The 72,089-nt window shown below is 47.9% G+C and overlaps 1 protein-coding gene across 1 annotated transcript; it reads right to left on the reverse strand.

Moving 5' to 3' along the window:
- Nucleotides 1-1,771: 1,771 nt before the first annotated feature.
- Nucleotides 1,772-6,375, reverse strand: LOC123091534 (vacuolar-sorting receptor 1). Its single transcript, XM_044513070.1, has 12 exons — nt 5,836-6,375; nt 4,772-5,461; nt 4,605-4,693; nt 4,446-4,515; nt 4,277-4,360; nt 4,095-4,171; nt 3,910-3,991; nt 3,636-3,718; nt 3,491-3,548; nt 3,254-3,382; nt 2,243-2,349; nt 1,772-2,145 (listed from the first exon to the last, which is right to left on the reverse strand). The coding sequence occupies exons 1-12, from the start codon at nt 6,143-6,145 to the stop codon at nt 2,047-2,049; spliced, it is 1,878 nt and encodes a 625-aa protein (XP_044369005.1). The 5' UTR covers nt 6,146-6,375; the 3' UTR covers nt 1,772-2,046.
- Between the last annotated feature and the right edge of the window lie 65,714 nt (nt 6,376-72,089).

Raw genomic sequence — 72,089 nt, forward strand, 5'->3', positions numbered from 1 at the left:
GTTGGGGTTTCACTGGACTGGGGAAAAGAACTCCTGAATTGTCTACCTCATAGACAACTGGTACACCTATTTCTGACAAAGGAACCTGCTCTTCATAAGCATGACCAATGTTCAAATCAACTGGTCTAGGTGCATCACTTCTCATAACTGTAATGTTAACAACATTCTTTCCTTTCCTAGCTATGTCATCCAACATTTCTTCCACCTTGTCATCATCAGTTAATTCTTCCATTCCTGACACACCAACTCCTGGATCTCTAACAGAATACATAAAATCCCTTGAACTATAGCCTTCTACCTCTATTAGGGCAATGAGATTCCAGAAGGTTATGTCTGATAAACAGATTGTTCTTTCCAAGTTATCTTTGTCTAGGAAATGGAACCCCACTTCCCATTCTTCATCATCCAAGCTACAAATTCAGATAAAATGCATTTAACACTGTTCACAATTATTGTTAAGAGGTCTTATTGGTGCCAACAGAATTTCAGTTTACAGTGTTAAAATCCAGTTAACAGTGTAAACAAAATTCAATTAACAGCATACACTTATCAATAAATCCAGTTAACAGTTAACAGTGTTCACAATATTCAGTTAACAGAGTTAAGATTGTTGGCAACAGAAATTCAGTTAACAGTGTTAAAATCCACTTAACAGTGTTCAATAAATTCAGTACACAGTTAACAGTTTACTAAAAGTTCAGTTAACAGCTAACACTAACCCTAATGCTAGAACCCTAACACTACAACCTTAACCGTACTACAACTACCCAAGAACACCAACCATAGAACCCTAACACTACAACCCTAACCCTAGAATACAAATCGCGGAAATGACAAGGGAGGAGGAGGATGACTTACTCCACTCCGCCGAAGGAGGAGGCAAAATGGTGGCTGCCCGTCGGATTGGCCTTCACCGCCTGGGCGAACGCAGTAGCCGCCGCGTATTCTAACGACTTTGGCGGCGAAGGCGGTTGGGGAAGAGGCAGCGAGCTCGAGGGATTGGAGCTCCCGTAGAACTCCGATGGATCTCCAGCACCGCCGCCCGGAGCATCCCCACCGGCAGCAACTCCCCCGCCGCCGTCCACGCCGCCAGGTTTCGTCGTCGCCATGGATTGGAGCTGGAGGGAGAGGACGGAGCAGATCTGATCTGGTCGGGCGCCGTCGGTCGGTCGGTCCGGCTCGACCAGATGTACGCGCAAACGGCGCCGCCACCGCGTCCGTTACGCCACGTCACGCATATTGGGCCCCACCTGTAGGAAACGCCCTCAACTGCGCGAAATCACTTGTTCAGTGCAATCTGCAACACTGTTACTGAATCCGCGATAGATTTTGTAAATGATTAGCGACCAAGTTGTTTTCTGCAAGATAAGCCCCAAATGTGGTGGTTTCTTGCAATTCACTCTAACATCTCCAATACTAAAGTTATATGTTATGAAAATTAATTTCATCATGCATCTAATATTATTAATTTTATAGTATGGATGTTGATATACAAAGCTAGTCAAATTTTACAAAGTTTGACTTTGACCAAATCTTATATGCAAACTAAAAAGAAACGAAGAGTATAAGCTACTATTACCCAGAATAATTTAAAAAAAACCCTACCTAGAATTGGTGTCTGTGATAGCTCATGGCAACATTTCGGTACGGGAGAAAAACAATCCATACCCCTAGCTGGGCAAATTTGATTTAAAACAATATCTTTGATCGCCCGTGCATTGATGTGGAGCTAACACCCGTTCCATGAAACAGTTGAAAATATGCAGCTAGATGAATAAAACACATGCATAATTAAGTGCGCTTACCCCCCAGGTCAAAGGGGCTGATATGATTCGCCAATTCCGTGAAGTTATGTATGTAATGATTTTGAACTTTGAACTGTACGATTTAAACATCCTCGCGACAAGGAGTCCGCTATGTCTTGGCACTTTGAGTGATTAATCTAGAAATTTACAGAATGTCTTAGTATGCTGTACAATAAGATCGCTACAATCACACATGCCAGACAAAAAATGTTCGTTCCATAAGCCGCTCTGGCGTTGTTCTTCACATCTCAATATGGTGAGCATTACTGGGAATCTCTCCCTGACTCTCAAGGGGCATGTACTGCGCCATGATGGCACGGATCTCTGAATCCATGTACCTCTGCGTGCAGAGAAGCAAACAGAGTTAGATGATACTGACCTAGATTTGATTTTATGAGTTGCTAATGAACATGTAAGAGGTTGTTCAAATCATGTACCCGGATCCGATACTTGTACACTGCATATCCTGCAATTCCTGTTGCCGCCAGGCCGAAGAAGACGACCCACAGGAAGTTCCAGCCTACCTGTGCTGCTGTACTCTTGCCTGAATAAGATGAAGAATGTCAATTCAGTGTAGTGCCGCCCATGTCCAATGCTTAAGACTTCATTTTATACGTTGCTATATCTGTGTACAATGGTGCTATCTTAGGAGTGCCCGGTAAGATAAATGCTGAGGTGGCAGAGAAAGAAATGCCTTCTCTTAATTAAGAGCTGATCTCTTAGCAATGATATCTGTCCCCACATATTTAGGTACATCTAGTTACTAGAGATAAGACTAACAGATCATCATGTTTTTTATTGGTATCTCTAGATTACATGGCGGGTTTAAGATTAAACTGTCTTATCAAACCATCGTACATGCCCTTGGTGCGCCTCAAATAGCTTAAGGCTTTGTTGTTGTGCTTTGCTTATTTCTGAAATTGCTCATTTTAAAGCTGGTGTAGCAAGTCCAGTGCTCTGGCAAACCAGAATGAAGTTTGACATATTTTCTCATCAATAGTATCCCATTTCATCACACCTATATATTCTATAGAACACTAGTGTATCCGTTTGCAACTTGATGAAGAAGAAAGGAAGCTAGCCTGAAATCCAGGTATCCAAAAGCTGACTGAACCAATTTGGTTAGCCCACAAGTATGCAATTAATTTTTTATAAAGAAAATTTCATTTCATTTTTCTTGGGCTCTGTACCAAGTTGATAAGAACTAGCCATGGACAGGGGTGCGTGGAAGTTAGCTATCCACATGCCAGAACCATGAGTTGGTTTCGAGATCTTATCCACTTGGTTCAGTTAGCTCTAGCCTACCCGAACTTGTTTGGGACTAAAGGCTTTGTTGTCGTCGTCGTTGTTGTTGTTGTCTGTACCAAGTGGATGCATAGATCCCAAAGCTATGCAATTACTGAAGCAATAACAAATTAGTCGTAAAAGTCTAAAAGATATGTACATACTTATGCATGTGTCATGCTCCTTCATGTACAGCAAGCCTCCGCTGCAGCCGCACTCATAACTTCCCCATGTGTTCTTGCAGTTGCATTCCTTACACTGGCATGCAGTCCTTTCCTTGCATTCATCAATATCTGTCACAAAAGAGTCACATCAGCAGTTCAGCACCACATCTAAGGAGCACCATTGTGTAGCCAACCCTGAAGTACTTCCAATGGCCTAACATTCAGTACTTTACTTACCTTCACATTCGTGGATTCCATCCCCTTTGAACCCATCCGGGCACTTACAGCTATCAGCCTGTACGTAGTTAAGCACCAAGAATATGCTTTTAGATAATTTTAACACACTAAGAAGCACTATGGAAGATTCCTACTGATAACTTACAGTACAAGCAGAGTATGTCCGGCCATTCATGGTTTCTTTCCAACAGCCTCCATTGTTAATCTCACACCGCCCACCTCCGGAAGCTAAAATAACAACAGCGTAAGTTACTAATTAAGAGGTTATAAGGGGCTCCAATGCCATGATTTAGAAGACAATGCCATGGGACGCTAAACGACAATTTGCAGGTGACACACACAGCTTGATCAGATTTTTATTTAACATAGTCAAGAAAGAAGGAAGAAAAGAAATATTCCTGATTCCGGGTAGTATATACCTTCACAATGAGTGTAGCCATCACCAACGAATTTTACACCTTTCACAACTGGACATTCACACACTTTTCCACGGAAAGTGTCCTGCATAACCACCAGCCAAGTATCATATGCGTAGGGTAAAACAGAAAAGGGAGAAAAAACTCAATGACCTATTTACAGAAAGAGATAACATCACTCGAGATACCTTGCAAGCAGTGATGTTAGCAGCCTTGTCTTGCCAACAGCCACCATTGTTCTCCAAGCACTCATTTGTTTGTATATCTACAGTTTAACATAACACGAACGGTAGATGTTTAAGAGCAAGAGACAAGCAAGTCAATCTTTGAGCATAAATTGTGGGGAAGGTAGTGAAATCAATGTGCCAACCTTCACTCAAGCAAACAGCTGGCTCGGTAGTTTCTCGAAATCCAGCACAAAGTGCTTTAAGAACTGCTGCTTTGTCGAGTTTCCCTGGTAAGCAAAAACTCAGCTAAGCATACATGGAATCTCAAACCATAGACAAAAACTGGTAATTGTACAACTTCGAAGAGCACACCTCTGTATTGTCTATTGTTAATTACAAGAGTTGGTAAGATGGTGACATCACCACGAGAGCCATTGCCAATCTATGCAAAATGGTAGAGGATGTTACATTCAAATCTGAGATCACCAATCATACAAATATGAATATAAAAGACTTCACAGAAGTACTAACCTGTGCATCCTGTTCAGCTTTCAAAATAGGGTTTTCTTCATCAGCATCTGGATCACCAATACATTTATCTATTGCTTTGTGATCAAGGCCTGGAAATTATAGACATATTCAGTACAACCATTGCACCTCAGAGTAGCAAATAAGAAGGTATATGCAAACAAATGTACCAAGTGATTTGACAACTCCATCAGCACATTCCTTGGTGTACTTCTTTTCTTTCATTGGGCACCGAACTGCAAAATCAGTCACATAATCCCACCACAGCCAAGGTTTCTTGCTCTCCTTGGCAACTTTATAAACACAGACTTGTCGTAAATTTTGTACCACTACATCTTTCCCATCATACCCTTTGCTGAAATCCTGATCCGGATCAGGTGCACAATACCTCCCATGGTTGATACACTGGGATTTGCACTGCTTACTTAAAGTGTAGGCCTCCGGGCAATACCATGTAATGTAATGAGGCGTGAACTGTGTGTATCCCTTCTTCTCAAGTATCTGGGCTGCTCCTTTAAAGCTCTTGACGAAATCAATCTGGCTATCGCATTTTGGACCACATTCATCGTTGCTGTTAGTCCAGAATTCATACTCAACACGTTCATCGGGGTGGGGCAGAGACTCCCTCCAATCCAAGTTCACATTAACCATTTCTCCATTATCGATAGCTTTCTTGAGCCTATCCCCGAAGCTTTTGGATATTAGCGTAGAGGGGATGGTGATGTTCTCTAAATATTCCACCCTTCCACTCTCTTCAGGCGTGTCCATCGTGATTAAAGGTTCATCCCTGTCATCGGCAACAAGGATCGCCGCTGCACCTGCATTTTGCGCATTCCATGCCTTCTTTGTGAAATAGCAATCTATATAGAACAACAAAACCATGTTATGTAATCAGTCTTTAAAACAACACGTAGTGTAATCCAAATTAACCGTGTAGAATGTGACGTTACAAACAAACAAGATGTCCAACAATAATTGGCTGAGAACAAATCAGTGCAACAAGTCAGTGAGGTAGCCACTATAATAATATCCACGAGGGCCTTGGTCAAAGATTTGGTCGTTGTACCAAACTTGGTCAATGACTATTCAGCTTAATCACATCATCGCTTGGCAAGATGCAATAATTAACTCGGACGTGGTTAAATAAAATCCGCAGCCTATCCAATCCAGCCAATCGACACACACATGCAGAACTAGCAGCAGCCAAAACGAAGAAGCGGTTCTGTTCCCTCACCTCCCCTATCGACGAGCAGGAAGGTGGGCAGCGCCCCGGGCCTGGCCTTGAAGGAAACATCGAAGTCATCGAACCCCTTGCAGGCCTTCCGGTTGGCCTTGGGGTAGGCCACGACGCCGACCATAGTGCCGCCGTACTGCGGCACGCCGAAGTTGCCGATGGCGCACTCGTAGGCGCCCTTGAGCGCCTCCGGTGCCGTCACCCTGAGGCTGTTCTTCTCCACAACGAACCGCGCGTCGCATCCGCCGCACCACAGGAGCGCCGCCGCCCACACCAGCGTTAGCAGCAGCGGCGGCGGCGGGGACGCCATCGCGCGGGGGCAGAAACGGTGCCTGAGGTGCGCTCTGATCGAGCGGTTTGTCCAAGCTCGCGATCCGCGGAACCCGGCACGCCGGAAGCAGCAGATTGGTTTGGGCGTGTGCAATGTGTCTATGGCGGTGCTGCTGCTTGGTTGGAGAGGAGTCCGGAAGTTGGGGAAGGCGACGGAGGTGGACGGCGAAGTCTCGCGAACACGTGAGGAACGTGTAGCGTTTTCTTCTTCTTTCTCGTTTGTTTTATTTTTTGATTGAGGGGATTTTCCTCTTTTATTTTTACGCTTGAAGCCCCCCCCCCCCCCCCCCCCCCACCCCCCATCGATACATCGCTGACAAGAAAAGAAAAGGATCAAACCCTCGGAGTGCAGCGATTCGGTGCCCGCACTCCCAATCAGAAAATAACTCACAAAAAATTCCAAAGAAAAATTGCATGGTAGATAATTTATTACGCGAGGTCCGCTTCAATTTTTAGATCATCTGGACATTTGAGTAACTCTCGGCAAAAAGGACATCGGTTCAGAACAGTACATAAAAAACAAAAAGATTTACAGATCCCAAATTTGTCTTTTTTGCCAAGAGTTGCTTAGATGTCCGAACGATCTAAAAATTAGAGAGGACCTCACGCATCAAATTATCTACCGTGCAAAAAAGAAGAATTTTTGAATTTTTCTAGTATTTGTTTTGATTTTTTTTCTTCAGCGCGGGTGATATTCGCAAACCCTCGTGCTTTGGTTGGTTGTCGTGGATCCCCGCCATTTCTCTGGGTCAAAGAACCACGAGACGACTTGGCCTAAGGAGATTGACCGCGTTATTTGGACCGTGTCATTGAAGAGGTAGCCCCGCACGACCCACGTCATTCCCACGGGGAGGAAAACCACGACCCTAGAGGTTGGGGAGGAAAACCACGGTCGAGCGAACAACACGTGTTGTCGGCGTTCTGGGAACAGGGGTCCCTAGACTTGCCTGCCTGCGGCCCGCGGCGTGGCTCCACCAGTGGCCCAGTACGGCCCGTCTTCATCAACCAACACTCAAGACCCTCGTGAGGGGCCAAGCCTCACAAGGCGGACGACACAAGACATCCTCGCGAGCTGCCTCACCAGGCAGGCTCGCGGAGGGGCGGAGAGATCAAGGCAAGGGGTATCTCGTGAGGTTCCCGTGACGCAAGCCATGACGACCAAGACCAGGCGGGCGCCTGCGCGTGCAGTGTCCTCGTTTCCCCTTTGGTGCTAAGGGGTCAAGTGCAGGCGCGGAGTACCGAGGCATCAAGCAAAGGTTTCCATATCGATGCAACAAGACCAAGACCAGCAGGACGGCAGGACGGAGGTCATCATGGAGCCCAAGATGGCGTCACCACCAGCGCCTTTGACATGCAAAGACCACCTTTAGTCAGGATAGCTTGTACTAGTTGTCGCCCTTCAAATTGGCCGTTGTTGGGTCCCTTCCCGCTCAATATTTGGGAAGAGGACCAGGGCCTCTATAAATAGGACTAGCCACCACAGTTGGAGGGACAATCGATTCCTCCCCGAGCAAACCACCAACCACAAGAACACCTCTCCTCGGGAGGTTGTTCTTCCCTTGTACTGTTCATCATCAGCCCAAGAGGCAATCCACCACCACCACACAGGAGTAGGGTATTACACCACCACGGTGGCCCAAACCTGTATAAATCTTGTGTCTCTTGTGTTGTGAGTTCATTGAGCTAAGCTTAAAGATCGCGGCGAGGATGAGAGCGAGATTCGGTAGGGGGAAATCTTCGTGCGCACCCCAGTGTTTGAACCTCAAGGGTTTTGCCGGAACCCTAAATCCGACATTTGGCGCGCCAGGTAGGGGTGCATCGGAGCTTTCCTTCCGCCGGTTAGCCCGCCGTCGCTCCGCGAGTCCAATGTCTGGCGACCCAATGACCAGCGCCGACCACTGGGTAGCCTGGCCAGCCCGGGCCACGCCGCCTGCCCAAGAAGACCTCAACCCCACGCCCCAGGTAGCTCGCGCACCGCAGAACACTGCGGGGCACGGGCGGCGCGATCACACATCGCCCGCCCCTACTCCGCGGCAGGTGCGGGCAGCCGCAAGGGCCTCAAGTCACGCCGTGGCCATGGCGCTGCACACCCAACGGGAACAAGCAAACATGAGAGCCGCGCTCACTGTGGCTTGGGAGCTGTTGCGATGCAGGTTGATGGAGAGCGGTCGGGATGCGTTGCTGGAGCGTGTTGCCGAGCTCTTGGATGCTGTGACGCCCTCGATTCAATCATACACTAATCATACACACAAATGTGTACGATCAAGATCAAGGACTCACGGGAAGATATCACAACACAACTCTAGACACAAATTAAAATAATACAAGCTTTATATTACAAGCCAGGGGCCTCGAGGGCTCGAATACATAAGCTCGAAAACAAACAAGTCAGCAGAAGCACAATATCTGAGTACAGACATAAGTTAGACAAGATTGCCTTAAGAAGGCTAGCACAAAAGCAACATCGATCGAAAAGGCAAGGCCTCCTGCCTGGGAGCCTCCTAACTACTCCTGGTCGTCGGCGGTCCGTCACGTGGTAGTAGGCACCCTCGGGTAGTAGCAGTCGTCAAAGGTGTCATCTGGCTCCTGGACTCCGTCATCTGGTTGCGTCATCCGAGAAGAATGGAAAAGGGGAAAAGAGGGAGCAAAGCAACCGTGAGTACTCATCCAAAGTACTCGCAAGCAAGGATCTACACTACATATGCAACATTATCAAAGGAAGGCTGTATATGTGGACTGGGCTGCAGAAATGCCAGAATAGAGAGAAGGCCTAGTCCTATCGAAGACTAGCATCTTCTAGAAACCACCATCTTGCAGCAAACAGGAGGGAGTAGAGTAGCATAAAGTAAAGTAGTAGTAGTGTTATCAACCTCGGCCAGAGATCCTTTCTCGACTCCCTGCGAGAAAGAAATCCCAGAGCCGTACTATCCAATTATCATCACAATCCAATTCTCGTCACAAGTATCCAGTTCTAGTTGTATCGATCGGGATACAACTCTGAGTGTCCGTTACCGTAGGACAGGCTATCGATAGATGTTTTCTTCCCTGCAGGGGTGCACCAACTTACCCACCACGCTCGATTGACTCCGGCCGGACACACTTTCCTGGGTCATGCCCGGCCTCGGCCAAACAATACGCCGCAACCCGACCTAGGCTTAATAGAGAGGTCAGCACGCCGGACTAAACCTATGCCCCCAGGGGTCATGGGCCATCTCCCCGGGAACTCCTGCACGTTGCGTGGGCGGCCGGTGAGCAGACCTAGCTACCTCCCTAAAAAGGCAGGAGCTTACCAGTCCAACCCGGCGCGCGCCGCTCCGTCGCTGACGTCTATTAAGCTTCGGCTGATGCATACGACGCAGAACGCCCATACTATGCCCACGTGATGGTTAGTGCTATCAGGCCAGAGGCCCCTCGGATCAAATATCCAAATCGTAGTGGATTAGGAACGCGCGGTAACAAGCAGAGACTCACGAAAGATGTGACCCCGTTGCCCCGTCTCGAGGACTTGCGGCAAGGGCTAAGAATGCCCGGCCACGCCTCGTAATTATCTCACGGGCACCTTCCAGGTCAACCCGACTCCTCATCACTCGCAATTATGCTCGCGCGGGCACCCCTCAGGGTAGACCCGTCTTTAGTAACATGGTTCAGTGTAAAGTCATAGTAATCATAGTAACTGTGTGTCCAAACATCAAGGGGAAAACCCGAGGAATCACCCCTGGTGAATTCCACTCAATGTAATCATCAAGGTGAACGTAAGAGGAATCACCCCCGAGGTTCACACTTGAGGGGTTGCACGACAGAGTCATATCGGAAGTGGTTAAGGCGGAATCACCCTCGATGACCACGACCGAATAGCTACACTACAGGGTTAACATCAGAAGTGCTGTAGAGGTCTCACCCTCGGCACTCGATAGTAACCCAGCAGTGTCGAGCAACTAAGGGGAAAGTGATGTGCGGTGCCGGGGCCTGGTCTTCAATCCCGTTGATCGGGTCTTCAATGATGAAGCAGGGGCAACAATGACAAGGTGGGGGTCACTGATGGATCACTAACCAACCTATACTAAGCAGTTTAGGATAAGCAGGTAAGGTACAACAGCAGATACAAAAGCAGGCTATGCATCAGAATAGGAGCAAACAATAACAGTAGCAAAATCTAATGCAAGCATGAGAGAATGGAATGGGCGATATCGGGATGATCAAAGGGGGGGCTTGCCTGGTTGCTCTGGCAAGGAGGGGTCGTCGTCGACGTAGTCGATCACAGGGGCAGCATCGGTCTCGGGGTCTACCGGAGAGAAGAGGGGGAAGAAACAGTAAATATAAAGCAACATAGCATCACAAAGCATAACATGGCAATATGTTGTGCCGGGTATGACCTAACGTAAGGCTACACGATATAGGTGAAGGGGAAATCCAACCGGGAATGTTTTCCCGGTTCCGGACCTGTGTCAGACAGATGACCGGAGGGGAAATTTCCATGTTCAGATAGTTAGAGGCATCTGACAGATGAACGGACCGGTATTCGGATTCGTTGGATTTTTCTGAGCAACTTTCATATAGAAAACATTTTCATCCGAGTTACAGATTATTTTATATGAATTTTCTAAGTTTTAAACATATTCTGGAATTATTTATACTAACAGAAAAGGAATATGATGTCAGCATGACGTAGGAGTGACGTCAGCAGTCAACAGTCCGGTTGACTGGTCAAAACTGACACGGGGGACCCACCTGTCAGCCTCTGTTACTTAACAGAGCTTATTTTAAACTAAACTGAGGTTAATTAGCTGATGGGCCCCACATGTTAGTGGCTAATTACTTAAACTAATTACTTTTAATTATAAAAACCATTTTATTTATTATTTAAGTGGTGGGGCCGGTTCGTCAGTGGCACTGCACCGCCATGTCAGCGTGTTGACTGGGTCAACCCAGTCAACGGGGCCCCTAAGGCCCACTGGCAGTGAGCCAGGGGTCGGGCCCGCCCAGCCACGTCGGCGGCGGCCGGCGTCTCACCGCCGGCGATGCTAGAACGCGGCGGAGCCGCTCGGGCCTCGTCGGAAACGCGCTAGGGGCGGTCGTTTCGCGTGCGGTTGGCACCGTTCAAACGCGCAGACGACGCCGTGTCGGGTGGTGGTGGTGGCTCGCCCGGGGACGGCCGGAATAACCATCGGCGGCGAGCACGGGCGGCGGAGGCGTTCGGAGTCACGTCGGGAATGGGCTAGGGGGCACGGGAGGGCGAGAGGAAGGGCTGGCCGGGCTCCTGGGAACACCAGGAGCACGATGGAGGGCTCGGACGGGGGCCACGGCAGCGGTGGCCACGACGGTGATGGAGCAGGGCGACGGTGAGCTACGGCGGTTGCGGCGAGCGAGCTAGAGAGGGAGGCGGCCTACGTGAGAGAAGGGAGAGGGGGAGGAGCTCACCGGGTGGGCGCACGAAGGCCCGGCGAGTAACAGGAGCGCAGTGGCGGTGGCCGGAGTCGAAAGCGGCGGCGACGGCGGTCCAGGAGGAAGACGGATCCGGCGCTGGGGTGGCTCCCGCCTTGAGGTTGTTGGCGCAGACGAAGCAGCAGATGGCTGCGGGGCTCGTGGACACATCGGGGCGGCGAGGAGGGCCCGGTGGCCGCGGTGGCGCAGCAACGCGGCGGCGACAGTGCGTCGGGGCGAGGTGGATCTGGAGAAGGGGGCGAGGCCAGAGGGAGAGAGGGGAGAGGGGGCGTCCAGGGGGAGTGAGTGGGTGCGGGGAGCCCGAGGGGTCGAGGGGACGTCGCCCTTATCCCTTCCCCGACGGGGACGGCGACAGGGTTCGGTGGCGACCAGCGAGCGCGGTCGCTGGGTCGGGTGAACAGAGAGGAGGGAGGCGACCAGGGGAGGTGGGATGCTGGGTTGGGCCGCCCAGATGACAAAGGCCCACGGGGGTCAGGGGGTTTCTTTTTCTTTTACCTCTGCTCTTTTCTTTTTACAGAAAAAGCATGGTAATATTTGGGCTGCCAAAAGGATTTTGTAAAATGTGGGACTTGGCCACATAATTACATTGCAATAGTTAGCACTGCCACAAAAAGGCTGTGAGGCTTTTGAAATAGTTTGAAATTTTTATAAAGTAAAAAGGCATTTAAACTATTGTTTTAGCCACTGCTTTAATTGCTTTAGGCCATTTAAACACCTTGCAAAAATGTTGGTTCACCACCAATATTAACAAATGACTATTTGCCACAAGATGAACATTTTAGATCTCCTGTCTGACAAATAAGAGTTTTTGACTTTAGATTGGATTTGAATTTGAATCGGTGATTTGGATCAAGTGAAGATTAGCAACAGTAACAATGATGACAAGGCATCATTGGAAGGGGATTACTGTAACATGATTCTCAGGGTGTTACAAATCTCCTCCACTACAAGAAATCTCGTCCCGAGATTTAAGGGGTGGAGTAAGGGGGAAAGACTCAGAAAAGACAGAGCTTAACACAAGATAGTTATCTGGGGACTATCTCAGTGAAATTGGCAAAGAGGCATCTCTCGAGTTGAAATTCAAGAAAGTCATCGAGAGCAAGGTAAGAAGGTGCAATAAAAAGCTTCAAACGGGTAGGCAATCGTTTGTTGCCTGAAATGAAGTGTGGAAGAGTTTTAAAGCGATGGGATAAGTATTTTGTCTGATACCAGAATTGGTGATCTCTCGGAAGGTGACTCATGAATTACATACGAAACCAAGCGTGAGGAAAAACTTTTAGAAACAGGGGGGGTATATAAGAGAGTTAGGTTTCGATCATGTGGAACTGTGGGTTATGGGCCCACCTTGTGTGTTCAGAGGAGGAAAGGCAGCGACATCTTGTACGGATATGATAGCAAGGCATGTCATAGGATAGCATGTCAGTTATGTTGGCATCAACGTTGGTACCAAGGGCGAGGGACGAAGAGAACCATTTTCCTGCTCGTTGGAACGAGGTGGACCATTAGGCAAAGTTCTTGTCCATCGGTGGTTACCAGAATATCAACAACAATAGTAACAGGGTTTTTCTGTAAGAGTCGTACACCAAGATGTTTATTTAAGCAGAAGAATATTACTGCTTAGATCATATAGATCACAAGAAAGGTTAAACAAAACAATGGAAAGGAAAATGTGATCATCAGATTAAACAGAACATTGGAAAGGAAAATGTGTTTACACACAAGAATTGGGAGTATATCCTTCCCATGGGGAAGCGGAGCAGGATATACATGATATGATAGCAAGTTCAAAAGCATTTAGATAAGGGGGGCGAGGGAAGAATCATGATATTACCCATACAACGGTGTTTGTATAATAGATCAAGAAACATTCAACAATGTGCTTCCAACGTTCTTGTTGATATCCGGAATACCTCAGTCATGCTTCAAGGTAGCATTAACATGGTGTTCCCAGTAGGGGTTGGAGTTGAAGATCACAAGAAATACTCAAAGAACAATTGCAGGAATAGCAAGGAGTCCAAGGTATAACCAAGACATGATCAATCATGTGTTGGAAAGAAGACAAGGGGGTAGTCGATGATAACTCAGTTCATCGTAGGTCAAGGATGGTATCTCTCACCACGAATTCAATTGTCATTTCAACAGAAGTCAAAATGTTGATGCTGATCACGACGCCTTTGTCAAGAGGCTCTATGAAGATGCCATCGAGGAGCGATGCCATCAAGCAAAAGGAATGATGAAGCGAAGGCTATTGGAACCATGGATACGACACAAGCTCGGATTCAAGCTTGTTGTTCAAGGTGGAATGATAAGATGATGAAGATCGACGTAAGCTTCGCTCATCGTCGAAAAGTTGTGCTCCAGGAATAAGGACCAGGTAGCACAGTTAAAATTTAGTACGATAATGATATAGCCGATCAGGCTAAGAATGATGTGACAGAGTATCACTCCAATTAAGAATTTACAAGAGGTAGTGCGAAGACACAATATCCTCGAGATAACAGGGGGCAATACTCGAGGTTGATCAGAATAGAGGTTGGACAGATGAAATGATCTGTAGAAGTCAAGTATTTTAACTTGTCCGGGAAATGGAATCAAGGAGAAAATATGACCGGAACCACGATTGAAAGAATCAATTTACAAATGCAAGATGAGCTTATACCAAGGGAACATTAGATTAAAAGAGAAGCTTACATGCTAAGGTCTACATCGTGTCTATGGGCATGAACACAAAGTTCAAGGTCGAGTCCCACTTCTTCAATGCATAACCTTTCATTTACTCCTCGTTTTCGATGAAGTTGTAGTGTTGAAATGTTATCTGGCAAAACACCAGAAGAGTATGACTCGTGAAAACTCTCGGGTTCACATGGATTAAAGAAGGCATAGGTCCAACCCATAGGGGCATCTTGGGAACATATACCACAAACTCCACGAGTAAAATAACACAAGCTCGAAGGCAGAGCATGGTTGAGAGGGCAGAGGATACAATTTACCAAAGGCAATGTGTATCAGGGGAAGAGCGCACAAAATTTCGAATAAGAAGGAAACTGCCGAATAATAATCCAACAAAGGATTCAGCGGTCCTTAATGGATCTGATGTGAGTATCAGTACTCAATCAAAAGAAGGAAGGAATGCAAAGGCATTGGATTATAGAAACATCTGATTAATTCAATGCTTGAGTACAAAGGAGTTATGATTTCAAGTCGAAAGATCAGAAGCAGAGGCTCTGATCAAAAGATGAGTAAGTTGAATAGACTTAAAGGCGCACCCGATAAGATTTAGATTGGGCAAGAACCAGCTCATAACCGGAGCGATGTCAAAGCCGGAAAGAATTTTTCCAAGGATTAATTCATGATTGCGAATATTCGCTCACACGTTGAATCCATAGGAACAAAATGACAACCACAAAGAAGTTTAAAGAATATTGCTAGACATATGGAATTTATCCTAATGCGGGAGAATCAAGAGCAATAGGCTGCAAAGGATTTTCGGAAGATCACATAGTATTTCCAAGTATTTTGGAAAGCATATCAACAACTGGGGTTAAACGGGTTCAGTGAATCATCCGTAGTGCAAAAAGAAGCCGCAAAGTAGAAGGCACAAAGGATTCTCGAAACAACGGAGTACATCTTGTAATAATAGGAGCAACTGGGTATGAAGGTACAAGCGGCAAAGATGTTACTCACGGAGATTATATGTGGTCAGGAACTGCAAGGCAGTGGGCACAGGGTCTCGAGAACATCAAGGAGTATCTGCAAAATCTTCTGGCGAAGCAAGCGATCATTGGTAATGTCGGGGCTCTCCGGGAGGAAGCGGGTACAAGAACCTAATGTCAGAGTTAGTAAAATGTTTAACCCTAATAGAAGAGAGATCAGAGTCCCAGAGCATAGACGAGAAATAAAAGATCCTAATACCTCCCAATGGCAACGTGGGCACGTAAGCCACACAGCCATGTTAGTAAAAGTTTTTGTAGTGACTAGACTCGACTTCGGCCAAGGAGTTGGAAAGGGGGCTACCTACAGGCAGTCGGCTCTGATACCAACTTGTGACGCCCTCGATTCAATCGTACACTAATCATACACACAAATGTGTACGATCAAGATCAAGGACTCACGGGAAGATATCACAACACAACTCTAGACACAAATTAAAATAATACAAGCTTTATATCACAAGCCAGGGGCCTCGAGGGCTCGAATACATAAGCTCGAAAACAAACGAGTCAGCGGAAGCACAATATCTGAGTACAGACATAAGTTAGACAAGATTGCCTTAAGAAGGCTAGTACAAAAGCAACATCGATCGAAAAGGCAAGGCCTCCTGCCTGGGAGCCTCCTAACTACTCCTGGTCGTCGGCGTCCATCACGTGGTAGTAGGCACCCTCGGGGTAGTAGCAATCGTCAAAGGTGTCATCTGGCTCCTGGACTCCGTCATCTGGTTGCGTCATCCGAGAAGAATGGAAAAGGGGAAAAGAGGGAGCAAAGCAACCGTGAGTACTCATCCAAAGTACTCGCAAGCAAGGATCTACACTACAGATGCAACATTATCAAAGGAAGGCTGTATATGTGGACTGGGCTGCAGAAATGCCAGAATAGAGAGAAGGCCTAGTCCTATCGAAGACTAGCATCTTCTAGAAACCACCATCTTGCAGCAAACAGGAGGGAGTAGAGTAGCATAAAGTAAAGTAGTAGTAGTGTTATCAACCTCGGCCAGAGATCCTTTCTCGACTCCCTGCGAGAAAGAAATCCCAGAGCCGTACTATCCAATTATCATCACAATCCAATTCTCATCACAAGTATCCAGTTCTAGTTGTATCGATCGGGATACAACTCCGAGTGTCCGTTACCGTAGGACAGGCTATCGATAGATGTTTTCTTCCCTGCAGGGGTGCACCAACTTACCCACCACGCTCGATTAACTCCGGCCGGACACACTTTCCTGGGTCATGCCCGGCCTCGGCCAAACAATACGCCGCAACCCGACCTAGGCTTAATAGAGAGGTCAGCACGCCGGACTAAACCTATGCCCCCAGGGTTCATGGGCCATCTCCCCGGGAACTCCTGCACGTTGCGTAGGCGGCCGGTGAGCAGACCTAGCTACCTCCCTTAAAAAGGAAGGAGCTTACCAGTCCAACCCGGCGCGCGCCGCTCAGTCGCTGACGTCTATTAAGCTTCGGCTGATGCATACGACGCAGAACGCCCATACTATGCCCACGTGATGGTTAGTGCTATCAGGCCAGAGGCCCCTCGGATCAAATATCCAAATCGTAGTGGATTAGGAACGCGCGGTAACAAGCAGAGACTCACGAAAGATGTGACCCCGTTGCCCCGTCTCGAGGACTTGCGGCAAGGGCTAAGAATGCCCGGCCACGCCTCGTAATTATCTCACGGGCACCTTCCAGGTCAACCCGACTCCTCATCACTCGCAATTATGCTCGCGCGGGCACCCCTCAGGGTCGACCCGTCTTTAGTAACATGGTTCAGTGTAAAGTCATAGTAACCATAGTAACTGTGTGTCCAAACATCAAGGGGAAAACCCGAGGAATCACCCCCGGTGAATTCCACTCAATGTAATCATCAAGGTGAACGTAAGAGGAATCACCCCCGAGGTTCACACTTGAGGGGTTGCACGACAGAGTCATATCGGAAGTGGTTAAGGCGGAATCACCCTCGATGACCACGACCGAATAGCTACACTTCAGGGTTAACATCAGAAGTGCTGTAGAGGTCTCACCCTCGGCACTCGATAGTAACCCAGCAGTGTCGAGCAACTAAGGGGAAAGTGATGTGCGGTGCCGGGGCCTGGTCTTCAATCCCGTTGATCGGGTCTTCAATGATGAAGCAGGGGCAACAAGGACAAGGTGGGGGTCACTGATGGATCACTAACCAACCTATACTAAGCAGTTTAGGATAAGCAGGTAAGGTACAATAACAGATACAAAAGCAGGCTATGCATCAGAATAGGAGCATACAATAACAATAGCAAAATCTAATGCAAGCATGAGAGAAAGGAATGGGCAATATCGGGATGATCAAAGGGGGGGCTTGCCTGGTTGCTCTGGCAAGGAGGGGTTATCGTCGACGTAGTCGATCACAGGGGCGGCATCGGTCTCGGGGTCTACCGGAGAGAAGAGGGGGAAGAAACAGTAAATATAAAGCAGGCATAGCATCACAAAGCATAACATGGCAACAAGCTGTGCCGGGTATGACCTAACGTAAGGCTACACGATATAGGAGAAGGGGAAAACCAACCGGGAATGTTTTCCCGGTTCCGGACCTGTGTCAGACAGATGACCGGAGGGGAAAATTTCATGTTCAGATAGTTAGAGGCATCTGACAGATGAACGGACCGTGTAATCGGATTCGTTGGATTTTTCTGAGCAACTTTCATGTAGAAAACATTTTCATCCGAGTTACATATTATTTTATATGAATTTTCTAAGTTTTAAACATATTCTGGAATTATTTATACTAACAGAAAAGGAATATGATGTCAGCATGACGTAGGAGTGACGTCAGCAGTCAACAGTCCGGTTGACTGGTCAAAACTGACACGGGGGACCCACCTGTCAGCCTCTGTTACTTAACAGAGCTTATTTTAAACTAAACTGAGGTTAATTAGCTGATGGGCCCCACATGTTAGTGGCTAATTACTTAAACTAATTACTTTTAATTATAAAAACCATTTTAGTTATTATTTAAGCGGTGGGGCCGGTTCGTCAGTGGCACTGTACCGCCATGTCAGCGTGTTGACTGGGTCAACCCAGTCAACGGGGCCCCTAAGGCCCACTGGCAGTGAGCCAGGGGTCGGGCCCGCCCAGCCACGTCGGCGGCGGCCGGCGTCTCGCCGCCGGCGACGCTAGAACGCGGCGGAGCCGCTCGGGCCTCGTCGGAAACGCGCTAGGGGCGGCCGTTTCGCGTGCGGTTGGCACCGTTCAAACGCGCACACGACGCCGTGTCGGGTGGTGGTGGTGGCTCGCCCGGGGACGGCCGGAATAACCATCGGCGGCGAGCACGGGCGGCGGAGGCGTTCGGAGTCACATCGGGAATGGGCTAGGGGGCACGGGAGGGCGAGAGGAAGGGCTGGCCAGGCTCCTGGGAACACCAGGAGCACGATGGAGGGCTCGGACGGGGGCCACGGCAGCAGTGGCCACGACAGTGATGGAGCAGGGCGACGGTGAGCTACGGCGGTTGCGGCGAGCGAGCTAGAGAGGGAGGCGGCCTACGTGAGAGAAGGGAGAGGGGGAGGAGCTCACCGGGTGGGCGCACGAAGGCCCGGCGAGTAACAGGAGCGCAGTGGCGGTGGCCGGAGTCAAAAGCGGCAGCGACGGCGGTCCAGGAGGAAGACGAATCCGGCGCTGGGGTGGCTCCCGCCTTGAGGTTGTTGGTGCAGACGAAGCAGCAGGCGGCTGCGGGGCTCGTGGACACATCGGGGCGGCGAGGAGGGCCCAGTGGACGCGGTGGCGCAGCAACGCGGTGGCGACAGTGCGTCGGGGCGAGGTGGATCTGGAGAAGGGGGCGAGGCCAGAGGGAGAGAGGGGAGAGGGGGCGTCCAGGGAGAGTGAGTGGGTGCGGGGAGCCCGAGGGGTCGAGGGGACGTCGCCCTTATCCCTTCCCTGACGGGGACGGCGACAGGGTTCGGTGGCGACCAGCGAGCACGGTCGCTGGGTCGGGTGAACAGAGAGGAGGGAGGCGACCGGGGGAGGTGGGCTGCTGGGTTGGGCCGCCCAGATGACAAAGGCCCAGGGGGGTCAGGGGGGGTTTCTTTTTCTTTTACCTCTGCTCTTTTCTTTTTACAGAAAAAGCATGGTAATATTTGGGCTGCCAAAAGGATTTTGTAAAATGTGGGACTTGGCCACATAATTACATTGCAATAGTTAGCACTGCCACAAAAAGGATGTGAGGCTTTTGAAATAGTTTGAAATTTTTATAAAGTAAAAAGGCATTTAAACTATTGTTTTAGCCACTGCTTTAATTGCTTTAGGCCATTTAAACACCTTGCAAAAATGTTGGTTCACCACCAATATTAACAAATGACTATTTGCCACAAGATGAACATTTTAGATCTCCTGTCTGACAAATAAGAGTTTTTGACTTTAGATTGGATTTGAATTTGAATCGGTGATTTGGATCAAGTGAAGATTAGCAACAGTAACAATGATGACAAGGCATCATTGGAAGGGGATTAATGTAACATGATTCTCGGGGTGTTACAGATGCCGCGTCCTCGGGGGCACCGCCCTTCTGCTCCCAGCTTGCACCTCGGGCCTCGGCCGGATCACGCGATGGACCTCTCCACACCTGCGTGCCCCCTAGCACGCCCCAAGGCTTCATCGACACTAGCTCAACCATTGGCGCCGGACGCCATGTCGCACCCGCACCACCTTCGATGAATGAGGGCATGCGCGTTGCCGCCTACGCCCGGGGCGGGCCGCTGACCTACCATCCTCAAGACGGCGCGCTAGGTCAGGCAACATGGAGTGTGGGGCACTACAGCGAAGTCTTCGAGGCGGCGGCTTCGGAGGCTTACGTACCCTGCATGGTGGATCGGGAATACGCGCTAGAAGACGACCCTGGCTCGTTCCTCGGGCCAGGCTGGGAGGAAGAGACGCCAGAAGCCGAGCCGTTCCAGGAGCCTCAAGGGAGCCTCACCAACCGCGCCAGTAGCAGCAGCTATCGGGTACCACTAATTTCTCAGGAGTAAGCTTATGCTAACCATGGGTCGCAGGAGGGTCAGGTCATAGCAGCGGACGGCTGCCCCAGCTCGGCAGCCTCCCTTCCACTAGGAGGAGCGCACTGGGGGCTGCAGGAGAGGGGTCGGGAGCAAGGCCCCTCCCCACGGCGCACGGAGCAAGGCGTCCCCGGAGGTAGGCCCTCTGCCGGGGAGGTGCTGTAAAGCCTACCCCTGGCAGAGGACCCGTGGTCGCCGAGGGCGCCGCTGACATCCCCTTTGCCCCTTGGCGTCGTCCTAGTTTCCGGTCGCCGCCAATGATGGTCGAGGGTGGCGCAAGGCGGGGCCCTCGTCTGGCGATATGAAGCAAGGCCCGGTGCCTGTGAAGAAGGCCCAATGTCTGTAAAGCTCACCGCCCGTGACACTCTCACGTAATAATGAGGGGGGCTGTGCATGCCCCGGAGCCTCAGGAGTGCCGCCCTTGGGCCTCGGGGGCTCCCTCCCATGCCCAGTGGAAGCACTTAGCTCCGCGATGGTGAGAAGACATGAAGACTAGACTAGGCGTCGGACACGGCCATTTGCTTTTTGACTCCCTTTCTGTAGTCGTGCTTCCTTGCTTCGGATTTAAGTTGGAGTTGAATTTTCATTTGTGTGCGCGGGGAGAGTGACTTTTCTCGTTCGTATGATTTCTTCGTTCTGGTTCCTGCGTTAATTTGGAGTTCGCACCGGCTGCCTCCCCCTCACGAGCCCCTCGCAGGCGGGGCTGGGCGAAGCGCACGCATGTTGCATGCATGCCATACTACGGCCGGCACTTGCTCTCACGAGGCCCTTTCAACCGGGTCGGCAGGTCCCTCAGAGGGTCCTTGGAAACTCACGACCTCGCGAGACGGTTCAGGACTTGTCCTGGTTAAAGGTAAATTACAACAAGAAGCTCGCCGCAGGGCTTGTAGGCTCATGAAGGCACATATTCAGCATTGGCCCTGAAAGCATAGAGACGGCAATCTTTTTACATGAGGGGCATCCCCTCCCAAAATGCTCTTACAACCTTTGGGGCCGTGCCCGAGCTTCTGTATGCAGGATAAACAATGGAGAAGCACGGGATCAGTCAGACATATCGCTCACCGCGTCCCCGGGTCGCCTCTAGATGCATTGCTGGCGCCGCTATCGCTGTCGCTGGCATCGCCATCACCATCAACGGCACCATCGTCGCCATCATCGACCACGTTGCCTTCGTTGGCCGCAACTACCACCCCGTCGTCATCAGAAGCAAAGGCCCTAACAAGCGCATCCACGTTATCCTCCACCCACCACGCTAGGTTGCCTCGGATGGCCTCGGGCACCGGGGCGATGGCAGCGTCAAAGTCAAAGTTGGGGTAGGTGTTCTGAAGATGGCTGAAGACGCAGGAAAACACGCGCCCGAGCAGGCTGCGGCTCCTATCCTCAACAAGCTGGTGAGCTCCCTCAGAGCGGTTCTCCAGGCGCGTCACCATGTTAGTATAGAAGCAGAGATGACCGGCGTAATCGGTCGCGTGGGGATGCGGGGCGTTCTCGTTACAGATGTTGCCCAGGGTCACGTTGGCCTTGTTCCTGAGGTCCTAGAGCATGGGGGCGTGCACATGCTACATCGTCCACCATTGAAGCACTTCCTCCATGTTCTGCTATGCAATGGACTCGGCGTCGGCGACCCGCTGCTGAAGAGGAAGCAGCTCGGCGCGGGCGGAGGTCATCTCGGCCTGCGCCGAGACCAAGTTGGTTGCGGCAGCCTCCGCGTGTCGTTCCGCTTCAGTTAGCCTGGACCTGAGGGCGGCAGTCCTGCCCGCAACCTCGGCTTCAACCAGCTTCAGCTTCAGGTCATGCCTGCTCGAAAGATCTGCACGAGCCTCGGCCATGCGGCGGTCGACCTCCTCCTGGACCCGGGCCTCGCGGCACCAACGGCGTCCTCCGCTTAGGCAACCTGTCGTTCCCTCGTCTCCAACCGCTCAAGCTCAAGACTGCGCTCGGCGGCCTCCAGCATCAACGCTTCCTCACGCTTCAGGAGATCCCCCTCCTCGGCAGGTGTCCCCCTCAGCGAGGCAAGGGTGGCTTGGCGCGACTCCACCTACTGCTCCAAGGAAGCGCTCCAGGCCTGGAGCTCCCACGCGCGCTTCTCTGCAATCTCGCGATGACGATCTGCTTCCCGGGCCTCCTCCGAAGCTCGGGAACAGGCCTCACGCGAGGTCGCAAGGGACGCCTCGACCTTCGCGTTGTCAAGCTCGCTCTGGTGGCGCGCGAGGTTGATGGCCACCTTCAGTTTATGCCGCTCCTCGATCAGCCGTAGGCCCTCGGTTTCAAGGCGCACGTTTACATCCGCAAGTTTTCCACCAAGCTGGCCCATCGTGTCCATCGCCTTTTGGAAGAACTCGTGGCGGATGACACTTCGTTCGCACGCAAACTTGAGCGCGCGGCTGATGTCGTCCCCCATTACGGGCACCGTTGGTGGGATCCGAAGCGGTTCGCCCCCTCTCGGCAGGGGGCTGGGGGCTGGCGCCCCCACGGTCGCTGGCCAGGCCCCGAAGGGACCCGGACCGGCGTAGGCTCGCCGCTTGAAGAGGAGCCCAGGATTGACGCCAAACAGCTGTCGTCCGCAACCAGAGGAGGAGCCCTGGGTAGGCTGGCCGCGCTCCAGGCAAGGTTGCGAAGGAAAGGCGGCAAGGGCACGGGCTCAAGGCACCTTGCAGGCAGGCTTGCTTTTCCAGCCAACCCCGCGCCAGGGGCGGCGTGCAGGCTTGGGGCGCTCAAGGCTAGCAATGAAGGCAAGGCCAGAGGAGGTTGCTTCTCGGGAGACTCTGCGGGCTTGGCCGGAGGGATCCTGAAGACCCACAATCAGGAAGGGAAGCAGCGATTGGGGAATTACAAGAATAAGGTACTTACCCGTCTATGGCGATGTACTTCCTATGTTTCAACGACCGGATGGTGCCACCACTGTAGCCTGAAGACTCCATCCTCTTATGGAGCGCGGCAAAGTCCACGCGGAACTGGCCAAGGCGTTGGACGTGGAGGCCAGCGCGGGGCACGGCTGGAGAGGCACCCAGGCGGTCGACCTCAGGAGCGCCAAGCTGGGAAGAGCAATCAGGCTCCGCCTCATGCTGGCTTGCCGAGGTCTCAGGAGCTTTGGCCCCAGGAGCCGCAGACTGCATCTCCCCCTCAATGACCGCCTCAGGGCGAGCCTCACGGGGTCCTGAGGATGGCGCCTCGGGAACCTTGAACAGCGTCGGCACCTCGACACCCGCGCCTCCGGCCTCAAGCGATGCTTGCCTCCCTGCGTCCACTCTTGGGGCAAGCTTGATGCTGCCGGCAAGGAGGGGAGCCACGACGACAGGATTCTCACGAGGCCCCACAAGGCCGACTGGACGCAACCCCCATTCGTTGAAGGAAGGCATCTGCCCCGCGAACTCAACCCTGTTCGAGCAGAGATACAAGAGACAACCCCCTTGTGGCATATCGCTTGGCGAGGGGTTGCCAGTCAAGACTTCAAGCACCGTTCTTTGCGCTTCGAGCGAGAGCCCCGACTCCTGAAGCCTCATGTGATCCTGGTCATCGGCCAGGGCCCACATCGGCCGGGAATGGCGTTGGAGAGGGGCAATGCGACGCCGTAGGAACTCCTTCACCACCTGGGGCGCAGTCACACCAAGGTCTCTCAACCTCTTCAACCGGAGCTAGACGAAGGAAATGCGAGAGCTCACGAGCTTCTCGTGGCCCCAGCCGGAGTTAGGGATGGCGGGCGATGATGGAGGCGAGAGCAGGGGGCTGAGCACCCCAACATCCACGTACACCCACCGCATCCGGAACCCTCTTGTGGACGGTGGGAGATCAAAATCAATCCTCGAGGCGGCCGTCTCTGCCATAGCCTGGAAGCTCAGGCACCCCGAGCACTGCGAAGGGTCGATCAGATGCAGCAAGAAGAAATGATGCAAGAGGGAAACGGAAGGAGAAATGCCCACCATGGCCTCGCAAACAAAGGCGAAGACGGTGAGAAGGGCAACGGATTGGGGATCAAGGTGCAGCATGTGAATCTGGTAATGGGAAAGCACTGTGTTGAAGAAGGCGGAGAAAGGGGGAACCAGGCCAGCCCACAGGGCGTCAACAAAGAGCCGAACCTCAGTGGTTGTCCTGTCAATGGAGGCACGGGACGCAGGCCAAGCCACCATCCCTCCCCACTCGTTGAAGCTGGAAGCAAGTGCGGGACGGACCTTGCCCATGGCCTCCTGGTTGAGCACCCGTGATCGGCCGACGGCGGGCTCGATTGTCAGGGGTGGATTGGCTGAGAGCAGAGGCTTCTTCCCTTTCTCCATGCGAGTCGGCGCCATGGTAATGGAGGGGACTGAGCTCAAGTCAGATTGGAAGCAGGAATAGGGGCTCGAGGAGGAAAGAAGGATAGGAAGCACGCCGCCTGCGAGGAGGAAATAACTGTGTAAGGTGATGTGGCCGCCTAGCCAAGCGGATATTGGGGGCAGCATGGGCAAGCGAAGACGCCCATGTCCAATTAGTCGCCATGCTTCGACCAAGGCCGCTGGCTGTTGGGGCCCACAGCGCTCCGCACTTGCCCGTTGGCTTCGCTGCTAAGTCAAGTCCGAGCGTGCCTTGGGCCTGGGGGCTACTGTCGGCGTTCTAGGAACGGGGGTCCCCAGACTTGTCTGCCTGCGGCCCGCGGCGTGACTCCACCAGTGGCCCAGTACGACCCGTCTTCGTCAACCAACACTCAAGACCCTCGCGAGGGGCCAAGCCATGACGACCAAGGCCAGGCGGGCGCCTGCGCGTGCAGTGTCCTCATTTCCCCTTTGGTGCTAAGGGGGCAAGCGCAGGCCCGGAGTACCGAGGCATCAGGAAAAGGTTTCCATATCGGTGCAACAATACCAAGACCAGCGGGGCGGCAGGACGGAGGTCATCATGGAGCCCAAGACGGCGTCACCACCAGCGCCTTTGATAGGCGAAGACCACCTTTAGTCAGGATAGCTTCCACTAGTTGTCCCCCTTCAAATTGGCCGTTGTTGGATCCCTTCCCGCTCAATATTTGGGAAGAGGACCAGGGCCTCTATAAATAGGACTAGCCGCCATAGTTGGAGGGACAATCGATTCCTCCCCGAGCAAACCACCAACCACAAGAACACCTCTCCTCAGGAGGCTGTTCTTCCCTTGTACTGTTCATCATCAGCCCAAAAGGCAATCCACCACCACCACACAGGAGTAGGGTATTACACCACCACGGTGGCCCGAACCTGTATAAATCTTGTGTCTCTTGTGTTATGAGTTCATCGAGCTAAGCTTAGAGATTGCAACGAGGCTGAGAGCGAGATTTGGTAGGGGAAATCTTCATGCGCACCCCGGTGTTCGAACCTCAAGGGTTTTGCCGGAACCCTAAATCCGACACGTGTCTCGACCAAGATCCAATGCCCCTTCTCCGAGCTCCTCCACCGGCGACGGAAGTGATGCCCCTGACCCCCTCCCCCTACTCAATATCCAAGCTCGACCCCTCTAGCAATGGCGGTGGACAACAACCGTCACCATCCTCCTTCACTGGATCTCCCCTCCGCCTTGAAGTTTCGGACCCTTCCGGTGATGACGGCGGACAACAACTGTCACCATCCTCCTTCACTGGATCTCCCATTTGCCTTGAAGTTCTGGACCCTTCCGACGACAGCGACTGCGAAAGTGCAATGAAAAATACCCCATGGATCTTTATCACTTATAGCGCCTCTAAATTGGACAAATGTTGAATTTTTGTCCACCACGAGGGGAGATGTGAAGCCCGTACCAGCTCCTTTGGTGCCACCATTGCCTATGACAGTGGTCTCCATTCTACAATTGAGATAAAACGCTCTTTCTGGTTTCATCCTACGATATTTGTGATAAAAACGCCATTATAAGAACACAGTGACCACTAAGCGCATTCAATCGGGGAAATCAACCAAAAGTAACAGAACAAAGATCTAGGTCAAGATTCAAAGAAACTTGTCATGCTGGAATCTGCCTTCATGGCGTTTCTGTCGTCTGCGTGGTTGTTTCTTTGCCACTGTGATAACCCACAAGTGTAGGGGATCGTAACAGCTTTCGAGGGTAAAGTATTCAACCCAAATTTATTGATTCGACACAAGGGGAGCCAAAGAATATTCTTGAGTATTAGCAGTTGAGTTGTCAATTCAACCACACCTGGATAACTTAGTATCTGCAGCAAAGTATTTAGTAGCAAAGTAGTATGATAATAAAGGTAACGATAGAAAAAGTAATGTTTTTGGGTTTTGTAGTGTTTGTAAAAAATAGCAACGGAAAATTAAATAAGCGAAACACAATATGTGAAAAGCTCGTAGGCAATGGATCAGTGATGGATAATTATGTCGGATGCGATTCCTCATGTAATAGCTATAACATAGGGTGACACATAACTAGCTCCAGTTCATCAATGTAATGTAATGTAGGCATGTATTCCGTAAATAGTCATACGTGTTTATGGAAAAGAACTTGCATGACATCTTTTGTCCTACCCTCCCATGGCAGCGGGGTCCTAGAGGAAACTAAGGGATATTAAGGCCTCCTTTTAATAGAGAACCGGAACAAAGCATTAACACATAGTGAATACATGAACTCCTCAAACTATGGTCATCACTGACAAGTATCCCGATTATTGTCACTTCGGGGTTGTCGGATCATAACACATAATAGGTGACTATAGACTTGCAAGATAGGATCAAGAACACACATATATTCATGAAAACATAATAGGTTCAGATCTAAAATCATGGCACTCGGGCCCTAGTGACAAGCATTAAGCATAGCAAAGTCATGGCAACATCAATCTCAGAACATAGTGGATACTAGGGATCAAACCCTAACAAAACTAACTTGATTACATGGTAAATCTCATCCAACCCATCACCGTTCAGCAAGCCTACGATGGAATTACTCACGCACGACGGTGAGCATCAGGAAATTGGTGATGGAGGATGGTTGATGATGATGACAGCGACGAATCCCCCTCTCCGGAGCCCCGAAAGGACTCCAGATCAGCCCTCCCGAGAGAGATTAGGGCTTGGCGGCGGCTCCGTATCGTAAAACGCGATGAAACTTTCTCTCTAATTTTTTTCTCCGCGAGACGGAATATATGCAGTTGGAGTTGAGGTCGGAGGAGCGTCAGGGGGCCCACGAGACAGGGGGCGTGCCCAGGGGGTGAGCGCGCCCCCACCCTCGTGGACAGGGTGTGGGCCCCCTGGTCTTGATTCTTTCGCCAGTATTTTTTATATGTTCCAAAACGTGCCTCCGTGGATTTTCAGGACATTCCGAGAACTTTTGTTTTCTACACATAAAACAACATCATGGCAGTTCTGCTGAAAACAACGTCATTCTGGGTTAGTTTCATTCAAATCATGCAAGTTAGAGTCCAAAACAAGGGCAAAAGTGTTTGTGAAAGTAGATACGTTGGAGACGTATCAACTCCTCCAAGATTAAACCTTTGCTTGTCCTCAAGCAATTCAGTTGATAAACTGAAAGTAATAAAGAAAAACTTTTGCAAACTCTGTTTGCTCTTGTTGTTGTAAACATGCAAAGCCAGCATTCAGGTTTCAGCAAATATTATGGACTAACCATACTCACAATAACACCCAGGTCTCACAATTACTCATATCAATAGCATAATCAGCTAGCGAGCCATAATATAAAACTCGAATGACAACACTTTCTCAAAACAATCATAACATGATATAACAAAATGATATCTCGCTAGCCCTTTCTGAGACCGCAAAACATAAATGCAGAGCACCTTTAAAGATCAAGGACTGACTAAACATTGTAATTCATGGTAAAAGAGATCCAGTCAAGTCATACCCAATATAAACCAATAATAATGAATGCAAATAATAGTGGGCTCTCCAGTGTGTGCTTTTTAATAAGAGGGGTGATGACTCAACATAAAAATAAATAGATAGGCCCTTCGCAGAGGGAAGCAGGGATTTGTAGAGGTGCCAGAGCTCGATTTTAAAATAGAGATTGAATAACATTTTGAGCGGCATACTTTTGCTGTCAACGCAACAACTATGAGATGGCTGTATCTTCCATACTACATGCATTATAGGCAGTTCCCAAATAGAATGGTAAAGGTTTATACTCCCCCAACCACCAACAAGCATCAATCCATGGCTTGCTCGAAACAACGAGTGCCTCCAACTAACAACAGCCCTGAGGGAGTTTTGTTTAATTATTTTGACTTGCTTTGATCTTTTTGGATCATGGGACTGGGCATCCCGGTTACCGGCCCTTTCTCATGAATGAGGAGCGGAGTCCACTCCTCTTGAGAATAACCCACCTAGCATGGAAGATATAGGCAGTGCTAGTTGAAACATGAGCTGCTCGAGCATACAAAACAGAATTTCATTTGAAGGTTTGGAGTTTGGCACATACAAATTTACTTGGAACGGCAGATAAATACCGCATATAGGAAGGTATATATGGTGGACTCATATGGAATAAATTTGGGGTTTAAGGAGTTTGGATGCACAAGCAGTATTCCTGCTTAGTACATGTGAAGGCTAGCAAAAGACTGGGAAGTGACCAACTGAGAGAGCGACAACAGTCATAAACATGCATTAAAATTAATTTACACCGAGTACAAGCATGAGTAGGATATAATCTACCATGAACATAAATATCATGAAGGCTATGTTGATTTGTTTCAACTACATGCGTGAACATGTGCCAAGTCGAGTCACTCAATTCATTCAAAGGAGGATACCACCTCATCATACCACATCATAATCATTCTAATAGCATGTTGGCACGCAAGGTAAACCATTATAACTCATAGCTAATCAAGCATGGCACAAGCAACTACAATCTCTAAATGTCATTGCAAATATGTTTACCTCATAATAAGCTGAACCAGAAACGACGAACTCATCATATTTACAAAAATAAGAGAGGTCGAGTTCATGCCAGCTTTTCTCATCTCAATAAGTCCATCATATATCGTCATTATTGCCTTTCACTTGCACGATCGAACAATGTGTATAATAATAGTGCACGTGCATTGGACTAAGCTAGAATCTGCAAGCATTCAACTCAAGAGAGAAGACAAAATAATATGGGCTATAAGTTAAATAATCAATCATGCATATGAGAGCCACTAAGCATTTTCAATATGGTCTTCTACTATCGACCCCCAAAGAAAAGAAAAGAAAATAAAACTATTTACACGGGAAAGCTCCCAACAAGTAAGAAGAAGAACGAGAAATCTTTTTGGGTTTTCATTTTAATTACTACTACAAGCATGGAAATTAAACTAACTAATTTTTTGGTTTTTCTTAAGATTTATCAAACACACAAGAAGAAAACTAGAAAAAGAAATTTAAACTAGCATGGATAATACAATGAAAGAGTATGAGCACCGACGACTATAATAGTGTGTGAACATGAATGCAAAGTCGGTGAGAAATACATACTCCCCCAAGCTTAGGCTTTTGGCCTAAGTTGGTCTAATACCAAGGACCGCCTAGATGATATCTGTAGTTGTAACTGGGGTCGTACTGAGATGCAGCAGCAATTGCCTCCTGAGCTGCGGCATGTTGGCGAGCTGCCTCCGCTCTCCCCTCGTGTTCAGCTGCTTCCTCCCTGGTAACAACATATCTTCCTTTTGCCTGATAATCAAAAAGGAGAGGAGCCGGAAGACTAACATGGACGACATTGCGTCTGTCATAGATTAGTCGATATTGGAGGAATTGTTCATTCCTCTTAAGAAAATGATGTTGGACCATAGCGTCATAATCTAAATAAACAGGAGGTAACATCATGCCCCCCTCTCGTGGGGCTATACCAAGATAATTAGCCACACGGGTCGCATAAATTCCTCCAAATAAATCTCGAGCTCTACCATTATTATGCAACCTACGTGCAACTATTGCCCCCAAGTTATAATCTTTATAACCTAACACAGCACTCTTGAGAACACAAAGATCAGGGACACACATATGACATACTTCATCTTTACCGTTAATGCATCTACCAATGAAGAGAGCAAAATAATGTATAACAGGGAAATGAATGATCCCTATGGTAGCTTGTGCAATATCCCTAGACTCTCCCACAGTAATACTAGCAAGGAAATCTCTAAATTCAGATTTGTGGGGATCATTAATATTACCCCACTGTGGAAGTTTGCAAGCAGTTGTAAAATCCTCTAAGTCCATGGTATAAGATGTATCATATATATCAAACAGGACACTAGGAGAATTACGTGTATAGTTATATTTAAACCTTCGCACAAGTGAATCAGTCAATTGATAGTACTAAGGACACTTATCTTGTAAGAAGTCCTCCAGATCAACATTACGCACATATGCGTCAAATTCCTCCTTAAAGCCTGCTTCGACCATAAAATCGTCGGACGGCCACTCACAAGCTCGAACATCTGCGTCCCTCAGTAATTCAACATCTTGCTCACGTATAGCAATCCTGGGTCCTTTCTTTACCGAGGAACCACCTTGGTACATTCTCCTAGACATAATTCTTTTTCTGAAAAATTTCTGAAATTTTAGTAACTTCAAAATAAAAGTGAATAAAACTAAACAAGATTGGTAGCAACTACTCCTACAAGTGCCTAAAGCCTATATCGTGCATTAAAATTACTTGGGACCTCATAAATTTAACATGCAAGCTCAAGAACATGGTCACCTAAGTAGCAAAAATTTGCAATGAATAAAGCACCAGAACAAAAACTAATTGGACCAATAGAGGAGTCACATACCAAGAACAATATCCCAAAGCAGTTTTGTGAATGGAGCTTTGAGCAAGGAGATCGAAAATCACAGCAAAATGAGCTAGAACTCGTGCTTGAGCTAGATGGGGATTTTTTTGGGAAGAAGATGGAGTGTGTGGGTGCTGGTATAAGTGGAGGGGGGCCACCAGGGGCCCACGAGACAGGGGGGGAGCGCCCAGGGTAGGTGGGCACGCCCTCCACTCTCGTAACCTGATGCTTGCCCCTCCTGCAGTGATTTTAGTGCCTAAAATCCTCAATATTCCATAAAAAATCATACTAAATTTGCAGGGCATTTGGAGCACTTTTATTTTCGGGATATTTTTTAATGCACGGATAAATCAGAAAACAGACGGATAATACTATTTTTGCTTTATTTATTCTAAATAACAGAGAGTAAAAAGAGGGTACAGAAGGTTGTGCCTTCTAGTTTCATCCATCTCATGATCATCCAAATGAATCCATTAACAAGGTTGATCAAGTCTTGTTAACAAACTCATTCCGAATAACACGGAACCGGAGAAATTTCGAATAACACTAGGTTACCTCAACGGGGATATGAACATCCCCAACAATAAGAATTTCATACTTTTTCTTGACAGTAGGAAGAGGAAATTCAAAACCTCCAATAATAATAGTTGGAACTTTTCCAATAGAATTGATGCTATGAACTTGAGGTTGTTTCCTCGGAAAGTGTACCATATGCTCATTAACATTAACATGAAAAGTGACATTGCCTTTGTTGCAATCAATAACAGCCCCTACAGTATTCAAAAAGGGTCTACCAAGGATAATCGACATACTATCATCCTCGGGAATATCAAGAATAACAAAGTCCGTTAAGATAGTGACATTTGCAACCACAACAGGCACATCCTCACAAATACCGACAGGTATAGCAGTTGATTTATCAGCCATTTGCAAAGATATTTCAGTAGGTGTCAACTTACTCAATTCAAGTCTATGATATAAAGAAAGAGGCATACCACTAACATCGGCTCCAAGATCACATAAAGCAGTTCTAACATAATTTATTTTAATGGAGCATGGTATAGTTGGCACTCCCGGATCTCCAAGTTTCTTTGGTATTCCACCCTTAAACATATAATTAGCAAGCATGGTGGAAATTTCAGCTTCTGGTATCTTTCTTTTATTTGTAATGATATCCTTCATATACTTAGCATAAGGATTTACTTTAAGCATATCAGTTAAGCGCATGCGTAAGAAAATAGGTCTAATCATTTCAGCAAAGCGCTCAAAATCCACATCATCCTTTGTCTTGGATGGTTTAGGAGGAAAGGGCATGGGTTTCTGAACCCATGGTTCTCTTTCTCTACCGTGCTTCCTAGCAACAAAATCTCTCTTATCATAATGTTGATTCTTCGATTGTGGGTTATCAAGATCAACAGTAGGTTCAATCTCTACATCATTGTTTTTGCTAGGTTGAGCATCAACATGAACATTATCATTAACATTATCACTAGGTTCATGTTCATCACCTGATTGTGTTTTAGCGTCAGAGATAGAAATATCATTAGGATTCTCAGGTGTATCTACAGCAGGTTCACTAGAAGCATGCAAAGTCCTATCGTTTTTATTTTTCTTCTTTTTGGAAGAACTAGGAGCCTCTAAATTATTTATCTGAGAATCTTGCTCGATTCTCTTAGGGTGGCCCTCAGGATACAAAGGTTCCTGAGTCATTCTACCAGTTCTAGTAGCCACTCTAACAACAAAGTCATTTTTATTATTTAATTCATCAAGCAAATCATTTTGAGCTTTAAGTACTTGCTCAGCTTGAGTAGCAACCATAGAAGCATATTTGCTAATGAGTTTGAGTTCACCTTTAACTCTGGCCATATTATCGCTCATACGTCCTATCTCGAAAGCATTATTCTTTAACTCTCTACCAACATAAGCATTAAAACTTTCTTGTCTAGCCATAAAGTCATCAAATTCATCTAAGCATGGGCTAGGAAATTTAGTAGAGGGGATTTCAACTTTATCATATCTATAGAGAGAATTTACCTTTACTACCTGTGTCGGGTTATCAAGACAATGTAGTTCTTCAACAGGCGGTATATTAAGACCATGTATTTCTTCAATAGGTGGTAAATTCTTAACATCTTCATCTTTTATACCTTTTTCTTTCATTGACTTCTTTGCCTCTTTTATATCTTCAGGACTGAGAAATAAAACACCTCTCTTCTTCAAAGTGGGTTTAGGAATAGGCTCAGGAGTTGGCTCAATTCGTTCAGGAATTGCCTCAGGAATCGGCTCAGGAAGAGTCCAATTATTTTCATTAGTCAACATATTATTCAATAGTAATTCAGCTTCGTTAACTGTTCTTTCCCTGAAAACACAACCAGCACAACTATCCAAGTAGTCCTTGGAAGCATCAGTTAGTCCATTATAAAAGATAGCAAGTATTTCGTTTTTCTTAAGAGGATGATCAAGCAAAGCATTAAGTAATCGGAGAAGCCTCCCCCAAGTTTGTGGGAGACTCTCTTCTTCAATTTGCACAAAATTATATATTCCCCGCAAGGCAGCTTGTTTCTTATGAGCGAGAAATATTTAGCAGAGAAGTAATAAATCATATCCTAGAGACTACGCACACAACCAGCAGCAAGAGAATTATACCAAGTCTTAGCATCACCCTTTAATGAGAACGGAAATATCTTAAGGATATAATAATAGCGAGATTTATCATCATGAGTAAATAGGGTGGCTATATCATTCAACTTGGTAAGATGTGCCACAACAGTTTCAGATTCAAGGCCATAAAAGGATCAGATTCAACTAAAGTAACAATCTCAGGATCAACAGAGAATTCATAATCCTTATCAGTAACATAGATAGGTGAAGTAGCAAAACTAGGGTCAGGTTTCATTCTAGCATTAAGAGATTGCTGCTTCCATTTAGCTAATAACTTTTTAAGATCATATCTATCATTGCAAGCAAAGATAGCTCTAGCAACTTCTTCATTCATAACATAACCCGCAGGAACAACATGCAATTCATAATCATTGGGAGAGCTTTCATCATCACTATCGTCAATAATAGCATCTTCAATAATTTCATTCTCTCTAGCCCTAGCAAGTTGTTCATCAAGAAATTCACCTAATGGCAAAGTAGTATCACACACAGAAGTAGTTTCATCATAAGTATCATGCATAGCAGAAGTGGCATCATCAATAACATGCGACATATCAGAATTCATAGCAGTAGCAGGTTTGGGTGTCACAAGTTTACTAATAACAGAAGGAGAATCTAGTGCAGAGCTAGATGGCAGTTCCTTACCTCCCCTCGTAGTTAAGGGCAAAATCCTGGTTCTTTCGTCTTTCAAGTTCCTCATAGTGATCAACAGATATAAATCCCAAGTGACTCAGAGAATAGAGCCATGCTCCCCGGCAACGGCACAAGAAATTAGTCTTGATAACCCACAAGTGTAGGGGATCGCAACAGCTTTCGAGGGTAAAGTATTCAACCCAAATTTATTGATTCGACACAAGGGGAGCCAAAGAATATTCTTGAGTATTAGCAGTTGAGTTGTCAATTCAACCACACCTGGATAACTTAGTATCTGCAGCAAAGTATTTAGTAGCAAAGTAGTACGATAATAAAGGTAATGATAGCAAAAGTAATGTTTTGGGGTTTTGTAGTGTTTGTAACAATAGCAACGAAAAAGTAAATAAGCGAAACACAAGATGTGAAAAGGTCGTAGGCAATGGATCAGTGATGGATAATTATGTCAGATGCTATTCCTCATGTAATAGCTATAACATAGGATGACACAGAACTAGCTCCAATTCATCAATGTAATGTAGGCATGTATTCCGTAAATAGTCATACGTGCTTATGGAAAAGAACTTGCATGACATCTTTTGTCCTACCCTCCCGTGGCAGCGGGGTCCTAGCGGAAACTAAGGGATATTAAGGCCTCCTTTTAATAGAGAACCGGAACAAAGCGTTAACACATAGTGAATACATGAACTCCTCAAACTACGGTCATCACCGAGAAGTATCCTGATTATTGTCACTTCGGGGTTGTCGGATCATAACACATAATAGGTAACTATAGACTTGCAAGATAGGATCAAGAACACACATATATTCATGAAAACATAATAGGTTCAGATCTGAAATCATGGCACTCGGGCCCTAGCGACAAGCATTAAGCATAGCAAAGTCATAGCAACATCAATCTCAGAACATAGTGGATACTAGGGATCAAACCCTAACAAAACTAACTTGATTACATGGTAAATCTCATCCAACCCATCACCCTCCAGCAAGCCTACGATTGAATTCCTCACGCACGGCGGTGAGCATCATGAAATTGGTGATGGAGGATGGTTGATGATGATGACGACGACGAATCCCCCTCTCCGGAGCCCCGAACGGACTCCAGATCAGCCCTCTCGAGAGAGATTAGGGCTTTGCGGTGGCTCCGTATCATAAAACGTGATGAAACTTTCTCTCTGATTTTTTTCTCCGCGAGACAGAATATATGGAGTTGGAGTTGAGGTCGGAGGAGCGTTAGGGGGCCCACGAGACAGGGGGGCGCGCCCCACCCTCGTGGACAGGGTGTGGGCCCCCTGGTCTTGATTCTTTCGCTAGTATTTTTTATATTTTCCAAAACGTGCCTCCGTGGATTTTCAGGACATTCCGAGAACTTTTGTTTTCTACACATAAAACAACATCATGGCAGTTCTGCTGAAAATAGCATCAGTCCAGGTTAGTTTCATTCAAATCATGCAAGTTAGAGTCCAAAACAAGGGAAAAGTGTTTTTAAAAGTAGATACGTTGGAGACGTATCACACCGCCGCAAGCACCGGTGGTTGCCATCTCATGTCGACACCGCGACCTCTACCACCGGAGTAGAGGGAAATGATAGGTGGAGAATCATCTCCACACCCACCTCATCTCGATGCCCGCACTCAGTGGCAGAGCCAGGAGTATTTTTTAGGTGTGGCATTGTTCATGAAGGAAAAAACAATGTAAAATATAACCATGTGTCATTCCTGCTCGCTGCCTCTCTAGACGGTGGTCGCTGCCATGCCCACCACATTGACTAAAGATCACACATTTGCTCCGTAATCATTGTCTCTGTTGCACACCTTAGGGGTTAGCCGACTAGGGTCGGTCGATCGGCACTGGGGAAAAAATATCACAGCAAGTCGTACATTCACTGGTACAACGACCTGCTATAGAAACGGTTTTTAACCCCTTTCCGCGACGGAGTTTTAAACCGCCGTCTTGCTTGTGTGTGCAATAGGGGGGGGGGGGTCCTGTTGGGGAACGCAGTAATTTCAAAAAAAATCCTACGATCATGCAAGATCTATCTAGGTGATGCATAGCAACGAGAGGGGAGAGTGTTGTCTACGTACCCTCATAGACCAAAGCGGAAGCGTTATGACAACGCAGTTGATGTATTCGTGCGTCTTCACGATCCGATCAATCCTAGCACTGAAGGTACGACACCTCCGCGATCTGCACACGTTCAGCTCGGTGACGTTCCACGAACTCTAGATCCAGCTGAGGTCGAGGGAGAGTTTCGTCAGCACGACAGTGTGGTGACGGTGATGATGAAGTTATCGGTGCAGGGCTTCGCCTAAGCACTACGATGATATGACCGAGGTGGAAATCTGTGGAGGGGGGCACCGCACACGGCTAAACAATCAACTTGTGTGTCTATGGGGTGCCCCCTCCCCCGTATATAAAGGAGGAGAGGGAAGGCTGGACGGCCCTCCTTGGGCGCGCCCCCAAGAGGGGAATCCTACCAGGACTCCAAATCCTAGTAGGTTTGCACCTAAAGGGAGAGAGGGGGAAGGAAGGAGAGGGAGAGGGGGAAGGAAAGGGGGGCGCCGCCCCCCTCCCCTTCCGTGTCCTACTTGGACTCAAGGGGAGGGGGCACGCGGCCTGCCCTGGCTGCCTCTCTCTCTCTCCACTAAGTCCCATCGAGGCCCATTAGTTCCCCCTGGGGTTTCCGGTAACCCTCCAGCACTCCGGTTTTATCTGAAACTTCTCCGGAACATTTCTGGTGTCCGAATATAGTCGATATATCAATCTTTATGTCTCGATCATTTCGAGACTCCTCGTCATGTCCATGATCACATCCGGCACTCCGAACAACCTTTGGTACATCATATCACATAAACTCATAATACCAATCGTCATCGAACGTTAAGCGTGCGGACCCTACGGGTTCGAGAACTATGTAGACATGACCGAGACACGTCTCCGATCAACAAACAGCGGAACCTGGATGCTCATATTGGTTCCTACATATTCTATGAAGATCTTTATCGGTCAAACCGCATAACATAGGTTGTTCCCTTTGTCATCGGTATGTTACTTGCCCGAGATTCGATCGTCGGTATCTCAATACCTAGTTCAATCTCGTTACCGGCAAGTCTGTTTACTCATTCTGTAATACTTCATCCCGCAACTAACTCATTAGTTACAATGCTTGCAAGGCTTATAGTGATGAGTATTACCGAGAGGGCCCAGAGATACTCTCTGAAACACGGAGTGACAAATCCTAATCTCGATATATGCCAACCCAACAAACACCTTCGGAGACACATGTAGAGCACCTTTATAATCACCCTTTTACGTTTTGACGTTTGGTAGCACACAAAGTGTTCCTCCTGTATTCGGGAGTTGCATAATCTCATAGTGTGAGGAATATAAGTCATGAAGAAAGTAGTAGCAATGAAACTGACATGATCATAATGCTAAGCTAACGAATGGGTCATGTCCATCACATCATTCTACTAATGATATGGTATCGTTCATCAAATGACAACACATGTCTATGGGCAAGAAACATAACCATCTTTGATTAACGAGCTAGTCAAGTAGAGGCATACTAGGGACTATAAGTTTTGTCTATGTATTCACACATGTACTAAGTTTCCAGTTAACACAATTCTAGCATGAATAATAAACATTTATCATGAATTAAGGAAATAAGTAATAACTTTATTATTGCCTCTAGGGCATATTTCCTTCAGGTCCTTCCCACACGACCCAAAAACCGTCAGGGATAGGGAGTAGGAATGCATACGTTTTGCAGAACTAAGCGTATGTGATGCCCGCATCTATCCCAAACGTGATTCGTCACACAACTGTTTGTGATATATCGAATATTCCGAAGTCTCTATCCTTACTACTCGTGTGTGTGCTAGCGTTACCATTGCACACCCTATTATGTGGTGCAATGTTTGCGATGTGCACCCCATCATAAGTAGTTCATGATTTTAAAGCGTGTATGATAAGGAGACTATCACACACATTCACTTCTGAACTGTATGTGATATATAATTAATAAGATAAGTTAATCATCATACTAGTGTCGAATAGGTTTACGAAATGTTGGATTGTCATACCAGTGTCGCACAAGATAACTATCACACACGCTATTCTGTGGTGCAATGTTTACGATGCGTACGACATCAGAAACTGTTCAGGATTGTAAAGCGTGTACGGTAAGACGACTATCACAAACATTTAGTTTTGTCGCACTGTTTGTGATATTGTCTGACATCTCACATGATTTGCAAACGGCAAATGTGTCCATGGTCGCACACGTTTTCTCTCCATGAACTGTGTCGGATTATGATGTATATCACACACGTTGTGCTTTTGCGCCGTAATGACCTGCTGAGCGTAATTACTCCCAAATTTAATCGTTGAAATTTAAAATTGTACATATTCAATTGATAGGTACATATATGTTCATGAATTACATAAAAAAGAATTACATAAGCACCAAATAAAGAATGATGAACCAGGGTTATATACTTGTACTAAAGACGGTAAAGAAAGAGGTGAAAGACATTCTGGTTGCTGAACAAGGTGAAGCGGAATGCCCATGTTGTGTCCTTCTCCATGTCGAATGCACGCACGACTCTAATCCAACCCCTTGTGATGGCCGACCACCCATCCCTCACTGTCTTCATGAGGACTTCTATATAATCATTGTAGTCTGGTGGAAATACTTTAACCTTTGCATGTCCACCAATCATGTAGTTTGAGAGTTAATCTTGAGTAAACTGCTTTGGAACCACTGCAAAGGAAGAAGATTCGGACATTGTCATATAACACTCATTATGGGCCGTAAAAAGAAGGCTACAGAGTTATACCTTACCATTCTACAGTTCACTGTTGTCTTGGATAGTGTAAATAATTAGTTTATTTGCTATCTTTTGACCCATTTTACTAACAATCTTTATTAGTTTCCTCAGTTGATGTTGGTTCATGAATATCTCATTGGCCCATATGCAAAAAGGGTCGAAGCGCGGATCTTTACCAATGACATATGTACCTACAAGCACCAGTGATATAGGGTGGAACCCTTGATGCCCGATCTTTCACAAAATGGAGGGGATCCCGCAAAGAACACGAGGGGGAAAATACAAGGGGAAATGAGAGGAATCACTCAAATCAACAAGAAATGGGCACACATGTTCTAGATCCATGAACAATATGAGTGATACATGATGCAAACGCAACAAAGGACGATACAAGAGGTAACTAGTTCATCTCCGTGAGGAGGCCTTGAGGGGGTCTTCCCGTGAGGGGTCTTGAATCCACTTGGTGGATCTTCTCCATAGAGGCCGTGAACTCCAATGGAGAAGGTAACAAGTAGATGAGCAAAGCTCTGTCTCTCAAATGAGCTAATCCTTTGCTAACCCTAATTCGGAGCTAGGAGACGAGTATTTATAGTCCAAGGGGTAAGTTGGGGGGTTACACGGGTCGTTGACTTTTTATTGCGCACAGGCAGAGTGGTAGTATCAGTCATGGGAGCGGTTGTGCCGCCTGGAGCTCTTGTACTGGTTCCTGGAGGTGTTCCCGAAAGTCATTAGCGGTTGTACCAGTGGTTGGAGCGGTTGTACCGGTCATACGGCTGTTACAGGTACAAACCAGGGCGGTACCGGCCTTGCACTGCTCGATTACAGAAGCTGGACCGGTAGTTGGGCGGTAGTCCAGCGGTTGTACCTCCTGGGCGATAGTTGGGTGGTACATGGGCGGTTGTACCTCTATCTCTACGCTGGGAAAATCCCTCTTCATGCTCTTGGTGTCCATCTTGCACCATTCCTTCTCCTTGTTGGTTCCTTGTACCTAATCACACAAAGTGTCTTTGTTTGAGGTGGTAGCCATGTCTCATGTGGGTCCAAGGGAAGTTTAACAAGGAGAGAGTTCACCTTATGTCCAATGGAACATGCTCAAGCTCTCATTGTAGGTGCACTTGGGGCTTGGGGAGTAGTTGAAATGTACATGGGGATGACCGTAGGATGCTCCGCATCATCCCCCCCCCCCTTGGGGAAGATCCAACCTCGGATCATAATCCTCATCACCATGGAAACTGTTGTTGTGGATGGACTTGTAATTGGATGGAATTGAAGACATGGTGCAATCCAAATACTCCAAGGTGTCTCCGGAGTGGTATACATGCAAAAAGAGCAAACACAAACGACACTCAAAAATACAATGGTTAGCGCACACAAGGTGTCCATCATGTAAGCATGAGTTCATCTGATAATATTGTTCATGACAAGGCACAAGATGCTTAGTCAAATGATGTAAAAATGGTATGTAAAGCATTTTTGAGAGCAAATTCATTTGTTGTGCACACAAAGTTATGGTAAATGTCTGGTGGGGTACGTAGCATGCAATTTCAAAAAAAATCCTACGATCACGCAAGATCTATCTAGGAGACGCATAGCAACGAGAGGGGGAGAGTGTGTCCACGTACCCTTGTAGACCAAAAGCGGAAGCATTATGTTACCGCGGTTGATGTAGTCGAACGTCTTCACGATCCAACCGATCCAAGTACCGAACGTACGGCACCTCCGTGTTCAGCACACGTTCAGCACAATGGCGTCCCTCGAGCTCTTGATCCAGTTGAGGACGAGGGAGAGTTACGTTAGCACGACGGCGTGGTGACGGTGTTGATGATGTTACCGGCACAGGGCTTCGCCTAAGCACTACGATGATATGACCGAGGTGTTAAACTGTGGAAGGGGGCACCGCACACGGCTAAGAGATTGTCTGTTGTGCTTTGGGGTGCCCCTGCCCCCGTATATAAAGGAGGAAGGAAGAGGAGACCGACCAAGGGGGAGGCACGCTAAGGGGGGGAGTCCTACTAGGACTCCAAACCTAGTTGGTTTCGCCCCCCCTTTTCCTAATCCAAGAGGGGGAGAAGCAAAGGAGAGGGACAGGGGTAGGAAAGATGGGGCCGCGGCCCCTCTCCCTAGTCCAATTCGGACTGCTATGGGGAGGGGCGCGCGCCACCTTATGGCCTTCCCTCTCTACTCCCTTATGGCCCATCTAGGCCCATAACTTCCCCGGGGGATTCCGGAAACCCCTCGGTTCCCCAAAAATGTCTGAACTCTTCCGAAACCTTTCCGATGTCCGAACATAGCCTTCCAATATATCAATATTTATGTCTCTACCATTTTGAGACTCCTCGTCATGTCCGTGATCTCATCCGGGACTCCGAACAAACTTCGGTCATAAAAAAAACATAACTCATAATACAAATCATCATCGAAGGTTAAGCGTGCGGACCCTACGAGTTCGAGAACTATGTAGACATGATTGAGACACATCTCCGATCAATAACCAATACTGGAACCTGGATGCTCATATTGGCTCCTACATATTCTATGAAGATCTTTATCGGTCAAACCACATAACAACATACGTTGTTCCCTTTGTCATTGGTATGTTACTTACCCGAGATTCCATCATCGGTATCACCATACCTAGTTCAATTTTTACCTGCAAGTCTCTTTACTCGTTCCGTAATGCTTCATCCCACAACTAACTCATTGGTCACATTGCTTGCATGCCTTATAGTGATGAGCATTACCAAGAGGGCCCAGAGATACCTCTCCGATACACGGAGTGACAAATCCTAATCTCGATTTATGCCAACCCAACAAACACCTTCAGAGACACCTGTAGAGCATCTTTATAATCACCCAGTTACGTTGTGATGTTTGATAGCACACAAGGTGTTCCTCCGGTACTCGGGAGTTGCATAATCTCATAGTCAGAGGAACATGTATAAGTCATGAAGAAAGCAGTAGCAATAAAACTGTAACGATCATAATGCTAAGCTAACGGATGGGTCTTGTCCATCATATCATTCTCTAATGATGTGATCCCATTCATCAAATGACAACACATGTCTATGGTTAGGAAACATAACCATCTTTGATTAACGAGCTAGTCCAGTAGTGTCATACTAGGGACACTATGTTTTGTCTATGTATTCACACATGTATCAAGTTTCTGATTAATACAATTCTATCATGAATAATAAACATTTATCATGATATAAGGAAATATAAAATAACAACTTTATTATTGCCTCTAGGGCATATTTCCTTCAGTCTCCCACTTGCACTAGAGTCAATAATGTAGTTCACATCGCCATGTGATTTAACACCAATAGTTCACATCTGTATGTGATTAACACCCATCGCCATGTGACCAACAACCAAAGGGTTTACTAGAGTCAATAATCTAGTTCACATCGCTATGTGATTAAACACCCAAAGAGTACTAAGGTGTGATCATGTTTTGCTTGTGAGAGAAGTTTAGTCAATGGGTCTACTAAATTCAGAGCTATATGTATTTTGCAAATTTTCTATGTCTACTATGCTTTGCATGGAGCTACTCTAGGGAATTGCTCCCTGAGGGAGTCCTGGATTAGGGGGTCCTCGGACGGCCGGACTATGTACTTGCGTCAGACTGTTGGACTATGAAGATACAAGATTGAAGACTTCGTCCCGTGTCCGGGTGAGACTATCCTTTGCGTGGAAGGCAGGCTTGGCAATTCGGATATGTAGATCTCCTTCTCTATAACCGACTCTGTGTAACCCTAGCCCCCTCCAGTGTCTATATAAACCGGAGGGTTTAGTCTGTAGGACAACAACAATCATAATCATAGGCTAGCTTCTAGGGTTTAGCCTCTACGATCTCGTGGTAGATCAACTCTTGTAATACGCATATCATCAAGATCAATCAAGCAGGAAGTAGGGTATTACCTCCATCGAGAGGGCCCGAACCTGGGTAAACATTGTGTCCCCTGCCTCGTGTTACCATTAGCCTTAGACGCACAGCTCGGGACCCCTTACCCGAGATCCGCCGGTTTTGACACCGACATTCGTTCTTTCATTGAGAGTTCCACTGTGCCGTCACGGTAAGGCTTGATGGCTCACCTTGTTTTCAAGGACAACATCACATCTAGGGGAGCCCTGGCTGTAGGCCAAACTCTCCAACTAGGCGGCTTCGTCATGACCGCCCGTTCGGCCGCCACGCCGACGATGACTTCTCAGGTCATCAAAAATAGCCTCCACGTCAGCTTGGAATTCACCGAGTAGATGGATCCAATGGAGCTCTCCTCCCTGAATGAGCTCTTGGATCGCATCGCCACCCTGGGAGTCGCTACGAACTATGATCGGATCGGGCTTAAACCCGACCAAAGGGAAATTAACTCTCCGTCGGTCACCCATCAGATGGCGGTGGTGGAGGAGCAATGCAGCGATTCTTCCTCTATTTTGAGGATGAACTATGTTCGGATTCCCGAGCTCTCCGAGCCGGATACCCGTCTATAGGAGGACATGGCCCAAGCTCCGAACCTAGAATCGGACAGCGGGCCAGAAAAATTGGGCAACATCCCGGAGCCCGAACTGCCAAGCTTGGAAGCTCCTCTGCCCCTGGGTCTCAGATCGGGTCAGGGTTTGGACTTAAATCTACCCACCCACCCAGATACAAGTGATCTTTCCACATTAGACAAGATCCTCAAGAGACAGTACATCACTTCTGGGCCAGATTCCTCCTTGTAATGAGCAAGGTCAAGGACTGTCGCGAGGAAGACATAATTTCATTCTTTTGCAAAAATTGCACGGACAGGGGAATCCTCAACGCCATAAGTCGCCGTGACATAGCACACTTCGCTGACTTGGCGGCCATAGTACAGAAGTACTGTGTGATGGAAAGCGCCTGGAAAATCCAAACAAAATTATGGGATCCTCCAGCTCTCACTAAACCCCTCGTCCGAACTAAAAGGATGCACTCTCGCAAGTCACCCGATCCAATTACAAATAAACCAAAGCCCACTACAGGGCGTGGAACCGTATTGGAGGGATGGCTCAATGGGCCATGCAAAATTCACAGTACACCGGATACCATACCAACACACAGCCTTAGAGCATGTTGGATACTCCGGCAGGTGGCCAGGAGCGGCGAGGATCTCCTCATCAACAATACCACAGAGCATCATCCCGCGGAAAATAACAATATAGTATTGACAGTCTTCGAGACTTTGCCTCAAATAATAGGCGCATGCGAGCACTCCGCAGCCTCGCCGAAGTCTGCCACGTTGCAGCAATAAATCCATGGAACTACACGGCCATAACCTTCAATGCCAGTGACGAACCTCCATTCCGAACTGTCCGAGCACCAGCCGCTTTGGTCCTTAGTCCAATTGTGGACGGCCTCCGGCTTACTAAAGTACTCATGGACGATGGCAACAGATAAAACCTCATCTATGAGGAAACTCTCAACAAAATGGAAATAGAAATGAGCCGCATTGAGCAAAGCAGCACGACCTTCAGAGGAATCATCCCTAGTTGGGAGGCATGATGATCACACTAGATGTGGTATTCGGCGCGCTGGAGAATTATAGGTCCGAAGAAATCACATTCCAAGTGGCCCCGTTCAGTAGCGGATACCACGCCCTTTTAGGGCGGGATGCATTCACGAGCTTCCAAGCTATACCCCATTATGGGTACATGAAGCTCAAGATGCCCGGGCCCAATGGAATCATCACTCTAGCTAGTGATCCGGACGTAGCACTCCGCGTCGAAAATAAAACCGCCGCACTGGCCCTTGAGGCATTATCCGAAGCCCTCACGGCTGAAGAACTAACTGCGCTGTGCTCCACAGTGGACAAGGATGACGTGATACTCGACAAATGACCCAAGTCCACCTCTTTCAAACCAGCGGACGAAATAGTCAAATTCCAGGTCCACCCAATGGACCCTACAAAAACAGCATCCATCGGGGCACAACTGAACCCCACAATAGACGCCGAACTGCGAGAGTTCTTGTGCGAGAATTGGGACATCTTCTCCTGGCATCCTTCAGACATGCCAGGTATCCCATGCAGGCTGGCCGAGCATAGCCTAAACATACTAAAGGGATACAAAACGGTCAAGCAGACTCTTCGACGTTTTTTAGAACCTAAGTGACAAGCCATGGGAGAGGAGCTAGCCAAGTTACTCGAGGCAGGATTCATCAGAGAAATAAAACATCCGGACTGGCTCGCAAACCTAGTGATGGTACCAAAGAAGGACAAATCCTGGCGCCTATGTGTCGATTTCAAGGACCTCAATAAGGCTTGCCCCAAGGATCCCTTCCCCCCCTCATCGATCAAATCATCGATGCTACCGCAGGATACGACTCATTGTGCTTCCTCGACGCATAATCTAGATACCATCAAATCAAGATGGTGGAGTCCGATCAAGCCGCAACGGCATTCATCACACCATACGGCCCCTTCTGTTTTAACACCATGCCTTTCAGGCTCAAAAATGCCGGTGCAACCTATCAACGCATGATTCAGACATGCCTAAAAAAACAAATCGGCAAAACAGTGGAGGCATACATAGACGATGTGGTCATCAAAACCAGACACGTCGAATCTTTAATAGATAACTTGAGGCTTACGTTTGACAATCTACGAACATATGACATCAAGCTCAATCTAGAAAAATGCGTTTTCGGCGTGCCTGCCGGAAAGCTCTTGGGCTTCATCATTTCCAATAGAGGAATTGAAGCAAATCCGGCTAAAATCCGAGCTCTACCACAGTTGGCTACCCTAACAGACCTCAAGCAAATCCAGAAATTAACTGGATGTGTGGCTACCCTAAGCCGCTTTATCTCCCGATTGGAGAAAAGGCACTACCTCTTTATCACCCTCTTTGACGCACTGAACACTTCGAGTGGACGGATGCAGCTACGGCCGGAATGTAAGAAATAAAGGCCCTCTTGGCCAGCAATCCAATTCTGGCCGCGCCAAATATCGGCGAACCTATGTTGTTATATATAGCTGCAACACACCCGGTTGTAAGCGCAGCGCTCGTCGTTGAACGAGAGATGGACAGACATAAGTTCCCACTTCAAAAGCCGGTATACTACGTATCCACTGTCCTCACTCCATGCAAGTCACGGTACCCACATTATCAAAAGATAGCATATGCGGTCTTCATGGCATCCGGAAACTACGACACTACTTTCAAGAGTGTTCAATCACGGTGGCCTCTGAAGTACCACTCAATGATATAATAAATAACCGCGATGCCACAGGCCGGATTGCTAAGTGGGCTATCAAGCTCCTCCCGTTCGACATCATATACAAAGCACGGCGAGCCATTAAGTCGCAAGTACTGGTTGACTTCGTCACCGAATGGACAGAAGCCGAACTCCCTAAAGAGTACGAGCGTACTCCAATTGGGTCATGCACTTTGAGGTCTCTAAGATGCTGGCTGGTCTGGGAGCAGGCATTGTCCTGACATCCCCCACCGGAGACACAGTCCAATACGTACTCCAAATATTATATACAGACTCCAACAATGCAGCCGAATACAAGGCTCTATTGCATGGTCTTCGGATGGCAGTCTCCATGGACATTCAACGCCTAGAAGTGCATGGGGATTCGAACCTTGCAATATCTCAAATAAATGGAGACTTTGATGCCAAGGACCCAAAAATGGCGGCTTACCGCAATGCCATTCTCAAAATGTCAGCTTGGTTCGAGGGGCTCGAATTCCACCATGTGGTCCGAGAAAACAATCAAGCGGCGGATATCCTTGCCCGCATCAGCGCTAAGCGCGACCCCGTCCCACCTAATATCTTCTTGGAAAGGCTGTTCAAGCCATCCGTCGTGTGGGAAGGGGAGACCGGCAATAACAGTCCGCATCTGACCACAACCCCAGATCCTGAACACTCTGACGTAATCGGAGGCTCCGCCACCGAAATAACACCTTCGGCCCACGTGATTATGGCTGTCATAGCCCCGTGGACAGAACCCTTCTTAGCCTACCTAAATAGGCAAGAACTCCCTGAGGACCAAAATGAGGCATGTTGCATTGTGCGGCGCTCTAAAGCCTACAAGGTTCACGAGGGAGAGCTTTATAAGAAAAGCGCTACTGGAGTACTCCAAAGGTGCATCTCTGAAGAGGAAGGACGACAGCTTTTGGCCGAAATTCATGCTGGACTCGGCGACCACCTCGTCGCAGCTCGGGCCCTTGTAAGCAAGGCCTTTCATACAGGTTTCTACTGGCCGACAGCCCGAGCAGACGCACAAGACCTCGTCCAACATTGCATCGGTTTCCAGCCTTTTGCAAATCAAAGCCATATGCCACCTACCGCTCTACAAACAATCCCCATAACTTGGCCCTTTGTGGTCTGGGGGCTCGATATGGTTGGACCCCTTAAAGGAGGAAGCCATAAGAAAAATATATTTGTTGGTCATGGTGGATAAATTCACCAAATGGATAGAAGCCAAACCAGTTAAAACGGCCGAATCCGGACCAGTGATAGACTTCATATCATGGGTCCTACACCATTACGGTGTCCCCCATAGCAACATCATTGATAATGGCTCCAACTTCACAGCCGGCGAGGTGAAAACTTGGTGCGGCAACATGGGCATCAAGCTCGATTATGCCTCCGTCTATCACCCCCAAACAAATGGTCAAGTCGAACGAGCAAATGGTCTTATTATGAGCGGCATCAAACCCGGACTAGTGCGATCCTTGAAGGAATCAGATACGCACTGGGTTGAGCAGCTCGACTCCATATTATGGGGGCTCTGGACCATGCCGAATCGCACTATCGAATACACACCATTTACGGCGCAGAGGCGGTATTGGCCTGCGACATCATTCATGACTCACCTCGAGTGAGGATGTACGAAGAGAGAGAAGCCGAGCTTGATCCACAGGACATTTTAGATGCCCTGGAGGAGGAGCGTGATGTCACAAAAGTCCGCTCCACATTCTATCAGCAACAGGCTCGAAGGTATCAAAGCAGAGAAGTATGGGCCAAAACTTATAACATTGGCGAACTCGTTCTATGCCTACCGGAGAAGAAAAAGGACAAGCTCAAGCCCAAGTGAGAGGGTCCCTTCATCGTTGATAAAGTTCTCACCGGAGGACCGTACCGTCTGCATGATGCATCTGATAATCGTCTTGAGCCAAACCCATGGAACACGGCCAGACTCTGAAGATTCTACGCCTAGTGCCGGACTCTGTGTTCGTCTCCTTACCTCCGCCCTTTTTAAGTTATATCTGCTTTCTTTCTTTCTTCCTTTTTCTTTATGGCCTTAAAAGCTTAAAGTGTGTCTTCACTACACAATCTTGACACGCCCTGCATGCTCATTATACCTGGGGGCTTCTTATACAGAAGCTTAATATAATTATCTCCCGGGCTTTATGCCCATTACATATGTGTCGCTTCTCCATATGTACCTTTTTTCGCCATTATATGTATCGATATGACTTAAGTTTTGGCCAAGCTAGGTTGCCTGGCTCCTGTGTTTATGCCCTACGTTCCCGTTAGTTTGGCTAGGGCATAAGGGGAGCACCTCTGCGATTATTACTGCCGGATCAGCCGGATGTGTACCTCAGACTGGGTGAAGCCGAAAGCTAGCGTTCTTAAGGGAATATTCGGTCGGTAAACAAAATATGTTTCTTACCTATCACAATACATGCCCCTAGATGTTTATATCCTACGTCTCTTTTCGCAGTTCGGACATGCACATTAATGCATGCGTGCCCAGGGAAAGGAACCCTTAAAGGAACTATTCTCCCTGTAAGATGTTTCTTACTATCCATGTAATATAACATAGCTAGTTGGGTACTTGTCTGTTCAAGCACTTATGACCCCTACGCCTGGTTTCCACGCGTACCCCGGTTTTTACATAACTGAGCGGGTATTCGGATACACTCCGGACTGTCGGGTCCGGAGGTTGAAGCGAAAAGGTCCGCCATGACAAATGATTTACAATCTAGCTAGGGACAAAATATGTCATTTGAAGTACACAGTCACTCTTAGACTGACTAAATTCTTCTTCTATACCATCCAACAGGCTGTCTAGCCTACAATCCTGTTGGGAATACTTTGCGGCTAAACCTACCTGGTCATATACCAGACTAATGGGGATCTCTTTCCCATCTGACCCTACAGGCCCAACCTCGGCCATGTGATTTGGGTCAACCTTGGTGTACCGCGTTTTCACCATAGCCCAGGCTTCCCTCGCACCTTGTCGGCAGGCTGATATCTTCCATAATCGGAAGCGCCGCCGCGCTCCCTTGAGCATCTCTACAAGCTCCTCCATGCCTCCTGGCAGGGAGGCGGATGGCCACAAGGCCTGGGCAATACCCTGCATCACCTGCCGAGCTCGCTAGTGCAGTTGTGAAAGCTCTTGCAGAAGATCGCCTGTGGATCCGGGCATCTCCTCTTCGGGGCGACCTGTCAGCATACCTACAGATATAACTCTGTTAGCCCATTTCTTCGCCGAACTGTATAAAGGTTCAATTGAGCACATACTAAAAATGTCGCGTCGAAGCCTCTTGCTCTCCTTCACAGAGTCTGCAAGCTGGGCCCGAATGTCTCCCAGTTCAACGCCCAACCGGGTATGGGCATCCCGGAGTCATTTTTCTCTCGAATAACCCGTGTAAGCACGCGCTCGCCAGCCTCTAGCTGTCGTTGAGCATGTTGCTCATCCCCTGGTACGATCTCTGGAATACCTCCGGGATTGTCTGCAGAATCTATTGTTAGATTTGCATGCATGCCGAATACTAACTGGTACATGTCATTACATTCTTTTCGATCAAGACAAGTATTACCAGATGAGGCCTTCTTGGACTCCTCCATTCCGGCAACTGCGGCCCGTAGCTGGGCTTTGCACTCCTCCAGCTCTTGAGACAACTGGGTATTCTTCTCCGTAAGAACCTATGCATACAATGATCTTTAAATCAGTTGTGCCAACTGTTTCAAGTCTCAGGGGCTACTGATATACATAATTATCAGATTTTCTTACCCGTATATCCTTTACATATTGGTCCGTGGCTCTAGCGAGGCCACCTTGAGCAGCTCGGATGTATGCGTCTCCTGAATTGAAGGCATTGAACGCCTCTTCAGAGAAATTAGGGTCGCAGAGTACGGCCCGTCGACGCCTGTGATTCATGGCGCTCTCCACTTCGGAATTCATAGCGGACATTGTATCCGCATCCTCTGTAGGAGGACCATCCAGAGTTGTTGCTGCGTTAGCCTCCGCCCCTGAGTCCGGCTTTGGAGTCCGGCTGGTGGAGGCGTGGCCGGCAGGCTCTCCAGACACAGTCCGACGAGCGTTTTTTCTGCCAGGGACCACGAACATTATTATATTTTAAAGACGATAATCACGGAGAAGGTTTTTAATCATACCTCTGTGACGGCGTCTCGGTCCTGACCGCCTTCCTTTTAAGCCTACCCGGCTTCGGTGCCCCCTGTTGACGAATCACCGCGGGTTCGGCACGGTGCCCTGACGGCCTTCCTTGTAAAACACAATACATGTGTGGTGGGTAAGGCACAAAGAAGGGATCCATCTCGGAGGTTAGGACTCCGGTTTTACTTACACGTGATGCAGGGAGTAGGTCAGGATAATCAGCTATGATGGCCACTAAGGCACCGTTACAGCTTAACTGGTAAAACATCCTATCGACGAGCTCCACAAATATGTCCGGATCTTCTTCGAGTCCGGGGTCGAGGGCCCGGTCAAGGTCCTCTTGTTGGAAATATGCCCTAGAGGCAATAATAAATTAGTTATTATTATATTTCCTTGTTCATGATAATCGTTTATTATCCATGCTATAATTGTATTGATAGGAAACTCAGATACATGTGTGGATACATAGACAACACCATGTCCCTAGTAAGCCTCTAGTTGACTAGCTCGTTGATCAATAGATGGTTACGGTTTCCTAACCATGGACATTGGATGTCATTGATAACGGGATCACATCATTAGAAGAATGATGTGATGGACAAGACCCAATCCTAAGCCTAGCACAAAGATCGTAGTTCGTATGCTAAAGCTTTTCTAATGTCAAGTATCTTTTCCTTAGACCATGAGATTGTGCAACTCCCGGATACCGTAGGAATGCTTTGGGTGTACCAAACGTCACAACGTAACTGGGTGGCTATAAAGGTGCACTACAGGTATCTCCGAAAGTGTCTGTTGGGTTGGCACGAATCGAGACTGGGATTTGTCACTCCGTGTAAACGGAGAGGTATCTCTGGGCCCACTCGGTAGGACATCATCATAATGTGCACAATGTGACCAAGGGGTTGATCACGGGATGATGTGTTACGGAACGAGTAAAGAGACTTGCCGGTAACGAGATTGAACAAGGTATCGGTATACCGACGATCGAATCTCGGGCAAGTACAATACCGCTAGACAAAGGGAATTGTATACGGGATCGATTGAGTCCTTGACATCGTGGTTCATCCGATGAGATCATCATGGAACATGTGGGAGCCAACATGGGTATCCAGATCCCGCTGTTGGTTATTGACCGGAGAACGTCTCGGTCATGTCTGCATGGTTCCCGAACCCGTAGGGTCTACACACTTAAGGTTCGATGACGCTAGGGTTATAAAGGAAGTTTGTATGTGGTTACCGAATGTTGTTCGGAGTCCCGGATGAGATCCCGGACGTCACGAGGAGTTCCGGAATGGTCCGGAGGTAAAGATTTATATATGGGAAGTCCTGTTTTGGTCACCGGAAAAGTTTCGGGTTTTTCGGTAACGTACCGGGACCACCGGGAGGGTCCCGGGGGTCCACCAAGTGGGGCCACCAACCCCGGAGGGCTGCATGGGCCAAGTGTGGGAGGGGACCAGCCCCAGGTGGGCTGGTGCGCCCCCCACAAGGGGCCCAAGGCGCAGGGAGAGTGGGAGGGGGCAAACCCTAGGGCAGATGGGCCCTAAGGCCCACCCCAGGCGCGCCTCCCCTCTCTCCCCTCTGGCCGCCACCCAGATGGGATCTGGGGGCTGCCGCCACCCCTGGGGAGGGAACCCTAGAGGGGGCGCAGCCCCCTCCCCTCCCCTATATATACTTGAGGGTTTTGGGGCTGCCAACATATGAGTTTGACCTCTCCTTGGCGCAGCCCTACCTCTCTCCCTTCTCCTCTCCCGCGGTGCTTGGCGAAGCCCTGCCGGATTGCCACGCTCCTCCACCACCACCACGCCGTTGTGCTGCTGCTGGACGGAGTCTTCCTCAACCTCTCCCTCTCTCCTTGCTGGATCAAGGCATGGAGAACGTCACCGGGCTGTACGTGTGTTGAACGCGGAGGTGCCGTCCGTTCAGCACTAGGATCTTCGGTGATTTGGATCACGACGAGTACGACTCCTTCAACCCCGTTCTCTTGAACGCTTCCGCTTAGCGATCTACAACGGTATGTAGATGCACTCTCCTTCCCCTCATTGCTAGTCTCTCCATAGATAGATCTTGGTGACTCGTAGGAAAATTTTGAATTTCTGCTACGTTCCCCACAGTGGCATCATGAGCTAGGTCTATTGCGTAGATTCTTTGCACGAGTAGAACACAAAGTAGTTGTGGGCGTTGATTTTGTTCAATATGCTTACCGTTACTAGTCCAATCTTGTTTCGACGGTATTGTGGGATGAAGCGGCCCGGACCGACCTTACACGTACTCTTACGTGAGATAGGTTCCACCGACTGACATGCACTTGGTGCATAAGGTGGCTAGCGGGTGCCAGTCTCTCCCACTTTAGTCGGAACGGATTCGATGAAAAGGGTCCTTATGAAGGGTAAATAGCAATTGGCATATCACGTTGTGGTTTTGCGTAGGTAAGAAACGTTCTTGCTAGAAACCCATAGCAGCCACGTAAAACATGCAAACAACAATTAGAGGACGTCTAACTTGTTTTTGCAGGGTATGCTATGTGATGTGATATGGCCAAGAAGAATGTGATGAATGATATGTGATGTATGAGATTGATCATGTTCTTGTAATAGGAATCACGACTTGCATGTCGATGAGTATGACAACCGGCAGGAGCCATAGGAGTTGTCTTTATTTATTGTATGACCTGCGTGTCATTGAACAACGCCATGTAATTACTTTACTTTATTGCTAACCGGTAGCCATAGTAGTAGAAGTAATAGTTGGCGAGACAACTTCATGAGACACGATGATGGAGATCATGATGATGGAGATCATGGTGTCATGCCGGTGACGATGATGATCATGGAGCCCCGAAGATGGAGATCAAAAGGAGCAAAATGATATTGGCCATATCATGTCACTATTTGATTGCATGTGATGTTTATCATGTTTATGCATCTTATTTGCTTAGAACGACGGTAGTAAATAAGATGATCCCTCATTAAAATTTCAAGAAAGTGTTCCCCCTAACTGTGCACCGTTGCGAAAGTTCGTCGTTTCGAAGCACCACGTGATGATCGGGTGTGATAGATTCTTACGTTCACATACAACGGGTGTAAGCCAGATTTACACACGCGAAACACTTAGGTTAACTTGACGAGCCTAGCATGTACAGACATGGCCTCGGAACACAAGAGACCGAAAGGTCGAGCATGAGTCGTATAGTAGATACGATCAACATGAAGATGTTCACCGATGATGACTAGTCCGTCTCACGTGATGATCGGACACGGCCTAGTTGACTCGGATCATGTAATCACTTAGATGACTAGAGGGATGTCTATCTGAGTGGGAGTTCATGAGATGAACTTAATTATCCTGAACATAGTCAAAAGATCTTTGCAAATTATGTCGTAAGCTCGCGCTTTAGTTCCACTGTTTAGATATGTTCCTAGAGAAAATATAGTTGAAAGTTGACAGTAGCGATTATGCGGACAGTAGAAAGCTTATGTCCTTAATGCACCGCTCAGTGTGCTGAACCCCAAACGTCGTCTGTGGATGTTGCGAACATCGGACATACACGTTTTGATAACTACGTGATAGTTCAGTTAAACGGTTTAGAGTTGAGGCACCAAAGACGTTTTCGAAACGTCGCGGAACATATGAGATGTTTCGAGGGCTGAAATTGGGATTTCAGGCTCGTGCCCACGTCAAGAGGTATAAGACCTCCGACGATTTTCTTAGCCTGCAAACTAAGGGAGAAAAGCTCAATCGTTGAGCTTGTGCTCAGATTGTCTGAGTGCAACAATCACTTGAATCGAGTGGGAGTTGATCTTCCAGATGAGATAGTGATGTTTCTCCAAAGTCATTGCCACCAAGCTGCTAGAGCTTCGTGATGAACTATAACATATCAGGGATAGATATGATGATCCTTGAGGTATTCGCGATGTTTGACACCGCGAAAGTAGAAATCAAGAAGGAGCATCAATTGTTGATGGTTGGTGAAACCACTAGTTTCAAGAAGGGCAAGGGCAAGAAGGGATACTTCATGAAACGGCAAATCAGCTGCTGCTCTAGTGAAGAAACCCAAGGTTGAACCCAAACCCGAGACTAAGTGCTTCTGTAATAAGGGGAACAGCCACTAGAGCAGAATTACCCTAGATACTTGGTAGATGAGAAGGCTGGCAAGGTCGATAGAAGTATATTGGATATACATTATGTTAATGTGTACTTTACTAGTACTCCTAGTAGCACCAGGGTATTAAGATACCGGTTCGGTTGCTAAGTGTTAGTAACTCGAAATAAAAGAGCTACGGAATAAACGGAGACTAGCTAAAGGTGAGCTGACGATATGTGTTGGAAGTGTTTCCAAGTTTGATGTGATCAAACATCGCACGCTCCCTCTACCATCAAGATTAGTATTAAACCTGAATAATTGTCATTTGGTGTTTGCGTTGAGCATAGACATGATTGGATTATGTCTATCGCAATACGGTTATTCATTTAAGGAGAATAATGGTTACTCTATTTATTTGAATAATACCTTCAATGGTCTTGCACCTAAAGGAATGGTTTATTGAATCTCGATCGTAGTGATACACATTTTCATGCCAAAAGATATAAGATAGTAATGATAGTACCACTTACTTGTGGCACTGCCATGTAAGTCATATTGGTATAAAACGCATGAAGAAGCTCCATGTTGATGGATCTTTGGACTCACTCGTTTTTGAAAAGTTTGAGACATGCGAACCATGTCTATTGGTGTATACGCATGAAGAAACTCCATGCAGATGGATCGTTTGGACTCACTTGATTTTGAATCACTTGAGATATGCAAATCATACCACATGGGCAAGATGACTGAAAGCCTCGTTTTCAGTAAGATGGAACAAGATAGCAACTTGTTGGAAGTAACACATTTTGATGTGTGCAGTCCAATGAGTGCTGAGGCATGCAGTGAATATCGTTATGTTCTTACTTCACAGATGATTCGAGTAGATGTTGAGTATATTTACTTGATGAAACACAAGTCTGAATTATTGAATGGTTCAAGTAATTTCAGAGTGAAGTTGAAGATCATTGTGACAAGAGGATAAAATGTCTATGATATGATCATAGAGATGAGTATCTGAGTTACGAGCTTTGGCACGCAATTAAGACATTGTGGAAATTGTTTCACAATTAATACCGCCTGGAACACCATAGTGTGATGGTGTGTCCGAACATCATAGTTGCACCCTATTGGATATGGTGCGTACCATGATGTCTCTTATCGAATTACCACTATCGTTCATGGGTTAGGCATTAGAGACAACCGCACTCACTTTAAATAGGGCACCACGTAATTCCGTTGAGACGACACCGTTTGAACTATGGTTTGGAGAAACCTAAGTTGTCGTTTCTTAAAGTTTGGGGCTGCGACGCTTATGTGAAAAAGTTTCAGGTTGATAAGCTCGAACCCAAAGCGGATAAAATGCATCTTCATAGGACACCCAAAACAGTTGGGTATACCTCCTAATTCAGATCCGAAAGCAATAGGGATTGTTTCTTGAATCGGGTCCTTTCTCGAGGAAAGGTTTGTCTCGAAGAATTGAGTGGGAGGATGGTGGAGACTTGATGAGGTTATTGAACCATCACTTCAACCAGTGTGTAGCAGGGCACAGGAAGTTGTTCCTGTGGCACCTACACCAATTGAAGTGGAAGCTTATGATAGTGATCATGAAGCTTCGGATCAAGTCACTACCGAACCTCGTAGGACGACAAGGACGCGTACTGCTTCGGAGTGGTACGGTGATCCTGTCTTGAAGGTCATGTTGCTAGACAACAATGAACCTACGAGCTATGGAGAAGCGATGGTGGGCCCATATTCCGACAAATGGTTAGAAGCCATGAAATCCGAGATAGGATCCATGTATCAGAACAAAGCATGGACTTTGGTGGACTTGCCCGATGATCGGCAAGCCATTGAGATAAATGGATCTTTAAGAAGAAGACGGACGTGGACGGTAATGTCACCGTCTATGAAGCTCGACTTGTGGCGAAGAGTTTTTCACAAGTTCAAGGAGTTGACTACGATGAGATTTTCTCATCCGTAGCGATGCTTAAGTCCGTCGGAATCATGTTAGCATTAGCTGCATTTATGAAATCTGGCAGATGGATGTCAAAACGAGTTTCCTTACCAGTTTTCGTAAGGAAAGGTTGTATGTGATACAATCAGAAAGGTTTTGTCGATCCTAAGGATGCTAAAAGGTATGCTAGCTCCAGCGATCCTTCTAAGGACTGGAGTAAGCATCTCGGAGTTGGAATGTGCGCTTTGATGAGATGATCAAAGATTTTGGGTTTATACAAAGTTTATGAGAAACTTGTATTTCCAAAGAAGTGAGTGGGAGCACTATAGAATTTCTGATGAGTATATGTTGTTGACATATTGTTGATCAGAAATGATGTAGAATTTCTGGAAAGCATATAGGGTTATTTGAAAAGTGTTTTTCAATGGAAAACCTGGATTAAGCTACTTGAACAATAAGCATCAAGATCTATAAGATAGATCAAAATGCTTAATAATACTTTCAAATGAGCACATACCTTGACATGATCTTGAAGGTGTTCAAGATGGATCAGTCAAAGAAGGAGTTCTTGCCTGAGATGTAAGGTATGAAGTTAAGACTTAAAGCTCGACCACGGCAGAAAAGAGAGAAAGGACGAAGATCGTCTCCTATGCTTCAGACATAGGCTCTATAGTATGCTATGCTGTGTACCGCACCGGAAGTGTGCTTTGCCATGAGTCAGTCAAGGGGTACAAGAATGATCCAGGAATGGATCATTGGACAGCGGTCAAAATTATCCTTGGAGTAAATAAGGACATGTTTCTCGATTATGGAGGTGATAAAGAGTTCGGCGTAAAGGGTTATGTCGATGCAAGCTTTAACACCTATCCAAGTGACTCTGAGTAGCAAACCAGATATGTATAGTGGAGCAACCATTTGGAATAGCTTCAAGTGGAGCGTGGAAGCAACATTTACAATATGACATAGAGAATTGCGAAGTACATACGGATCTGAATGTTATAGACCCATTGACTAAAACCTCTCTCACAAGCAAAACATGATCAAACCCCAGAACTCATTGAGTCTTAATCACATGATGATGTGAACTAGTTTAATGACACTAGTAAACTCTTTGGATGTTGGTCACATGGCGATGTGACCTATGAGTGTTAATCACATGGCGATGTGAACTAGATTATTGACTCTAGTGCAAGTGGGAGACTGTTGGAAATATGCCCTAGAGGCAATAATAAATTAGTTATTATTATATTTCCTTGTTCATGATAATCGTTTATTATCCATGCTATAATTGTATTGATAGGAAACTCAGATACATGTGTGGATACATAGACAACACCATGTCCCTAGTAAGCCTCTAGTTGACTAGCTCGTTGATCAATAGATGGTTACGGTTTCCTGACCATGGACATTGGATGTCGTTGATAACGGGATCACATCATTAGGAGAATGATGTGATGGACAAGACCCAATCCTAAGCCTAGCACAAAGATCGTAGTTCGTATGCTAAAGCTTTTCTAATGTCAAGTATCATTTCCTTAGACCATGAGATTGTGCAACTCCCGGATACCGTAGGAATGCTTTGGGTGTACCAAACGTCACAACGTAACTGGGTGGCTATAAAGGTGCACTACAGGTATCTCCGAAAGTGTCTGTTGGGTTGGCACGAATCGAGACTGGGATTTGTCACTCCGTGTAAACGGAGAGGTATCTCTGGGCCCACTCGGTAGGACATCATCATAATGTGCACAATGTGACCAAGGGGTTGATCACGGGATGATGTGTTACGGAACGAGTAAAGAGACTTGCCGGTAACGAGATTGAACAAGGTATCGATATACCGACGATCGAATCTCAGGCAAGTACAATACCGTTAGACAAAGGGAATTGTATACGGGATTGATTGAGTCCTTGACATCATGGTTCATCCGATGAGATCATCGTGGAACATGTGGGAGCGAACATGGGTATCCAGATCCCGCTGTTGGTTATTGACAGGAGAACGTCTCGGTCATGTCTGCATGGTTCCCGAACCCGTAGGGTCTACACACTTAAGGTTCGATGATGCTAGGGTTATAAAGGAAGTTTGTATGTGGTTACGGAATGTTGTTCGGAGTCCTGGATGAGATCCCGGACGTCACGAGGAGTTCCGGAATGGTCTGGAAGTAAAGATTTATATATGGGAAGTCATGTTTTGGTCACCGAAAAAGTTTCGGGTTTTTCCGGTAACGTATCGGGACCACCGGGAGGGTCCCGGGGGTCCACCAAGTGGGGCCACCAACCCCGGAGGGCTGCATGGGCCAAGTGTGGGAGGGAACCAGCCCTAGGTGGGCTGGTGCACCCCCCACAAGGGGCCCAAGGCGCAGGGGAGAGTGGGAGGGGGCAAACCCTAGGGCAGATGGGCCCTAAGGCCCACCCCAGGCGCGCCTCCCCTCTCTCCCCCTCTGGCCGCCACCCAGATGGGATCTAGGGGCTGCCGCCACCCCTGGGGAGGGAACCCTAGAGGGGGCGCAGCCCCCTCCCCTCCCCCTATATATACTTGAGGGTTTTGGGGCTGCCAACATATGAGTTTGACCTCTCCTTGGCGCAGCCCTACCTCTCTCCCTTCTCCTCTCCCGCGGTGCTTGGCGAAGCCCTGCAGGATTGCCATGCTCCTCCACCACCACCACGCCGTTGTGCTGATGCTGGACGAAGTCTTCCTCAACCTCTCCCTCTCTCCTTGCTGGATCAAGGCGTGGGAGACATCACTGGGCTGTACGTGTGTTGAATGCGGAGGTGCCGTCCGTTCGGCACTAGGATCTCCGGTGATTTGGATCACGACGAGTACGACTCCTTCAACCCTGTTCTCTTGAACGCTTCCACTTAGCGATCTACAAGGGTATGTAGATGCACTCTCCTTCCCCTCGTTGCTAGTCTCTCCATGGATAGATCTTGGTGACTCGTAGGAAAATTTTGAATTTCTGCTACGTTCCCCACACCTCTGGCTGTGGAGACGGGCTGTGCACCTCCCTCACAGCTTTTCGTAGTTCCTGCTATGAATTATCAAGGTAAATATTTGTGATGAAGAATGCATGAATGAATGGAGTTGAGAAAAAGATAGCAGCTCACCCAGCTTGGGAGGTTGTACATGGAAAATCCATCCCGCGGCTTGATACGTCTCCAACGTATCTATAATTTATGAAGCATTCATGCTATTTTATTATCTGTTTTGAATGATTACGGGCTTTATTATACACTTTTATATTACTTTTGGTACTAACCTACTAACCGGAGGCCCAACCCATATTGCTGTTTATTACCTGTTTCAGTATTTCGAAGAAAAGGAATATCAAACGGAGTCCAAACGGAATGAAACCTTCGGGAGCGTGATTTTTGGAAAAGATATGATCCAGGAGACTTAGAGTTCAAGCCAGGGAAGGTTCGAGGAAGCCAAGAGATAGGAGGGCGCGCCCACCCCCTGGGCGCGCCCCCTGTCTCCTGGGCCCCTCGAGGCTCCCCTGACTGACTTCTTTCGCCTATATAAGTCCACGTACCCTAAAAACATCGAAGACGAAGATAGATCGGGAGTTCCGCCGACGCAAGCCTCTATAGCCACCAAAACCTCTCGGGAGCCCGTTCCGACACCCTGCCGGAGGGGGGATCCCTCAGCGGTGGCCATCTTCATCATCCCGGTGCTATCCATGACGAGGAGGGAGTAGTTCATCCTCGGGGCTGAGGGTATGTACCAGTAGCTATGTGTTTGATCTCTCTCTCTCTCTCTCTCTCTCTCTCTCTCTCTCTCCCTCTCGTGTTCTTGAGGTGATATGATCTTGATGTATCGCGAGCTTTGCTATTATAGTTGGATCTTATGATGTTTCTCCCCCTCTACTCTCTTGTGATGAATTGAGTTTTCCTCTTGAAGTTATCTTATCGGATTGAGTCTTTAATGATTTGAGAACACTTGATGTATGTCTTGCCGTGTTTATCTGTGGTGACAATGGGATATCACGTGCCACTTGATGTATGTTTTGGTGATCAACTTGCGGCTTCCTCCCATGAACCTATGCATAGGGGTTGGCACACGTTTTCGTCTTGACTCTTCGGTAGAAACTTTGGGGCACTATTTGAAGTACTTTTGTGTTGGTTGAATAGATGAATCTGACATTGTGTGATGCATATTGTATAATCATGCCCATGGATACTTGAGGTGACAATGGAGTATCTAGGTGACATTAGGGTTTTGGTTGATTTGTGTCTTAAGGTGTTATTCTAGTACGAACTCTTGAATAGATTGATCCGAAAGAATAACTTTGAGGTGGTTTCGTACCCTACCATAATCTCTTCGTTTGTTCTCCGCTATTAGTGGCTTTGGAGTGACTCTTTGTTGCATGTTGAGGGATTTTTATATGATCTATCTATGTTATTATTGTTGAGAGAACTTGCACTAGTGAAAGTATGAACCGTAGGCCTTGTTTCCTATCATTGCAATACCATGTACGCTCACTTTTATCATTAGTTACCTTGATGTTTTTATATTTTTAGATTACAAATACTTATATCTACCATCCATATTGCACTTGTATCACCATCTCTTCGCCGAACTAGTGCACCTATACAATTTACCATTGTATTGGGTGTGTTGGGGACACAAGAGACTCTTTGTTATTTGGTTGCAGGGTTGTTTGAGAGAGACCATCTTCATCCTACGCCTCCCACGGATTGATAAACCTTAGGTCATCCACTTGAGGGAAATTTCTACTGTCCTACAAACCTCTGCACTTGGAGGCCCAACAACGTCTACAAGAAGAAGGTTGTGTAGTAGACATCAAGCTCTTTTCTGGCGCCGTTGTCGGGGAGGTGAGTGCTTGAAGGTAATATCTTTAGATCTTGCAATCGAATCTTTTTGTTTCTTGTTTTATCACTAGTTTAGTTTATAAAAGAAAACTACAAAAAAATGGAGTTAAGTTTGTCTCATATGCTTCATCTTTTTAATATCTTTCGTGAGCTTGATGAAAGGAAAATTGTGCTCAAGTGCTAGAAGAAGAATCTATAGAATGTTTGATACTAAATCTTTGAGTGATGAGCATGATTGCAATGTTGTTAGTATGAACTCCTTGAATATCCATAGTACTAATAATGATTGCACTAGTTATGATGAAAATGTCTCCTATAAGCATGTCAATTTTTGTGGAGAGCATTGGGTTTGCATAGATACACCAAATAGAGAAGATAGATATTACAAGAGGCATAAGCATGTAGAAACTAAATTGTTGCAAGAAAGGCTAAGGGAGAGTGCGGAAAAATTATATTTCCTTGGCCGTACTTGTGAACTTTGCAATGAAAGTGGTCATTTACATCTCCGATGCAAGTTGTTTCATGATCGGATTGTGTCCAAAAATTGTGATGATTTGATTTCCCTTGCACATTATAAAGAACTTAGTTTGCTTATGGGTTATGAAGAAATGAATCGTTTAATTAAGCACCTTCCAGAATTTGCCCGTTATAAACTTCTTAATTTTGATCTAGAGACAATTTATATGTTTTGTGCGGTGAATTGCATTGAAAATCCTTATATTGACAATTACCTAAAGAAAAGAAAGCAAATAGAAGAAGAGGAGAACACTAATGAAAGGGAAGAGACTTCCCAATATCCTCCTATTATTTCTTATGATGAATCAGGTAACGAGGAGGAGCTTTCTATTCAACCAATCTCGTCAATAAGGAGCTCAAAGAGGAAGGTTGAACCCACACATAATGTGAAGAAGAAAAAGAAAAGAAGGAGCAACAAAGGTAGAAAGGTATCCCTCCCAAATGATGTTGCTCCTACTACTCATTGTGATGATGATAATTGCTATACTATTGGTGCTATCCATATTTTTAATGATGAGAGTGATTATGCTTATGATATGAAAGTGCCCAAGCTTGGGGAAGCTATGTTTGATGAGGATGAAATATTTGAGAATATATTTGCTGAAATTAATGTTTGTCCCAAGCTTGGGGATGCTATGTTTAATGAAGATGATATTGTTAGCATCCCAAGTTTTGGTATGCAAAGTTGTTATGATGATAGCATGCCTCTTACCTATGATGATTATATTGATGAAAGTGGGTTTGGAAGAGTGTCAACTTTAGGAAGTAGTTATCCCACTATTTTGGAGGATGTTGAATCTTATTGTGATGAATATGAAAGTGGATTTGGAAGAGTGTCAACTTTATTTAGTGATGATTCCACTATCTTGGAAGAGGTTTCAATCGATTATGATGAGAACAAAGTTGCTACTTATGATGATTATTGTGATGATACGTATGCTATAAAAAGTAGTGATGATAGTAAAACTTGTCATGATTATGATTACCCTTTTTCTGAACATTACTCTTTTAATGTGGAAACAATTTTTAGTGCTCAAGTCTCTTATGATGCTCCCACTACTATTCATGAGAAGAATTTTGCTTATGTGGAGAGTAGTAAATTTTCTATGCTTGTAGATCATGAAAAGAATGCTTTAGGTGCTGGTTATATTGTTGAATTCATTCATGATGCTACTGAAAATTATTATGAGGGAGGAATATATGCTTGTAGGAATTGCAATAATATCAAGTTTCCTCTTTATGTGCTTAAAGTCTTGAAGTTATGCTTGTTTTACCTTCCCATGCTAGTTGATTATTGTTCCCATACGTTGTTTGCTCACAAAATCCCTGTGCATGGGAAGTGGGTTAGACTTAAATGTGTGTAGTCATATGCTTCATGATGCTCCCGTTATGTTTCAATTCTTATCTTTTATGTGAGCATCATTGCCATCATCATGCCTAGCTAGAAAGGCATTAAAGAAAAGAGCTTGTTGGGAGACAACCCAGTATGTATCCTTACTGTTTTTGTGTGTCCACATGATTATGCTACTGTAGTAATCATGTTTTATAGCTTTTGTTTCAATAAAGTGCCAAGTAAGACCTTTTGGATAGCTTACGGTGATAGTTGTGTTGATCCTGCTGAGAATCAGAAACTTTTGCACCCAGTAAATTAGTTTTGGTAATTCACATAAACGTGATTCTGATCTGATTCTTGTTGCTGCGGATTGGTACACAAATTTATTAGGACTTCCTAATTTGGTAGAATTGTTGGAGTTCTAGAAGTATACGTTTGATACAGATTACTACAGTCTGTTCTGTTTTTGACAGATTCTGTTTTTCATGTGTTGTTTGCTTATTTTGATGCATCTATGGCTAGTATTAAGTGGTATGAACCATAGAGAAGTTGGAATACAGTAGATATTACACCAATACGAATTTATAATGAGTTTATTACAGTACCTAAGTGGTGGTTTTATTTTCTTATACTAACGGAGCTTACGAGTTTTCTGTTGAGTTTTGTGTTGTGAAGTTTTTCAAGTTTTGGGTAAAGATTCAATGGACTATGGAATAAGGAGTGGCAAGAGCCTAAGCTTGGGGATACCCAAGGCACCCCAAGGTAATATTCAAGGATGACCAAGCGCCTAAGCTTGGGGTTGCCCCGGAAGGCATCCCCTCTTTCGTCTTCGTTCATCGGTAACTTTACTGGGAGCTATATTTTTATTCACCACATGATATGTGTTTTGCTTGGAGCGTCATTTTCTCTTGTTAGTATTTGCTTGCTGTTATTTAGATTAATGTTTTGCATCTTTATTTTCAATAAAAATGTCAAGGATAGCCTTTACCATGCTTATTTTGCTAGTATACATGTTGCTGTTTGAAAACAGAAAGTTTACCGCTGTTGCAATAATTCTATAGAAAAGTAAGAGAATGATATAATGTTGAATTTTTTTGCATATTGAGATCTGATAAATCTTCTATAGTGGGAATTTTCTCTCATAATTTTTGGAGTTAGGGAAGTATGAAGAATCTTGCATTCTTTACAGACTATACTATTTTGGCAGATTGCTGTTATGTTTGCATTGTTTGCATATGTTTGCTTGTTTAATGATTCTATTTGAGGATAGGAGTATTAAATATGCACAGGCATTTAGTATGCAATATGGAATAATAATTTTAGTGATCTGTTACAGTAGAAAATGATAATGTTTTGCATTGGTTTATACTAACCTATCTGACGAGTTCTTGTTGAGTTTGTTGTGGATGAAGCTTTTGATAAAAAGAGAAACCATGATATCAGAGGAATTAAGGAGACACAAAAGTTCAAGCTTGGGGATGCCCAAGGCACCCCAAGATAATATTTTAAGATGTCTCAAGCATCTAAGCTTGGGGATGCCCCGGTAGGCATCCCACCTTTGTTCTTCAACAACTATCGGTTAGTATCGGTTGAACCTAAGTTTTTGCTTCTTCACATGAGTTGCGCTATCCTTGCAATGTCATTTTATTTTGCTTTGCTTGCTGTTTGAATGTGTCGGTGTGCAAAAGTAGGGGCTCTGCTTTTGACCCCTTTACTTGTGCACGGGCAGTCAGAGCCACCTGCCACGACCACACATAACAGGGCAGGAAAGGGAAGCCGGAGAGAAGCCGAAGGCACAAGACAAACAAAGCAACGACAAGGACCAAGGCCACAAAGATCAGACGGACGAAGCAGGTTTCCCCGGCAAGGACCCTTGCCGGGGCAGCTCGCCCACACCAGCTGAGCGAGCCGCCCTGGATCCCACCAACACTAGACAAATGCATTGGGATAGGGCTCGGGAGGCACCTCCGTGGTGGCATGCAGATCTTTGTGAAGACAAAGAATAGTCAATATCAAATGAGGATAGGAAGGCAACAATCCTCGGCAGGGTTCTTACCGAGGGAGCCCACAAGACCCCCTGACAAGGTCCTTGCCGGGGATGACGGTGTGCCGTGGCAAGACCCTTGCCGGGCCACCCGGCAAGGCCCTCGCCAAGCGCACCAGCAGGGCCACTGCCAGGCCCATGCCAGCCAAATCTCCGCCGCCGTTCGCATGCAGCTGCCGACCCAACCAGCTGGGCAGGCACCTGCGTGGCAACATGCAGCCCTTCATGGAGGCTGCACCACCGCACCACCTCAGCTGCCTGCCTGCCTACATGGCACCGCATGCATCGCTGGCCAGGGCGCGTGTCAAGGCAAGAAGGAGCGGTGACGGACGGGACATGCCTCGCTCCCGTCCCCGATAAAGTGAAGGGACACCTAAGCCTCGCATTAAATGCACTTTGTCCTGTAATACCAGCGATAAGCTCATAGCGCTGTAGCACTTTCCACCTCTTGTGTGCCACTATGGTAGCCCCTTTCGCCTATAAAAGGAGGCCCATGGTGCACTAGAGATGGATTCGGCTCTTTCGAACCTGGCAACACCCAGAGCTAGTTCAAGAGCTCAAGAACACTAAATACATCCACCAAAGCAGGATCGTAGTGTTTTACACATCTTTGCGGCCCGAACCTGGGTAAATCCCCTTTGTGCTGTCTACTAGTCCCGCTCTTCTCATGATCCAGCGCCCCGCAAGCGTAGTAGGGATTCCAGTGATCCCATAGGTGTCGTTTCCCACCGACATCTTTGGCGCACCAGGTAGGGGTGCGCAATTGTGAGAATCTGGTCTAGCAGTTGACCTAGCTGTTCTTCATCGCCATGGCTCCTAAGAAGAAGACGACCACGATGACCGGTTCGTCCGAGACCAGATTGCCAGTACCGGGGCCGACCAGTAGCGGGCTAGTCGCAGAGAGAACCCTGGCGGTCCGGGCCTGGCGAGTGGCGTCGTTCGCGCGCGAGGCAACGAGCCACCAGTCGCGGGCTCCAGAGAGGGAGTCGGGCCCCCCCGCAGGCGGCGTGGGGTCCTCTAGGGGCGCCACCATCCTGCCAGACGGCGGCACGACGACCTCCAAGACGCCAACACCGGCGCCCACAGCACGCTCTTCCCAGGTTGTGCGTGATGAGCAGCGTCACCCTACCGGTGACCCTACGCGCCACCCTGGGAAGAGTCCCGTGCGCTCATCACATGATGAGGAGGGCCAGCATGCGCGCCGGGGTGCTGATGGAGGTGGCGAACAGTTGCGGGGCCGTGACACAGCTCCTTCTAACGTGGTTATAAGTCGAGGCGCATCGCGGTCCACCCAGCTTTCGCCGCCACCCACGCCAGCGGAAGCCCTAGCACGCGCGCAACTGCTCCTCAATTTTCCTCCCGCCACGGAGAAGCTCGACGAATGGAGGGCCACCGTCCGGAGCCTCGTCGGCATCGCCAACAACGATGAGTTGCGGCCGGCGGGACCCATAGGCCGTTGCTCCACCGGGCCACCGCATGCCAGCGGAGGCCGTGCCGGATGCAATGCGGCCACAGTGCACTCCCCTCCTCCATTCTGGCCACCCCGGGCGTTGGTCCGTCGCGATGACGCTCGTGATGATATCTCCATCGTGTCGTCCGACCCGCGAACCAACCGCGATCAGCGTCAAGTCCTTCGGGAGCGGGTTCATGAGGACGCTCGAACTACCATCGAGACCGACGTGACGCGTGCCACCAGTCGGACAGGCGTGCAGGGCCCGCTATAGACCACCCAGCGCCGGGAGGCTACGGTGGCCTACCCTACGAGGTGGGTTGTCCGGCTTTCACCCGCGAGCTTCGACAGTTCCAGTGGCCCTCCCACCGTATGTTCAAGCCCGACGTTGGCGAGAAGTACAACGACAAGACTCACCCGTTAGAGTTCCTCAGCATCTACACCATCGCGATGCAAGCTGCTGGGGCCCGCGATGATAAGGTGCTTGCCAACTACTTCCCGTTGGCACTCAAGCCTAATGTTATGTCATGGTTGATGCACTTGCCGGTGGATTACATCTCTTCTTGGGCGGATCTGTGCCATGAGTTTGTTGGCGCCTTTACCGGAGGTCACCAAGCTCATGGCCAGGCGAGTGATTTACACATCATCCCCCAGAAGGAAGGAGAAAACTTGCGCAACTACATCCAAAGGTTCAGCCGGGTGCATTACAACATCCCCGATGTTCATCCCGCCACCGTGATCAGTGCGTTCCATCAGAATGTGCGCAACCGCAAGATGCGTGAAGAGCTGGCGATGAACAAGGTCAAGGATGTGGCCGAGCTTTATGTCCTGGCTGATCGATGCGCTCACGCTGAAGAGGGGAGGAAGTACCCCGGCAAATATGCCGGCACGGAAACCGACTCCACTGGTGACATCGCCACCCCAGTGAAGAAGGGCCGGCGCCATAACAGGAAGCGCAAGGGCAAAGCCGTGCTTGTCGTTGAGAGATCCGACGACACCAGCGCCACCAAGAAGACCAAGGCGAGCGACCCCGGCAAGGAGGTTGCCAGGTGTGTCGCTTGCCAGGCCTTGGCGGCCATCGACAAGCCAGGAGGCTCCGACAAGCACTACTGCAAGATCCACCACACCAAGGGCCATGACCTCCAAAACTGCCGACAAGTAGAGCTGCTCGCCGAGAAGCAGAAAGCCGAGTATGAGCGACGGGACAAGGAGAAAGGCCCAGATGGTGCCGAGGGATCTGGCAAGAAACATGGCGGCCAAGGAGGCCGCCGCGGCAAGGATAATCAGCAGGAGAGGCCCGCCCGAGGCCGCGACAAGAAGCAGGAAGACGATGATCATGACGAGGACGATGAGTCCGGCGACCCCGATTTTCAGAAAGCCATAGAGGCCATGTTCGTCGATGTTGGCGCCTTGCTGCATACGTCCCACCACCAACTCAAGCAGTGGGCGTGTGAGGTCATGGCGGCGGAGCCATCGTTCGACGCACGGAAGCCGCTGGAATGGTCCAGCACACCCATCATCTTCGACAGCAAGGACCACCCTGACCGCACTACTACGGTCGGGTGCTTGCCATTGTTGCTTTCACCAACAATCCGCAACCTCATGGTGACAAAGATGTTGGTTGACGGCGGGGCCGACCTGAACTTGATCTCGCCTGTTGTGGTCGAAAGGCTGCAGATCCCTGATGGAGACCTTAAGGAAACTGGCATGTTCCGAGGGGTTAACCTGGGGAGGAGCCAGCCAAAGGGAAAGGTCATGCTGCCCGTGACATTCGGAGGCGAGCTGAACCACAGGACGGAAAGGATTGTTTTCGATGTAGCTGAGATCCCCTTGCCTTACAACGGAATCCTCGGCCGCCCGGCACTAGCCAAGTTCATGGCGGCTTCACACTACGCCTACAACATGCTGAAGATGCCAGGGCCGATGAACATCATCACCATCCCCTCCGACAAGAAAGATGCACTGATCTGCGCCGGCCAACTCTACCGGGAAGCAGTTGCAGCAGCTGCCGCTAAGGCATCTGCTCCTGTCGATCGAGCCCCGAGGGGGGAGAAGACCGGCGAGACCCCTCGCACCCACTCCGGCAAGCGCAACTCTTTGGGGTGTTGCGCTCCCATTGAGAACGTGCCAGAAAGCTCCGCCGGCAAGAGCAAGAAGTCCAGAGCCACACCACCAGATACCAAGAAGGTGCCCATCAAGGAGGACGGCACGGGGGGAGCTTTTACCATAAGCTCCATCCTCGACGGAAAATAGGAAAGCGAACTCGTCGCCTTCCTGCGGGCGAATGTTGATGTGTTCGCATGGCAAGCTTCCGACATCTCCGGCGTTCCCAGGGAGGTGATTGAGCACCACCTTGCTATCTGTCCTCATGCGCGACCCGTCATGCAAAAGGTCAGGAAGCAAGCTCTGGAGAGGCAAGAGTTCATCACGGAGGAAATCAGAAAGCTGGAGGCGACAAGCTTGGTGAGAGGAGTACCCCATCCGACGTGGTTGGCCAATCCGGTAGTAGTGCGCAAGGCAAATGGGAAGTGGAGGCTGTGTATTGATTACACGGGCACCTTCACCATAAGGTCCACCCTCGACGGCAAATAGGAAAGCGAGCTCGTCGCCTTCCTGTGGGCGAATGTCGATGTGTTCGCATGGCAAGCCTCCGACATCCCCGGCGTTCCCAGGGAGGTGATTGAGCACCACCTTGCTGTCTATCCTCATGCGCGGCCCGTCAAGCAGAAGGTCAGGAAGCAAGCTCTGGAGAGGCAGGAGTTGATCACGGAGGAAATCAGAAAGCTGGAGGCGGCAGGCTTGGTGAGAGGAGTACTCCATCTGACGTGGTTGGCCAATCCGGTAGTAGTGCGCAAGGCAAATGGGAAGTGGAGGCTGTGTATTGATTACATAGACATCAATAAGGCATGTCCAAAGGATCCCTTCCTGTTACCGCGCATCGACCAGATTGTTGACTCTAGGGCTGGGTGTGACCTGTTATAATTCCTTGACGCCTACTCAGGATACCACCAGATCTTCATGACAAAAGAAGACAAGGAAAAAGACAACATTCATCACCCCATGTGGTATGTATTGCTTTTTACGAATGCCTTTTGGGTTGAAGAGTGCTGGCTCAACCTTTGCAAGAGCAGTCCAAATTGGTTTTGAACCCCAGCTACACAGAAATATGGAAGCTTATATGGATGACATAGTGGTCAAAACCAAGGACAAAGCAACACTTATGCAAGATCTGGAGGAAACATTCGGAAACCTGTGCAAGATCAACCTCAAATTGAACCCTAAGAAGTGTGTCTTTGGTGTCCCGTCCGGCAAGCTTCTCGGGTTCTTTGTGTCGCAGCGCGGGATTGAGGCAAACCCAGACAAGATTAGGGCCATCAAGCAGATTGAGGCACCCAAACGGATCAAGGATGTGCGTCGGCTCACTGGCTGCGTTGCCGCCATGAGCAGATTCATCTCCAAATCCGTGGAGCGTGCCCTCCCCTTTTTCAAGATCTTAAAGAAGACGGGCCCAGTGGAGTGGACCCCAGAGGCCGAGGTGGCGTTGCAAGACTTGAAGAAGTACATCTCCTCCGCCCTGGTGCTGGTTGCGCCCAAACCACAAGAATCGTTGCTGCTATATCTAGCGGCAACAAACCAAGTGGTTAGCGCCACATTGGTGGTACAGAGAGAGGTCAACAAGGAGACAACAGCAACGGTAGAGTCAATGGTTGGCGGGCCAGAACCCTCCCCGGCAGGGCTTGGTCCCGGCAAGACTGAGTGCCCGGCAGGGCTCGGTCCCAGCAAGACTGGCGCCAGTACGACAGGACCTGCGCGGCCAGGTGAAGTGGCCAGGTGAAGCTCCCTCTTGCAGGGAGCTAGGTCAAGGTATTCAGGTGTGCAAAAATTGCTCTTCGGCCTCCTTATGGCCTCGAGGAAGCTGCGCCATTACTTCCAAGTGCACGAGATCACCGTGGTTACCCGCCTTTCGTTGCAACGGATACTTCATAACCCAAATGCAACAGGAAGGATCATGGAATGGGCCCTAGAGCTGTAAAGTTTTGGTCTAAAGTTTGAAAGTACCTCGATGATCCAGAGTAGGGTCTTGGCGGAGTTTGTTGCGGAATGGACCTCAACGCCTGACGAAGAGGTACAAGAGACTACTCTCCCCGGCGAGGAAACAAGCGGCAACTGGATCATGTACTTTGATGGGGCCTTTTCGCTGCAAGGCGCCGGTGCTGGTGTGCTACTTGTCGCACCCACCGGAGAGCACCTCAAGTACGTTATCCAAATGCACTTTCCCCGAGAGATGTCGACCAACAACACCGCCGAGTACGAGGGTTTGCTTGCCAGTCTCAGGATCACGACGGACCTCAGAGTTAAAAAGCTCATCGTCAGGGGCGACTCGCAACTCGTCATCAGGCAGGTCAACAAAGATTATCAAAGCCCGTTGATGGAAGCTTATGTAGATGAGGTGAGGAAACTGGAGGAGCGCTTTGACGGTATACAAGCGGAGCATGTCCCTCAGACAGAGAATGACATCGCCGACTATCTGTCAAAGCGTGCTGCCCTCAAGCTACCTGTGGAACCAGGTACTTTTGTGCTTCAGTTAACTCAACCATCCGTTGAGCCGTCAACTGGGCAGAACAAGCGGAGGAAGCTAGGCTCCGGCAAGTACCTCTCCACCGAGCTCTCCGGAGCCGCCGGCAAAGATGTTGCCGTGGATGCCGATCCTGCCGCGGGACAACCGACTCCGGCAAGACCTCAGGTCATGGCCGTGGAGACGGCCGCTCCCGTGGCAGAAGAGATGCCTTTGGTCCTTGTCGTCGAGCCACAGGCTCTGGCATGGGCGCAGCACATGGTCCGATTCCTTCAAAAAGGAGAGCTTCCTGAGGAGTAGGAAGAGGTAGAAAGAGTAGCCCTCCGGTCTGCTCTGTACCAATTCGTTGATAACGTATTGTATAGAAAAAGACCGAATGGGGTGAAATGGAAATGCATCTCTCGGTAGGAAGGACTAAAGCTGTTGGCAGAGATACATGGAGGCATATGTGGCTCCCACATAGGGTCGAGGGCCCTTGCCGGCAAGGCTTTCCGGCAAGATTTCTTCAGGCCCACCGCCCTCCAGGATGCGCGGCACTAGTAACCAAGTGTGAAGCGTGCCAGTTCCATTCGAAGAAGCTTCATCAACCAACTCAAGCCCTTCAAACTATCCCTCTCTCCTGGTCCTTCTCGGTCTGGGGGCTCGACATATTGGGCCCCTTCCCCCGTGCTATCGGGGGCTTTGAGTACTTGTACGTCGCAATCGACAAGTTCACAAAGTGGCCAGAGGTGGAAGCAGTGAGGAAG

This window comes from Triticum aestivum, chromosome 4B (assembly GCF_018294505.1).
Source record: "Triticum aestivum cultivar Chinese Spring chromosome 4B, IWGSC CS RefSeq v2.1, whole genome shotgun sequence".
In the NCBI taxonomy this organism is placed as follows: Eukaryota; Viridiplantae; Streptophyta; class Magnoliopsida; order Poales; family Poaceae; genus Triticum; species Triticum aestivum.

Excerpts from the sequence above, each read along its gene's own strand:
- LOC123091534 (XM_044513070.1), bottom strand. The coding sequence starts at position 6,145 with ATGGCGTCCCCGCCGCCGCCGCTGCTGCTAACGCTGGTGTGGGCGGCG. Across the intron at positions 5,462-5,835 it reads CCTGCTCGTCGATAGGGGAG|ATTGCTATTTCACAAAGAAG; the intron begins GTGAGGGAACAG and ends TGTTCTATATAG. Across the intron at positions 3,719-3,909 it reads TGGCTACACTCATTGTGAAG|CTTCCGGAGGTGGGCGGTGT; the intron begins GTATATACTACC and ends TTGTTATTTTAG.